The sequence below is a fragment of the Camelus dromedarius genome, chromosome 34 (assembly GCF_036321535.1).
Source record: "Camelus dromedarius isolate mCamDro1 chromosome 34, mCamDro1.pat, whole genome shotgun sequence".
In the NCBI taxonomy this organism is placed as follows: Eukaryota; Metazoa; Chordata; class Mammalia; order Artiodactyla; family Camelidae; genus Camelus; species Camelus dromedarius.
In genome coordinates, this window is record NC_087469.1 from 6182919 (window position 1) to 6243866 (window position 60948).

At 39.1% G+C, this 60948-nt stretch overlaps 1 protein-coding gene and 1 long non-coding RNA gene across 2 annotated transcripts; both read left to right on the forward strand.

The window, feature by feature from the left end:
- The first annotated feature begins 13326 nt into the window (after window positions 1–13326).
- Window positions 13327–23594, forward strand: REXO2 (RNA exonuclease 2). The gene is made up of 7 exons (XM_031443661.1): window positions 13327–13628; window positions 14588–14671; window positions 17690–17767; window positions 18346–18457; window positions 19826–19934; window positions 21156–21209; window positions 23136–23594. Exons 1-7 carry the CDS (start codon window positions 13482–13484, stop codon window positions 23263–23265), a joined length of 714 nt encoding a protein of 237 aa, XP_031299521.1. The 5' UTR covers window positions 13327–13481; the 3' UTR covers window positions 23266–23594.
- Window positions 23595–41849: 18255 nt separating this feature from the next.
- Window positions 41850–58803, forward strand: LOC135319904 (uncharacterized). The gene is made up of 3 exons (XR_010378908.1): window positions 41850–42755; window positions 53953–54071; window positions 56487–58803. It is a non-coding gene; the product is annotated as an uncharacterized LOC135319904 (long non-coding RNA).
- Window positions 58804–60948: the final 2145 nt, after the last annotated feature.

The following is a 60948-nucleotide window of genomic DNA, read 5'->3' on the forward strand; positions in this document are numbered from 1 at the left end:
ACATTTCACTTAGGATAAGGCCCTCCAGGTCCATCCATGTTGCTGCAAATGGCAGAATTTCATTCTTGTTATGGCTGGATATTATTCGATTGTGTGTGTATGTCTATATATATACACATCTTCTTTATCCATTCATCTGTTGATGGACACATGCTCCACTTCTAGTTTTATTTCTCTTGCAATTTTGACCACGCTTGCCATTACTTTCTCCACTAAAGTCCTGAACTCCTCAAGGTCATCCATAAGAGTTAGAATCAACGTCTTTCAAAACTCCTGTTGATGATAATTTGAACTGTTCCCATGAATCGTGAATGTTATTAATGGCATCTAGATTGGTGAAGCTTTTCTGCAAGGTTTTTAGTTTACTTTGCCCAGATCCACCAGTGGAATCACAATATCTATGGCAGCTAAAATCTTATGAAATGTATTTCTTAAATAATAAGACTTAAAAGTGGAAATTAATCCTTGATCCATGGACTGCAGATTGTGTCAGCAGGCATGGAAGCAACATTAGTCTCGCCCATCTCCATCAGAGCTCTTGGGTGACCACGTGCATTGTCAACTAGCAGTAATATTTTGAAAGGAATCCTGCCCGCCCCCCACCCCCAAGCAGAGAGGCCTCAACAGTGAACTTAAAATATTCAGTAAACCATGTTATAAACAGATGCACTATCATCCAGGCTATGCTGTTCCACTTACAGAGCACAGGCAGAATAGACTTAGCATCATTCTTAAGGGCCTTAGGATTTTCAGAATGGTAAATAAGCACCGGCTTCAATTTCAAGTCTCTAGGTGCATCAGCTCCTAACAGGAGAGTCAGCCTGTGTTTTGAAGTTTTGAAGCCAGGCTTTGACTTTCACTCTCAAGCTATGAAATTCCTAGGTGACATCTTCTTCCAGTGTAAGGCTGTGTCATTTACACTGAAGGTGTAGACACCCTTAGTAAGTAACTTAGCTAGAACCTCTGGATGACTTGCTGTAACTTCTACAGCAGCACTGCCGCTTCACCTTGTACTTTTACGGAGACGGCTTCTTTCCTTAAACCTCTCCTTAAACCTCATGAACCAACCTCTACTGGCTTCATTCTTGTCTTCTGCAGCTTCCTCACCTCTCTCAGCCTCCAGGGAATTGAAGAGAGTTAGAGCCTTGCTCCGGATTAGGCTGCGGCATAAGGGAACGTGGTGGCTGGTTTGATCTATCCCGTCCACTAAAACTGTCTCCCACGTCAGCACTAAGGCTGTTTTGCTTTCGTGGCATTCATGTGTTCATTGGAGTAGCACTTTTAATTTTCTTTAAGAACTTTTTCTGTGTATTCACAACTTGGGTGACTGGTACAAGAGGCCTTGCGTCCAGCCTATCCCAGCTTTAAACATGCCTTCCTCACCAGGCTTAATCATTTCTAGCCTTTGATTTAAAGCGAGAGATGTTTGACACTTCCTTTCGCTTGATCACTCAGAGGACATTGTAGGGTTATTAATTGGCCTAATTTCAATATTGTTATATCTTGAGGAATCGAGAGGCCTGAGGGAAGAGAGAGACAGACTGTGGAAAGGCTGGTAAGTGAAGCAGTTGAAACATGCACATTTATTGATTACATTTGCCATCATATATGGGCACAGTTTGTGACACCCCAAAACAATTATAATAGTAACGTCAAAGATCACTAATTATGGATCACCATAACAAACATAATAATAATTTTAAAAGTTTGAAATATTGTCAGAATTACCAAATCTTGACACAGAGACATGAAATAAGCAGCTGTTGGAAAAATGGTTCCCTCTTTATGTTTCCAGCTGCAGAAGCTCTTTTTTGCTAGGTTCCAGTCTTTTTTTTTTTTCTTCTTTTGATGGCTGTCCAGCAGTCAGTTGTGGTTTCATTGTACTCATGAGGAGAGGTGAGCTCGTGGTCCTACTACTCTGCCATCTTGACTGGAAATCCCAGAATTATCCTTTTTATGTGCATTATTACCGTGCTTTATTTCAACAACAGTCTACATTATAATTTCTTTCTTTAAACAAACGAGTATAACGTTCCTCCAATGCATTGATATTTCTTTGCTAAGAAACAAGAGTTGCTATTGGTGAAGGTAAAAATGAATGTATCCCATTTGTTCCAGTTATCCACTGCTGTTTAACAAACCAGCTCAAAACTCAGTGGCTGAAAAACCCCATTTGGCCAAGACTCAACAGGGATGGCTCTTCTCTGCTTCACTTGGCATTTGAAGTGACTCAAATGAGGGCTGGAAGATCTGCTTTGAGGAAAGCTTTCTCATACAGCTGTGAAGTGAGTGCTGGCTATCGTCTGGGAGCTCTGCCAGGGCTGCGAGCTGGGTACTTGGGTTTTTCTGCATGTGGGCTTGCTTGGACTTCCTTTCAGCGTGGTGGCTGGGTTCCAAGAGTTAGCATCCCAGGAGAGCAAGGTGGAAGTACCTGGCATTTTATGCTCTAGCTTGAGAAATCACTTGTGCTGTACTCTGTAGGTCAGAGCAGTCACAGTGGTCTACTCAGGTTCAAGGAGAGGGGCATACAGCCCACTGATCAGTGAGAGGAGATTCAAGGTCATATTGTAAGAGAAGAAAAGGGCTATTGGGGCCATATTTTAAAAACTCATTCTGCCATATCATTCTCTCAGGACCTGAATTCTGCAAGCAGTACCACTAAAAACAACTACTAGCAATTTTATTTTTAATTTTAACGATTTAAATGTTTATTTAAATTTTATTTTGGTGTAAATTGGAAAATCAGGAAGCAGTTTAATTTTTTTCCCAGATATCTACCCAGTTGCTAACAGTATTTATTAATCCATCTTTTCCCTCACTTACATAAAATGATGTCATTACCAAATTCTAAATTCGCCCATTGTATCAGATCTATTTCTGGGATTTATAGTCTGTATTTAAATGTCTGACTACTCATGCCCTAGAACCCAGTTATTGCAGGACTGGTTTCTCCCACATCCACCCCACCATTCTTTTTTTTTTCGGAATTTTGCTGGCTGATTCTTCCATGCTTATTTTTCTACATGAACATTATTATCAACTTGTCTAGTTTTAAACCAGCCTATGGGTATTTCCATTAAAATGGTAACTGTTGATTTTAAAATTAATTTAATTGTTAATGAGGTTGGGTATTTTTGCTTCTTTGTATCGGCCAATTATATTTCTTCATGAATTGTCTGTTCATATCCTTTGCCCATTTTCCTATTAGGGTTTTGATTCTTCTTACTGATCTCTGAAAGCTCTTTGTATTTAAAAATACCAGAGCTTTGTCTGAAATGTTTCTTGTAAGTGTTTTCTCCAATAAGCTAATTCTGCTTCTAATTTTTTTTTTAAGTCTTGAAATAAAAATAAATCGTGTGTGTGTGTGTCTGTGTGTCTGTGTGTGTCTGTGTGCCTGTGGGTGCTCATGCATGGCTAGAGGGAGTAAAAGCTAACCATCTTTACTTGTATGGCTTCTTCTGTTATTTTGAGAGTCATGCATTCTTTCCCTACTCGAAAATAAATAAAACAGTCATATTTTTTCCCAGGATTTTTAATGACTTTTTTTTTTCGGTTGTTGTTCAACTGTTTAATCCATTTAAAATTTTAGTGTATTGTATGAAGTTCTGATTCACCTTTTTTTTTTCCTAGTCAATTTCTCCAACACTATTAAAAACGCTTTTACTTTTTCAGAATGAAAGATATGATCCAGAAAACACGATTTTTCAGATCTGAAGTAAAATCTAGTTGTGATTTTGACTGTGGTTGTGGGAAGCCTGTGAACTAACATAGGAAGAACAGCCTTGTGTAGCCTGAATGTGAAATGACTTGTTGCTAGAGTGTGAGGACGTCAAGTCTCAGGTTTAATTAAGGTCTACTAGTGTAGATTTTAAGAAGACGAGTAGGCCTTGCCTCAAATTTGATGATCTGTAGATTTTAAATTAAAATTTAGCATTTCTGTTCCTAATGTGTGTGTGTATATAAACACACACACACACATATATATAACATAAAATTTGCCGTTTTGCAGCGTACAGTTCAGTGGCATTTAGTGCCTTCATAATGTTATGCAAACATCATAACTGTCTCATCACTCCAGATAAACTCTCCCCATTAAGCAATAACAACCCATTTCACTCCCCCCCACCCCTTCACCCCTGATAACCTCTAATCTGCTTTCTGTCTTTATGAATTTGCCTGTTCTACAGAGTTCATGTAAGTGAAATCATGCAGTATTTGTCTTTTTATGTCTGGCTTATTTTACTTAGCATAACGTTTTCAAGGGTCATCCACATTGTAACACCTATCAGAACTTCATTTCTTTTCATGGCTGAGTTACAGACCCTTGTATGTTTATACCACATTTGTGTTTATCCATTCATCTTGTCGCAGCACACACAGTTTCCGCTGCTACTATGAATAGAAGTAATTCTATTTTAATAATATTGAATCTACTTTTCTCTACATATATCTATTTGTCCCCACAGCCCCTATATTTGTTTTTTTCTAAAGAAAGGGAAGTAAGTGACTAGTTTTTGAGCAGCTCTTAAAACCAAGTAACCTGAAAATCAAAGAGTCAACTAAAACAGCTTAGCGGGAGAAACCAAGAGCCAAGAAGTCCATTGAATTGCCTGTAGTTTTGTTTTCTGTCCCACGGAACTGACTTTTCCAGAAACCACACGAATGAGGGAATGAGAACAGGAGCTTTTGACTTGCAAAAAGTCCTGTGCGCTGTTTGCTGGGTCACTAGGGAATTTTAAGAAAAGCCTAAAGAGAAGAAAAAATAGCTTCTGTCTACTAAAACAAACAAACAATTCCTGAAATATCTGCCAAAATATCTTTTCTTAGAAGTGGATTGAATATTAACAAATATTTATAGTTACTATAATAAATAATTACTACTAAAAATTAGTTGTTATTTTTTGAAGGTTTATAATGTGGTGGACACATGAGCTGATTTTTCTTTTCACAGCAACTCTAAAAAGTAGGGAGTAATTGTTACTTTTGTTTTATGAATGAAGGAAACATGATTTAGGCAGGTTTCATTACTAGCTCAAAGTCACACAAGTAATGAGTGTAGAGTCAGAACTTTAATGCAGGGCTTTTCCATCCATACTCTTAAAAACTGTGGTACTAAGACAGGAGGGAAGGGGGCATGGCACAACCATTAAAAGAATGACACAGCAATTGAGAATAGGTTAACTGTTTAGAACCAACTAAGTCCAAGACGGTGGAAGACTTGACTTCCAGTAGACCTTGAACTTCATTATAAGCTCATTGTAATATATTAGCATGCTAAATGATAAATCTGTAGGTTCATGACAGTTCTGAGGCTCGCCATAAAAGGCCAAAAAGTGGGTGGTGGCTCAATTTCTGTAAATCCCTGCCCTTCCCCAAAGTAGTTGGAACAATCCTCCCACTTGTTAGTGTATGAAATTATGCTCATACTAAAAAAACTAACAACCCTGCAGCCCACAGCTCCGCTGTCTGTCTCCCACCTTTTAAGACAGCCCAGACTCTGTCTATGGAGCGTGTATCTCCTTGAATAAGCTTGCTTTCACTTTACTATGGCTCATTTTTGAATGCTTTCCTATGTGAAGCCAAGGAACCATTACCTGGCAGGGCGTGTCCCAAGGACTTGCTCAAGACCTGGGAAAGGACCATCCTCTAGTGCCCCATTTTCCTGCAACAGTATCATATAGTATCCTTTTATTAATTTTTTAGTCCATTTCTTTTCCCTTTAGAATGGAATCCAAAGACTATTTTGAAGTCAGTGTAGAATTAGGTAATAGAAAATGGAAGCTGGCTTTCTGTTTAGAATATTTGGGCTTAATAATCAAAGTGTTCTCTACTGTGAAGTACATACAGAGTACATATTTCTTATTGATAAATATGATTTATAACTTTATGCCTTTTTTTGGAAATATACTGGCTTTTAATCTTTATTTTCCAGAAAAACCTTTCCTCTTATGCTATGACATACAACAAGTTGATAAAGTACACCTTTGTAAACAAAGATGAAACATTTATCTTTTTCTCTCCACCTGATCTTTCCAGGATTTGGTTTCTCCAGCTGGTTCTCCTATGGACTTGATGGTGTATTGCAACCAGATTACAATTAGTTGTGCTAATAGTAAACTTGTCCTTTGTTTCCAAATTGTTTATACGTTGTCTCACTCTCTACTGCACTGTGACTTTGTTAATGTTACTAGCCATATTACTTACATCCTATTTATAAGATTGTTGTCTGGTACATTACTCAATGTGTAACCAGGCCTCCAACAAAACTGATGATGGCTAAACACCTTGAGGAAATAGATCACATTTGTAACTCAACATAGAATAATTATAGTAGTGTGATTCCAGGTATGGGAAGAAGCAACAAAGGAAAACATTTCCTGGATCATAACAGACTAGTAAAACAGGCAATCCGGAGAATTTTGAGATTATCAATAGGTCTGATCCACAAATTATCACCTTGAGTGGCATATCAACAGAATCTTGCCAGATTTAGGATGAACCTTTCGAGCACCGTGGGACAAACATTGGTCATGAAATATCTCCCAAACATTGGTTGAATTTAGGACCAAGGGGAAGCACTGTGAATGCGAAATATTGCCTGCCATATCAGCAAACAAAGGACGTTGCATACATCAAGCTGCCATATTGCAGCTGACCCCGATGGTGAGCCCTGAAGGAACTCAGGGTGGAAACAGGATGCCCATCACCCCTAACAGTGCACCTCGAGGAGACCCAGGATGAAAAGCACAGCTAGCTGGCCCTACATAGCTTGGGTGCCTATCAAGGGAACCATTCAGTGAGCTCAGACTCTTGCATCCTCCCATACATAGAAAATTGCTAAATTCCTTAACATGAGATACCGGGTTTTCTTTAACAGTAATCTCTTTGATGTTCTGACTACCTGGTCTTTGTTGCAAAAACTCCTGTATATCCCGGCTCCTCCCTTATCTCTTCAGAGGAGCAGTCCCTGAGAGCTACCTGAGAGGCTGTCTCCTGGTCTTGAAGTCCTCAGAATGTCTGCCGAATAAAGCATAATACTCAACTTTTATTTTGTGCATTTTTTTTCAGTCAACAGTAGCAAAATAGATCCAGTAAATTCCAAGAATTAAATGAGTACTGAGAAGTCTGTGGAGCTTGCATTCAAAGCAATGCTTACATTAGCAATCTCACTTTGATAATTTCTGGAAAATAAAATGAAATATATGCAATTAGATGAAACAGAAATAGGCCATTAAGAATTTTCATTGTAGCACAAGATGATTAAGATTCAAAGGTAAATGATAAGCTCTGAAGAGGGTTTGATTTTACGAACATACTTCTGGTATCTTAGTTTACTTTTAGTTATTTATTGTTAGTGATGATTTAAACAAATCGAAGGGCCATTTGCTTTAAGCTAATTACTCCATTTTCCCAGCAATTCTGTTTTCCACATGAAGTTTTGTGGTTGGTGCAGGATTTCTCCCCTTTCAAAATTAAATACTAAGTGTTATTATGCACATTTAAAATTTAATGCAAGTGTTTGTAGATGATACTTCATTTACTACATAGAAGTAAAATTACTATTGTCAGTACTTACGTTTGAAAAATGAATTATTTTAAAAAACAATGTCAAGGAGAGGATTTCATTTGTTAAAATGATAATTCTAAGGCTCATCCCAAGAGCTGTGTTTTCACGTTTTGTTCTCCCAGAAACTTCTTCCTGTATCCTTTTCTCAGCTCCAAGCCTTTCTCCATCTCTTTAACTTCTTGAGCTGTTTCCCATCAGCTACAATGTAGTCTTTAAACAAACTTGATTTTTCATTACAACTTCTCTTCTGTTCTCTACTCAGGAAAGGACCTTTAGGGCAAGGGTATAGCTCAGTGGTGGAGTGTGTGTTTAGCAAGCATGAAGTCCGGGGTTCAATCCCCAGTACTTTCATTAAAAATAAATAAATAAACCTAATTACTGCCCCCCCCCGAAAAAAAAAAAAGGAAGGACCTTAAAATAATTTTAATAATTTTAATAAGTTTTTTTAATGGAAGTGCTGGGGATTGAACCGAGGACCTCATGCTAAGCATGCACTCTACCTCTGAGCTACACCCCCAGCTCCCAAGAAAAGACCTTTATTACCTCCTTTGTCTCCTTGCAGATTCTCTTACTTGTTTCACAAGTTGCAGTGGAGTTTTGTGCTCTAGTGACCAAATACAATGACATCTTGCAGACCTGATCCCAAGATTGATACCAATGACTGCACACCTTCATTTAAACTTTTACTTTCTCTTGTGTCGATGAAAGATATTAAACAATAGTCAGTCTAAGAAAGAAATAAAGAATTTTATTTGAGGATTAAAACCTGGGAGAGGGTTTTTGGAAAGCTCTGAGGACTATCCTACCTGTTAGAGGTCAAAGCACATTTACATAAGTTTTTGAGACAAAGGGCCATACATCAAAATAATATATTGGCAGTGTATATATATAGCGTCCAACAAAGTGAATCATGGGTAATTGTGACCTCACAGGATTAAGGAAGGAATGTTATCGCCTAAGGAATTACCTTGCCTTGCTGGTGCCAGGAGGAAAATGCTTTTTTTTTTTGGCAAGGAGGCATTCCCGTGTCTTCTAAGGGGATGTAGTAAGTGTGAAAGGCAGATACACAATGCACACTAAAGGGGAGGGGATAGTGGCTCAAATGGCAGAGAAAAATTTATGTTAAATTTTTTTTCCGTCCTGCCTTAAAATAAATGTATTTCAGTATCTGTAATTCTGCATTTTCTTAAACCCCTTACCCATAATAATCTGTTGTTAAAATTCCCTTCTTTCAGGATGTGATCCAATTTCTATCCTCTGCGGTCAAAAATGAATCCCTTTCCCCTATATTCCCATACTGCTCCATAATTCTTCAAAGCATTGGCATGATCTCCCTTGTATTAAATTTTTTATCTCCTGATTTTCTTACAGAAATAAATTAAATGAGCAACTACTAAGTGGGGGAGGGTATAGCTCAGACTGCCTGCTTAGCAGTCCTAGGTTCAATCCCCAGGACTGCCATTAAAAAACACAAATAAATAAATAAACCTAATTAACCCCCAAAATAAAATAAATGAGCACCTACTATATAATGTATCAGATATAATATATATTTTTATTTAATCACCATACAATCCATTTTACAGATGAAAAAGTTAAAGCTACTTCCTTATCTGCAAAAGAAACAACTCTAAACCCAAAAGGAACCATTCATATTTGATATACTTCTAATGTCTGATATTATAAATATCAGCTTAATAAATGTATTTGTACTTTGAAATTCTAGCACAGTGTTTGATACACACTTGGTATTCAGTATTCGGTATTAAGTATTCACATTAAGTGTCAAACAGAATTGAGAAAAGATGCAATTCAAATTTCACGAAAGCCTTTAGCGTGTCCGTTTTGTACAAGGTGCATTTTGAAGATTATGTTTGGCTTGTATTTTTTACAGCGATAGAGTGTAAAAGGCGAAAGTTTTATCATCCTTTATGCCTCCCCAGACCACTACAAGAAAGTAAACAGCAGTTATCAGTTACCAGCAATAAACCTGATGTCAACATTTCTCAAGACACAGCATCACAAAGCAAGAAGAGAAGAGATATTATCATCAAACAGGTATTCATGAGGTATCCGTCTAGTTTAAAATGCTTTATAAACTGTAGGACAGTTTACAGGTGTGAGATAGTTTTATTAGTTTGGTGACTACTAACTAGTATTACTACCATTACTATATGGCTGTGTGCTTGTCCCATACAAGTATAAAAATAATTGTATTCTGGAAATTAAAGTCAAGTTTAATAGGATGGTGACAAAGCACATCAGACAAAACTCACTAGGGACATAATTGCAACAACGTTAGGTTTGTGAACTTGTTCTAACAATTACCATGAGGAACCAGGGGTCTCTCCTAAGAGGGAGTAGGGAAGGACTTTTTAAAAATAGGGTTTGGATGAGTCTGAAGAAGAACCAGGGGAAGTAGGGGTTACCTCTAGATTGATTATCACAGTAATCTCTGCTCTAGGAGGTGAGAGGATCAAAGCAGGGCTGGGGAAGTCCTGGTAAGGAAACAATAAGGGGGAGGTGTGTGAATATAGCTCAGTGGTGGAGTGCATGCCTCGCATGCATGAGGTCCCAGGTTCAATCCCCAGTGCCCCCATTAAAAAAATAAAATAAGTAAATGTAAAGTAAGTAACATAAGTAAGCCTAATTACCACCCCCCCAATGCAGTTTAAAAAGGGCAGCAATAAGAAAAATAAAATTAAAATCTATGTAAATATGTGTGGGTGGGGAGGGCTATGTGGGAACTCTGTATTTTCTACTCAATTCTGTTGTAAACCTGAAATTGCTCTAAAAACATAAAATCTATTTAGAAAATTTTTTTAAAAAGATGGAAAAAAAACTCCATATAAATACTCACAATAGCCAAAGGACAGAAGCAACCCAAGGGTCCATCAACTGATGAGTGGATAAATAAGATGTGGTAAATATGTATAATGTAATATTATTTGGCTTTGAAAAGGAAGGAAATTCTGATATATGCTACAACTTGGATGAATTCTGAGGACATTTGAGAAGTGAAATAAACTAGACACAGAAGGACAAATACTGTATTATTCCACTTATATGATGTACCTAGAACAGTCAAATTAATAGAGACAGAAAGCAAAATGGTGGTGGCCAGGGTCTGAGAGGGGCATGGGTGGAAACTGGGAGTTAGCATTTAATGGTACGGAATTTTCAGTTTGAGAAGATGAGAAAGTTCTGGAGACGGACGGTAGTGATGGTTGCACGGCAACTGACTGTATTTCATGCCACTGAACTACAGACTTAAAAATGGTTAAAATGGGAAATTTTATGTTATGTGTATTTTACCATGATTAACAAAATAAAAGTGAAAAAAGAAAAAAAACACTTAAAAAAGTAGTGATCTCTAATTAAGGGGAGGGTTTGTGTGACTTTGGCCATGTCCTGCTAGAAACAGATCAGACCTGGGTTGTAGTCAGATCCTCACTCATAGTATGGCCTTGAATGGGCTGAATCCTCTCTCTCTCTGGGCCTCAGTTTTCTCCTTTACAGAATGTGGGTAAGGCTTAGTCATCGCCGGAATCTGATCTAGCTCTAACCACCCAGGGTCCCAAGAGGCTGGGGAAGTGGAGTCTAGCACAGCCCTGTGTCCACTCCCACCCTTGTGCCCTTAAGCCCAGAGGGACCGGACACATCACAGTCTGACTACCAGCAGTATTGAAAAGCTGACTCAGGTCCTGTTTCTTTAGAAACCACAAAGTTAAGATAAACGTGGAATGCTGTGTCTGGAAACCTCTTATCTGAATTTCTGCCCCTGGGCAGAAATTGAGGCAGCTTCTTTCTCTGTGTCAAGGTGACCCACATGGCCCAGATTCTTTGAGGAGCTGTTGCATTCTCTCCGAAATGACTTCAAACAGCAAAGTTTCTCATAGTCTATAATTTTAGAGAACAAGGTTTCTCGCCACTTTACCCTTGTTAGTTAATAAAAGCAGTTCTTATAGGTTCACAACAGAATTGAAAAAGCTGAGTCTCTGCGCAGAGGATCTGGTTTTGAGATAAATTCTGTTAAGAAAGGAAAAGGGAAGAAAATGATTGAGTCCACTGTGGGACAAGGCTGCTCTCAGATTCTGTGCCCCATATTCATGTGTCAGTCCTGCCTCTTAATTACATGGTTTGGATTTGTGAATTTGGTGCACACGTTACTCTCCTTTGGGATATTAACCTTTAAGATTACCAATCTAATGTTATTACACACAAAACCCAACAAACCCTAAATCTCCTTACATTATAATACCATTCACCTAAAGTGTGTCTTTCCTGTTAATTAAAGTACATTACTATAAAAATTGAAGTTTAAAAATGTCCACACATAATTTTAACTACTCAATATTTAAAAATTAAGATCTTAAGTTTTCAGGATATAAGTTCCTAAATTTAAATAGCATTTCATAAGTTGTCATTTGTAATAGTAGTGACTTTCAAAACAAAAGGTGTTCTTTGAAAATTTAAAGAAATACTACTTCAGGAGGATAAAAAGCCTAATTGATGAAAGTTTGTATACTTCAACTGATTTTATTTTCTATGAATTAAATTTAAAACCAAGAAAAAAACTAAAGAAGAAATACAGGCTATTTCTTATAAAATAGGCTACAAGTGAGTAAAAAGTAAAAAGCTATAGCAAAATAAGTTCACTCATCAGACAATACGGTTAGAATATATACACACATATAATATATAATCTGCGTATAATTTGCACACAATTTGATGACCCTTCAAAGAGATTTTCTCTGTACCTGGCAGATGGTGGGTTGGGTATACCAGAGAAGTTGAAGGTGAAATCCAGGACACTGCACTACCCTTAAGGCTCTTATTAGACAACAAAGTTTCTCTCTTACAAAACCAGCTCACCAGGTATGAATTACTATGATGGACCACCAGCTCTGTAATTAGTGGCTTTCAGAAAAATACACAGAGGATATAGTTCCAGGCTGAGACCAATGTCTGTGACAAAGTCGCACTCAGCAGCCAAACTTGCTACTGAATAGCCAAAGATTTAAGAGACTCAGGCAATTTGTCACTCCAGTGTCAGAGGATCCTATTAGTGGCCATCTCTACTCGTAGAAATGATGGAAACTACAGGTTGGAGGAGATCGAAAATACTTTGATCAAAACCAAAAGTCTGTAGAATGGGGAGAGCTGTTTTTAGTTCATTTTAATTTAATTTGCTGCATAGATAGTTACAGAAAGACAAGATTTAACTTTGAGAACTTGTAAGGGTAGAGTAGGAAGTCACATCTGACCTGAAACTCAGACCAAGCCATGTCCCTCCGTAAGGAATAAGGAGTAACTCTCAGCCAATGAAGAAAAAGGACTTTTATTCAGCACCCAACGTGTGCTAAGTGATCTCCTAGATATGATCTCGTTTAAGGATTTGATGATAGCGGAGTTGGCCTCTGGCACACGGTCCTGCTGTCTCACATAAATAAGAAAAATACGAAATATATGGAGTGGAGGGGCAGGTAAGTAGAAAGAAGGGAGAAGAAAACAAAAAAGGAAAGATATATTTGATTTAAAAAATTAAAACATAGATAACCAGGTCTTTTTCGGCCAAAGTAAGAGAGTTGTTTCTCAACTATGCAACTAATCCAAATTCGGGAAATAACTCCTCGAAACGAATAAACTTAGTTCTGAAAAACATGCGCGTCCAGTAACATCCGAAAACACGTGGCGGGGGTGGGGAAACCCGTCGCAACACGAGGCGAGACTCTAAGTCCCATCGTCCCATTCGGCAGCTCAGCCCGACTGTTCCCGGCGAGCCGGCGCACTGGCTGCTGGGGCTTGTGGTTTTTGCTCCTGCGCCTCCCCGCGGGTTTGCGACGTTTAGCGACCATCGCGCCTGCGCCAGCGCCGGCTGAGAGGCTGGGGCCGTGGCGGCTCGTGCCGGGTGATGCTAGGCGGCTCCCTGGGCTCCAGGCTGTTGCGAGGTGTGGGTGGGACTCGCGGGCAGTTCGGGGCGCGGGGTGTCCGCGAAGGTGGCGCAGCCATGGCGGCGGGGGAGAGCATGGCTCAGCGCATGGTCTGGGTGGACCTGGAGGTGAGTCAGGTCGGTGGAGGGGGTGAGGGGAGGCGAGTGAGGTGTCGCGCGTGGGGCCAAGCAGCCGAGCCTCTCGGGGGAGAGCGGCGACGTCTGGGTCTCAGGTGTGCCAGGTGAGCGCCGCCAGGCTGTGGGCGGCGCGGGGCAGGTCCGGGGGCAGCAGTCCTGCGGGTGTTGGGGACTGTGCCGGGCTGTGGGGTTTCTTTTCAGAAGGGAGGAGTCATCCATATGGCTTCCCCGACCCCCGAATTCCGCCTAGGTGTGGATCCCTGCTGCATCTCTTGTCGCCCCGGGCTTAGGGTCACAGGGGTACAGGTGGAGACAGAGGCTCCGCCAGACCCCACTTCGCCAGCCTCACAGGACCCTAGGTGGTTAGAACTAGACGGGACTCCGGAGATGACTCAGCCTTACCCCACATTCCATAAACGAGAAAACTGAGGCCCAGAGAGGGAGAATTCGGCTCATTCGAGGTCGTGCTGTTAGTGAGGATCTGAGTTGGCACTACAACATAGTTTTGATCCCTTTAGGTCTTTCATACTCAGCAAAGAACTTCCCCCTCCCTGAGTCTCAGTTTTCTCATATATGAAATGGGGATAATACTAGATTGTGGTGACGATCAAGTGCTGTAACTAATAAAAAACTTTGTAAACTCTGCAGAGATGTAGTGATGTTATCTAACTCTTCCAAAATTGAGTGCTGTCAGCACTCAATTTTGCTTACTTTGCATCTGCCCCAGAGTAGGACCATGATGCGTGACTTGTAGCAGGCCCTTGGTAAATGTTTATTGACTAAATAACTCAGATTGAGTGCCTTGAGGACTTGCCCAAGGAGCGTTATTGTCTCTTCCATCCTGGCTGTGGGATATAAATTGAATATGCTTGAGGGATTCCCTGTTAAATAAACTTGGGTACAGTAGGCCAGAAAGACAAGCTTTGTGTGTATTATATTTTTTATTGCAGATGACAGGATTGGACATTGAGAAGGACCAGATTATTGAGATGGCCTGTCTGATAACTGACTCTGATCTCAACATTTTGGCTGAAGTAGGTGGTGCCTTGTAATACAGCCATATTGTTTAGAGTGTATTGGAAATCTAAAGATTGCTTCTTCCCATCTTTTTATTTTAAAAATAAGAAACCTGAAGCACATATAGATGAAAGTCCAAAGTGGTGTTCTAGGTCCTGGTAAGGTTGGTTCCAGAACCAAAATAATCCATCTCACAGCCTAGCTGTTTTTCAACAGTCATGCCAAAAATTAGGAAATAGAAATGCTACCATTTACTGAGAGCTTACTGTGTGTCAGGCACAGTTCTAAGTGCTTTACATATATTCACTGTTTTTTTGTTTGTTTTTGTTTAGGGGGGAGGAGGTAATTAGGTTTATTTATTTAGTTACTTTGATGGCAGTTCTAGGGATTGAACCCAGGACCTCATACATGCTAAGCATGTACTCTAACCACTGAGCTATACCCCCCTCCTTACATATGTTCACTCTTAATCCTCACAGCAGCTGTCAGGTAGGTACTGTTACAGTTATTTTATAGAGAGAGAGATTTTGGCACAGAGACATTGGGTGATTTGCCCAAGGCCACCTGGCTGGTTATGGGAGAGCCAGGTAGTCTGAGTAAACTGCTCCTAAGCAATAAGACAGACAAGTGCAGCCTCCCCGGGATTGGTGACTCACGCCAAAGTTGACTTCTTTATGTCATAACCTTAGCTTCAACCTGATCCTGTATATCCAATGTCTACCTTTTCATCTAGGACATGTGATTCTTCTAGATCTATAAGAAGATTTTGGAATTTCTATTGGTACAGAATCATAAAATATCCTCTTATTGACATATTGGGCATGATTAAAGTTTTAACATGCTGCTTTTAACTGAAACGTTAAGCAAAACAAATGAAACACACCTGTTGCCTTTTGGCCACACACAAACCATTTAATAAGTGTATGACAGCACCTGATTGGTAGAGGGTGAAATTCTGGGCCCTGAATAACTTGTCAGCAGTATTCAGAAGCAGTGAGAGATTCTGGAATAGGAACATGGCAGGGATGTTTTTGGGAAAGACAGTTTTGTTAAATGAGTTTCCAGAGGGTCGGCTTGATGTGTTGCTGGCACTGGATAAATTTCAGAAATCTGCAGTTAAGACTTCTGCTTATTTTCCTGGGTAGGTAAAAAAGGGGGAGGAACCATTTTAGATGAATGGCTACTTCCGTGGGGTACCAGGATGCACACACCTCAGAGTACTTCTTGCCCATCAGGTGGAGGAGAATCTTGAGACGTTGTATTTCTCATCGTAACAACTAGCTCTTTAAATAAACAAACAAACAAACAAACTAGACAAACCTTGAGTTTTTAGGTTTGGTCTTTTTCCTGTCACATGGAATCTACCAGAGGTCAATAGAGAAAAGAAGTGTCTTTATTTACCATCCCTACTTACCCTTGGCTAAAGAAGAGTTTTTCCCTTAGATTACTGATATAATGTGAAATCCTGACAGTTTAATGGACCGGTTAGTTGATACGTGCCCTGGAGGAAATTTGGGTCTGTGTTCACACAGCTGCAGATGAGCATGGCATGTGTAAATAGATCCAGTCAGATGAGGATACGGATGTTTAAAAACAAACAAACAAAAATGTTTCAGGGCTGTTGGCACTTAAGTGTCAGTTCTGTGGAAAATATGTTTTATTCTCATATATGAGTCTGGGGAGAGTATTTTGTGGTGGTAGAAGAGCAGACATCCCACCCTGAGAATTCTTCAGAGTACCACGCTCGGATCTGGAGTTCAGTTACGTAGCCTTAAGTTGGTGGTAGTTTGTTCTTCCCATCAATTTCTTAGAATTGTATTTTGCAATATGAGGTTTTTTGGTTTTTTTAAAAAAATATCAGAGCACATTTTTTGCTTCTTCTTGGAGATTGCCATGACCAGCCTTCTTGTTTGGCTAAAACTCCTTGTTAGTTGTAGATATCAGACATACTTTAGTCAAATTCTTGTCATTCCTCTCAATGATTGTGAATTATTTTTACCACCTTAGTAGTGATAATAATTTGAATTTACAGAGTACTTTTCTTCCAGAGAGTTCAAAGAACTTTCATATCTCTAATTTCTCTTACCCTGTTAACATGACTGTGAGGGAAGGTGAGCAGTTTATCTCCGTCGTACAGATGGGGAAACTAAGGCGAAGGTGACTTGTTTGAATGCCATTAGGTTGAGCTTCTGTTGCTGCTGGGACTCTGTCTGACTCACAGTTGAGTGTTCTATTAAGTGGGGCTGAGAATTCTGGAGTCACTTTTTAAATTTTTCAGATGTCAACAGTTACTTTTTGAACTTCTTATTATGAAAATACTATTAAATAGTTTAATTTTATGCCAAATATATAATTATCGTAAGCTCTTGTTTTTTTTTTGCCCTCTTCTCCTGTCTCATCCTATTCCCCCACTTGTATGTGTTTTCTTAGTATTTTGTTGCAAATACAATTGTGTGTATTTCTTTTGAACAAATGTAAGTGAACTCATATGCATGTATATACTGTTTCTGCAATTTGCTTTTTTTCATTTGGCAATATAAACACTTTTTTTGGTATTTTTTTAAAATTTGCATTCTTTTTTATTGAAGTATGCAGACACTTTTCACAGGTTTGGCAAGCTTTTTCTAAAAAAAAAAAAAAATTAAATATTTTAGGCTTAGAGTGCCACATACCTCTCTGTCATGTTTGCTTGTTTGTTTTACAACGCTTTACAAATTCTTAGCTTGCTGGTAAAAAAAAAAAAAGCCACAGTTTGGGACTATAGTTTACTGACCCTTGATACATATTTGTGTCCTCCTTTAATAGGTGTTTCATCTTTCAGTTGTGTGTGTGTATGTGTGTTCGTTCATGATGTTTTTGTTGCCATAAATGTGCTGGCGTAAATGAGCACCGCTTTTAGAGTTAACAAAGTGCTCTCACCTTTCTTTTCTGTGGTGTATATATATATTTAATCCTTAAAGCAGCTTAAACTTTGCCTCAGAAACCAAGCTTAGCCCTGTTGATTCTGGATGACTAACAGCCTTTCCCGTCTACAGGGTCCTAACCTGATTATAAAACAGCCAGATGAGTTACTGGACAGCATGTCAGATTGGTGCAAGGAGCATCACGGGAAGGTAACATTACCAAATAACAGGGCTGCTGCTTCGGGGGTCAGTGGCAAGCTTGTTGCCCCCACGTAGGAATCCTGTACCCTTGCTGGATGGTATTTTTAAAAGGGGTAGAAGAAGATTGCTTAGCGAGCCTGGGGAACTGCTTGCTTGTTCACTGTTCACCTTGGGAACCTCTCGAGATCATCTTCTTCTGAATATCCTCTTTTGTCCTCTCCTACCTTCAGTCTGTTGCTAACGCATTGGCGATCGTCAGGTATTGCTCAAATCAGCTTTCGGAGAAGGGGCAATGCTGATCTCCTGTTAATAGTTGTTTCTTCCCAGAGGTTGTATCATTGGACTTTGAGCACCTTTTTTGACTGTGTGGAACTGCTATTAACAGTCAGGAACGTAGCTTATTTGACTTGGATTCTTTAAGAAAAAAAAAATCAGTGCAAAGATGGCAGTTTCATTTGTGAACTTGAGCCTGTAAATGGACCATCTGTGGTTATATCTGCCTGTTTTAGAAGTGATGTTTCAATTCTGGATGCCTTTGAAAACTGACCTCATGTGTTTTGGTGGGGCCTGGGGCTTCTCTCTTGCAGTCTGGTCTAACCAAAGCGGTGAAGGAGAGTACAATGACATTGCAGCAGGCAGAGTATGAATTTCTGTCCTTTGTACGACAGCAGACTCCTCCGGGGCTCTGTCCGCTTGCAGGTAAAATCCAGTCCTGTGTACATCTTGTAGCTAGTCTTCCGTTATAGTGGTTCAAAGGACTGCAGTTGCAGACAGATCAGCCAAGAACATATGTCTTCCGCTTACCCTGATTTAGACTGTGTATCTTACTTTTGTGTTCACATTTCCTTGCGTAATTTATGTATGCGTATTTTAAATGCCCTGAAACCTGACATGGGATACACAGACTAACTCAGTAACTCATATTTTTATTATGGAAACATTTCAAATGTATAGAATAGTTAGATTTAGTCATTGTTAACCTTGTGCCATGTTTGTTTGATTGATTTATGTTTTTGCACATTTGAAAGTAAATTGCAGGCATTGTAACACTTGATCCCAAAATACTTCATCCAGCATTTCCTAAGAATAAGGACACTTTCTTATGTAATATTTCATTATCACAGTATCATTATCACAGTTAAGATGATTAAAAATAATTCAGTAACATCATCAGATAGGTAGTCTACATCCGAACATCTGTTTGTTTCAGTCAGGATTCAGTCCAGCTGCATGCATGTCACTTGGTTAATGTCTCTTTAGTGTCTTTTTTTATTTTTTATTTTTTTACTTTTTTATTATTTTTTTTCTTCTTTAGTGTCTTAATCTAGAATATGCACCTCTCTTTTTTCCCCCTTGTGACACTGACTTTTTAGAGAAACCAGGCCAGTTCTACTAGGATTTTGAAAGGACTGCCATTGTCAAAGGGAGGTTAATGTTCTGTGGAGGTGTATTTGTACTTGTATATGTAAACTGGTAACAGTAACTAACACTTTCCTTAAATATTCTTAAAAAAAAAGTCTTGACTTTAAGTATGAGAGCATGTATTGTACAAATTTTTCCCTTGGCCGATGCAGCTGGTGTCTGTTTTAAAGTTCTTATTTAAAATTTAGTGTTTTTAATATAAGTTACTATGTGGAAATATGATTATGGATATGCTTTATTAAAATTAAAATATAAACAAAGGCTTATCTGCTCATGAGATTCAGTAACATGTTTAGTGTTGGTATGGATTTTGTGATACTGGGAGAAAATTTGCACATCTCATATTATCTGAAAAAGTAGATAGAGTTGAGCATTATTTTAAGTATGCAGAATGGTAGATTGAATCTTTTTGTCCGTACAGAGGCCATTTACAAATTTATTATGAGCTAGACTGATTAAATACTCCAAAACCTGCATTTGTAATCTAATCAGACACACTCAAACCTAATTTAGGAATTTTGAGATGCTTTTAGGAATTGTTTGAATGTAAAAAATGGTTTCCGGTGCAATACAGTGTATGCATTTTTATGTCCTCCTGTATATTACTAGAAATACACAGGTACGGTATGCTTCGTGTCTTTCTAGGAAATTCAGTTCATGCAGATAAGAAGTTTCTTGACAAATACATGCCCCAGTTCATGAAACATCTTCATTATAGAATAATTGATGTGAGCACTGTTAAAGAACTGTGCAGGTAAGGGCTATATTTAGGATCTGTTAAATTGCCTCATTTAGCATATTTTAATTGAGAATTTGTGGAGAGTAATTGAATAGAGCTATAGAACTGAGGGTGCCAAGTGGGTATATAACTTGCTCCTCCCATTCTTGCTTGAGCTGGTGAGAACTGGGGGAAGGAACATAAAAAGTTTTCCATGTAAATTTCATTAATCCAGAGAGTTGATTGAGCACCCATTCTGTGCCTCATACTGGCCTATGTGCTGGGAACATACAGATATAAAGCCCTTGAGGGCTTAGGATCTAGTGAATTGACAGATGTGTAAAAAACACACCTGGGAAGTATACTGTGTGGTGACTTCTGTCATGGAAAATCGTTCATGTGGAAGATCAAGGGTGCGAGAGAAGGACCGCCCAGCTGCTGGAGTCGGGGGGATGGGAAGTCAGCGAAAACTTCTCATAGAAAATAGCTTTCAAGTTGAGATTTAAAGAAAAGTGGACATTTTCTAGGTAGTTAGGTGAGGAGAGAGCATTCCGGAGAATGGGCAGAGGTGTGGAGACTGACGGGAGCAGGAGGCTTAGGGTAATACGATTAGATCATTCTGGTTAGAGGGTGGTAAGAAAAGAGATAGGGAGGTAAGAACGAGGCTCGCATCATCTTGGAGAGGGAAGAATGAGCCAGGGAAGTGGCAGGGGGTGGTAGCGAGCAGCGTGGAGATAGAATATTTGAGGTCAGTGGAACGGCATTGAGTGCTTAATGGGGGCCTGAGGAAAGGGAGGAGGTGTACAGTGAGTCCTCGTGTTTCTAGTTTGGGCAGATGGGTGGATGATGGAGCTGTTCAAAGATGAAAGGGGAAATAAGAGGAAGAGGAGACTTGGTGGATGGGGGCAGGGAGGTGTCAAGGGTGGTGAGTATGGTTTTATGTGTGTTGAGTTGGAAGTGTCTGGTGGATTTTAGGTGGAGACGTCCAGCAGGCAGTTGGTATCCATGACAGACACACGGGAGAGGGCTGGGCTGGAGTGAGCAGATGCAGGAATCTCATACACTGACGATCTTGCCCAAAGAGAATATATAGAATGAAGAGAGGAGGGGGTGGAAGATGGAGTCCCAGACAAGGGAGGCAGCTCAACAGTTAACAACTCAAATGCCTTTTCCAATGTAATCAGTTACTTGAAGGGTGTCATTATTCAGTGTATTTGAGACAGTTTCCTTTGAGAGTTCCATTTTTGCTGTGTATAGACGCTGGTATCCAGAAGAATACGAATTTGCACCAAAGAAGGCTGCCTCTCACAGGTAAGTTCTGGTCCTTCCAAGTACTTGGCGATCGGACACATGTTTATAACCCCCAAATTCCTGACTGCTTGCAGTAATGTCTCCTCTCTGCTCTTCTTCCTTGGGGGAAAGTAAAGGCTGACGAGCAGAAAGATAACTCTCTTTGGCTAAGGTTATCAGGAATTCTGGTCAGGATTCTAGCATTCCATTATGAGATATGTACTGTTTTATGTCTCATTGCTATTTTAAAACCTGTAGATAACTCAGGTTTGTAGGTATGTGCAACAGTCTTAATTTTTCTACTGATGAGCAGTAGTAATGTCCTTCCCAGCAAGAATATGGATTTGTGGCCATTTAAAATGAGAACACTTTGTGTACAGTTGCATGATACAGTTAACCTCACTTTGACACTTTTTAAGTTGTCAGATTGTTTCCTCTTATGTCTGCAACCTTAGACACAAGGAATTTAAAGATCTTGTGTACCTAGCGTCCTCTTTTACTTTTCGGTTTCGTAGTCTTGCAGGAAGGGCATGAAACTTGATGGGAGATTTAGCAGCTGGCTTCTCAGGGCAGCATTTATTTCATCCATTTACTGAGCCCCTGCTGCGTGCCACGCACAGTTCTAGCCAAACAGAAAGACCACGCCCCTGCTCTAAAGAGCCTGGCTTGCTCATGTCTTTATTGGGCTCACGTGGACCACAGCACAGTCACACAGGCCTAGAATAAACCTTAACCTGAAACAGTCAGGGCTTGATGTGTGTTGGATTTCAGAATTTTTCGGGTTTTAGAACGGTAGTGGAGCCCCTGTAGTGTTTATATAGCACCCCTAACGAGGTCTGAGGAGGCCCCCCATAGTCAAACACGCTGCTGTTTCTACAATGAAATGTACGGATGCTCACAGTGAATGGCGGACCTAATGACTTTAAATAGCCTCGCATGCAGATTGGTCAGGTGCTACCACATAATGGGCTGTAAATGTACTTTGGGTTTTCAGATCTTCTTTGGGTTCCAGATTTGTGGCTAAGATGTGGTGTTCCTTGATTTAGCCAGAGGCTGTATTTTTGGCGGTTTTAGCTCTCCACCACCAAGCCGAGATCTGGGAAGAAAGCACCATTGTTGTCTTGACCACAGAAGTAACTGTCGTAAAACTCCTGCACTGACTTTGTGCAGTTTGTTTTCTAAAAGAGGCCCTCGGCCCGTCGTTTTGAGCTTACTAATGTACTTACACGCTGTTCTGATCATCTTGGTTACCTGATTTCTCAGACTACGACAGATGAGAGACAGCATGTTGGAGGCGAAGAAAGGCTGTCAGATGCAGGCAGGCTGCCACTGGTTGTAGCGCAGCTCACCTCGAGGGAGGAGGTGGATCCTGTCTGATAATTGATGCTTATGCTGATGACTGAACCATGTGTTATGTTCGAGTGTGGCAATGTGTTTTGTGTAGGGATGTCATTATTGCACCACGTTTCCCAAACTGTGTTCCATGAGCTGTTAATATGTGGTTGATTAGGTTTCGGAAATGCTATGTATTCAGCACCACCTCCTCTTGGGAATTCGTGGTAGGTTTTAGTACATTAAATGCTTTGCAGAAAACTTCAAAAAAGCAATGTTTGAGTTTTTCCTAAACTTATTTGACCCTGGAATTCTTTCTTGTTTTTTTTTGCCCCCGATGGAACCCCTCACCACCTTATGGAAAGATTTGGGAAACTTTAACCTGTTATGTAGTTTAGAATCATTTTTTTTTTTTTGATCTTAGCATTTAAAAAAAAAAAAAGCACTTAAATTTGCTTTCCTGATGTGTTCCACTTACTGGTGATGTCAGATAGTGGCATTTACAGTCGTGCCTGCTGGTCCTCAGTTGTGTATAAAAAGCCGCGCTCTGTAAAAGGATGATCACCTCCCCCGTGTTCCGGACGTCTCAACTCAGTGCGGTGTGTTTGCTTGTAGGGCGCTTGATGACATTAGTGAAAGCATCAAAGAACTTCAGTTTTATCGGAATAACATCTTCAAGAAAAAAACAGACGAAAAGAAGAGGAAAATTATAGAAAATGGGGAAAATGAGAAGACTGTGAGTTGATGCCAGTTTCCATGCTGCCACCACGTAGTTCTCTGGAAGCAACTCCTGGTGGTGTGTTTTTCTTTTTTTTTTTCTTTTTTTTTTTTTGGTTCACGCTGATTGCTTGGCAGAGCACTTTCCTTCAGTTAACTTGCATCTCCAGATTATTCAAGCAGACAGCAGCTGAAAATTATTTTTCTCCTAACATGCTGTTTTCATTTATGACACAGCAGCTCCTTTGTAAGTACCAGGTCACGTCCATCCCTTGGTACATATCTGTATTTGCTTTTAGACCATTTCTTTTTGTTTAAAAAAAAATTAATAATAAAGCTAGTTCTATTGAAATGCAACCCTTTTTGTACTATCTATTCTTTAGTAGTATAACAATTGGAAAATAATTTTTTTTTCTTTTTTAGGTGGTATGGCTAATGTTTAAATTCTCATAATGCCATCAGGAGTGGATGAAGTTTCTTTACGTTAAATAGGAAGTGAGCTTACTCTGTTTTGCTTACAAGTCGAGAACAGAATGACTGGAGGCAGGTTCAGAGAAGCAGGCTGGGCTTGTTATTGTATTTCTTGAACTAACAGAGCTCTGGCATAGCTACTCTTTGCTGTATTTATATTCAAGAAATTCAAGGAAGCTGCCAGCCAGGGATTCTGTAGTTAACAACTAAGTCTTATTGAATAGGTTTTATGTGCGAGGCAGCCACTATGCTGGGTTTATAGAATGTAAGTGTCTGGCTGCCCTTGGTCTAGTGGTTAGTAAGTATTTGAGAAAGGACTTCAATTTGACCGTCTTAACGCCTAAGTTTATGTACTTCAGAGCACAGTAATAAGGGGAGTCCTCAGCCAGAGGCTACATTAGAATCATCTGTCTGTAGAATGTGTCTCCTCCAGACAGATGCCCCGTAAAACAGGAAATCAGAATTGGGAAGGGCCCCCAGGTGACCCACCTCTCTTGGCGAACCCCTGGGCTAACGGCCTTCTGTGGTGATCTCGGATTCCACTTTAACTTGATAATGGGGCCATTATATGAACATAGCAGTGTGATCCTGATGTCAGACAGAAATTACTGAACTGTAGATGGGAATTACCTCGTAACTTCATTTGCTAAGTTGTTTTATCTACACAGCAACCCACGAGTGCAGAGAGGCTTGAGTGGAACTTTTTCTAAATGAGTAAATTGAGACTCAGATGCACAAGCCTAGGAAGTGTGAGTTGATGAAAACGTTAAGTCTGCTGACTTTCCTGACCAGTGTTTTTTCCACTGTTCAGAATGGCATGGATTGTAGCTCATGTATCAACTTCATTGGGTTGGAAGTCAGGACTTTGTAGTGGTTAAAAATAGGGCTCTTGAGTCAAACTCTGGGTTCATATCTGAGCTGTGTGACGTACTCAGTGCCTCTGGCAGGTTCACTTGTCTATAAAGCCTCAGTTTCCTTGTCTATAAAATGAGAATGGTGGTATCTGAACTCAAAGAATTGTCAGGATTAAATTAAATACTACACATAGTCCTGAGTTCAGTGCATGGTACCTAGTGAGCACCCTGTCGTGATAGTTAATGCGTAATGGTGATGGACTGATGCAGGCCAGCATCTCTGGGAAGGGGTGCTACGGTGGCTGGGCCATCATCTTAAATCAGTGTTCGCTTAATGCCCATGACTGTGATGCTGAAGTCTGTTACAGACCTCTCTTGGCTTAGTGCTCCTAACTAAAATTTGGTAAGGTTGTCTGTGTCCTTCCTTGCCTCTCAGGAGTGTTATAAATTCTAATGCAAGAATAAACAGGAAAACTCTAGGCTCGAGAAAGAGGTTTCAGAAGGAGTAGGCACTACTGTTAATACTGTGGGGTTTCTCCCACACAGCTGCCCCGTTTCTTCATCCAGTTATCTGAGCCCTACCATTTAGTTTTCTTAAGAATCTGAACTCCTGGTGTTCATTTAAAATCTTCCGTCACATGAATGGCCAGCTTACTGAGTTAATCCTCTGTTCCGTGCCTTCATTATGTAGCAGAACTCTGTTTTCCCCTAACGGAGCATGTGTTAATTTTCAGTAAAATAACTGGCAGCCTGTGAGACAAGCACGTCTGGTTTGAGGCAGGTCTGTATGAAGACATGTGATGCTGATGGTTCGGTGATTGGCTCATTATTTGTGAGTCTGCTTAAAAAGAAGAAATTGACATTTGTAGGGCTGGTAACTGTGATTGTGCAGGAAATTCCTGAAGCTGTGGAGTAATTCCTGTGAAACGAACTGCACTGCAGATGGGTTTAAACGGAACGACAGCCTTAACAATGATGAGTATGTCCGGTTAGCTTGCCACCCCAGAGCTGCTGGGGCGCCTCGTTTGGCGGTTCTTCTGTCTGTGCTGTAATTACCCTGCAAGCTCTGTTCGCAGGATCATCCAGGTGTATTTCTCTTACATCAAACTCATGAGGTGAATGAGTTGGTATTGTGGTGACAGTCTCCTGTCAGTATTCCTCGAGTGCCCATGATAATCCAGCCATTGTACTGGGTATGTGGGCAAGAAAGACCCCTTTTACCGGCAGCTTAGCCACAGGAGATGAGAGTAGAGCCTGGGATACCTGTGTTTTCTCATTTACACTATATCCCTTTATTAATAAGCCAGCCGACATCCATGGGGAAACTGATAGTTTTCTTTGGCAGTGCTGCTGTTCTTGTATGTGTAAGCCTTAAATTAAAAATCAGGAAGAACTAGTCATCGTGGTCAACTGCAGTTTAGTCATTAAATAAGTTTTGACAGATTGGTTGCCTTTTGATTGTGCATGATAGTCCTAGGGACACTCAGACGCCCTGTCCTGAAGAATTAATACACAGCAAGGGTAGCGGAAAATGGGTTGTTGCTGGGATGAGCCGGGCGTAGCAGGTTGATTCAAAAGCTGTTATGTTCTGTATTTGTTGATGAAGCAAAAGACATTATACTGTATATCTCTGGATATACGCTGTATATCTACTGTGAAAATTGAGTTTCAGTTATTTGAGCAAAGCCTTTAATTTTATGTAGCTTCTTTTTGTTTTTTTACATTTTGACCCCTGCCTGCCCCCCGCCCTTAATGTGTCTCCTGATAAAGCCATTGCCATGGTGGTAATATAAATGAAGAGTTCCTCCCTAGTTGAGAATTTTCTGTTGAGTAGAGGAATACTTGAAATTTTCTAAGAGAATAGATCTTAAATCAACACACACACACACACACACACACACACACGGGTAACGATGTAGAGGTGATGGGTAAGTTACTTAGTTTGATGGTCGTTTTTTTCCCCACTATATATATATATACACACACACACACACATATATAGAATCATTAAATTGTACATTTTAAATACATCATTTCTATATGTCAGATAATAAAGTTAATATACATGTTAAATAGTCTGCAGAAAAAAAGGAATTATAAGTCTTCATTAGTATGCAGGGGATGCAGTAGTTGTGTTCGCAATTGACTTGCCAAATGGAATGCGTAGGATCTGAGACTTCCCTTAGGCTTCAGGATAATTTTATCACTTGGGTTTTGCACCTGGTTATAGTGGTATTCACTGGTATTCTGTGGTACAGTAAACAAGACTGTCATTAGGAATGAGCCCTAGAAAAATGGGAAGGTTGGGGAGCGTGGAGCAAAAAGACATTCTTGCGCAGGTGAAAACCCACAGCCTGCAGAATCCTTGGGGACCCAGGGTAAGCTGCCGAATTGGGGTTGTGCAATGATGTAAATGGACTTAATGCCACCAGACGGTACACTTGAAAATGGCAAAAATGGAACACTTAATGTCATGTATATTTCACCATAGAAGAAGATGCGCAATTGACCATGACTTGTTTTCAGAATGACCCTGCCCTGGGACTAAGGTGGAATGGGAGCCAGCTTGGAGGAGCTGCCTCTGGGACCCTGGCTTGTGCCCTTGGGAGGAGTAATTTCCCATTGTTTCCTGATTTGGAGTAGCAGGAAGTGGGCAGTTTAGGGCGGAGTTTTCTGTTCTGCAGCCTCAGAGTGGTATGAGGAACTGCTGGCTTTGTTTAGAGACAAAGGAAATTTAACAAATTAATATCCCCAAGGAACCTCCAGCCTCCTCTTTCACTCCAAATTTAGCCACAGGAGTTGGAGGAGAGATGTTTCTGAATTCTGAGTTAGGCGTACTTCTTGGATAATCTAGGTTAATGGCCAGTCTAGGCTGCCCTGGAACCCGGTCCTGTTTTGTTTCTGTGGAAAAACTTCTCCACTTTGCATTCCATCTCACCAGCTCACACTTTATCTTGAGCAATGAAATTCTTTGTTAAATCAGAGACTGTGTACCGTTTTGCATTTTCGCTTGTCCTGGTTGTGTTCTGTCCAAATCATTCACGTATTTTTCCTGTACACACGCTCTTCTCTACCATTTCCAGAGGTTCCTTCACGTCCTTCTACTTTCTTAGCCTTTCACGGTCTTTTGTGAAATAGGTTGACTGACAGCCCATTTTATGTTCATACTTAACAACTAGCAGAAAACAATTTTAAGAGAACTGAAAAATAGGACAGATGTTTGGGACTCTGTGAAGAGGATTCCTAGCCCTCCCTGGACTGGAACAGGGAGCAAAGATTGTTCCTATTCTAATGAGTTCTGATAAGTATAGGCTTCCAGAAATGGGGCTGGCTTTACATGCTCCAAGGCCAGCTCTTGACTAGAAAACCTTGTTCCCTCCTCGGCATTTGTTTCACACAGCGTTGGCTGTGTGCGGGTTTTATAAATAGCAACAATTTTACATCATTTGGATACTGTATAGAGATTGCCAACTTTTATTTTCCTAAGTAAGGATGTTAAAAATACCGTCTCTTTGCACCTAAAAGACATTTTGAAACACACAAAAAAAGGACATAATTTCAGAATAAAGGACAGGTACTTTAAATTGAATACACATAGGTTTGTGAAAAATCCAACTTGTCATTATTACTCCTTTTTAAATTGTGCTTTGGACTGATTAAAAAACATACCAACTCATCCAGGGCCTTTATCAGTCCTCAGATTGGAGGTTCGGAATCGCTGGTGTATGTGTGTCTGGGACTTGAGGCCAAAACACTCCCCTGGAGGAGTAGAGGAGAGAGAATTTACGTTCCGTGCTACCCAAATTATTCTTTTTTGCAAGTTATTAAATGAAAGGACTTGGAAGATATCCGAAAAGCCTTGTAGTGGTCGAGTTGTGATGAAATTGTGCAGTGTGTTAATGATCAGAGCATCAAAGGGAGACACTTTGCTCTTGAGTTCTACACTCCTGCTGGCCTTGTACAGCTTTTCCAAGTGGTTCTAGGAATGCTGGGAATTCCTTGGTTACTTGAAACTTTGTTTTTCCAGTTTTGACATTTTGAAATTGTTTTTGTGTGACCTTCAGCTACAAAGTCTTTGATGTTCAAAAATACTGGCTTCCTGAGGATGGGTGGGAAGCTGAGGGGACAGGTCTGAGTTTTAAAATTCTTTCAGCATTTCAGATACAGCCTGAAAAATTTTAAAGTGCTTTCATGTGAATCAAATCCTAAATCTAGTTTAGGTTTGAAGAATATAGATAAAGGTTTCCTGTGGTTAATACCGGTTTTTGAGAAAAACATGACAAATACTGAGTTACTAGAAGACCCTTGGGAATGGAGTGTCATAAACTTCTGATAAAAACAGTTCTAAAATTACATGAGGGAATGGTCACTGCTGTGGGATTTTCTTCTCTGAAAATGGATGACTTAGACTACTTAAATGTGATAGCACGTTTCCATTATTTCTGGAGAAATAAGGTATTATTTAGTTGACAGTGAGAAAATAACAATTTTATGAGTAAGAATTAACTTTTCACTTATTTTTTCCATACATATTTATTGGAGATTCTGATTTGTGCTGAGTATTGTTTTAAAAATTGGGGGTCCAGCTAAGACTTAGACACATCCCTGCTCTCAAAGAGTTTTTGTTCTAGTGCGCTAACCAGATAATACAGAAGTAGAAAAAATAACTGTGCTATTTAAAAAAGGTGCTGTGGTAAAGACAAATGGTGGAGGGCACTGGGGAGCAGGAAGGGCTACTTTAATTAGAGTGTGGGTTGCCTTAATCAGGTAGCATTTTAGTCTAGTCTAGATAGACGGGAAGGAGGCACAGAAAACTATATCCTTGAGGTAGCAAAGAACTTGGTGTATTCTGGACCTGTCAAGGTCAACGTGGATGGAGCTTAGTGAGCTAAGGGGGAAGGCACACTAGGCTCTTTTTAATAGGGCCCTAGTAAGTACTCAATGAATGAGTCAATGAGTATAAGATTTTTATAGCAAATTCTTATTGCAGACTACAAGAGGGTGATCATGAGTGAGAGGTGGGTATCACTGGCGATAACGGTCAACTGATCAATTCAGAGACTCCAGAACAAGCTCCTAGTTGGGTGGCCAAATTGTAGGTTCCATGTTACTTGCCCAGAAATTTGATTCCATCAGTGCATCAGCAGTAGACCAGTCCCTTAAAGAGGAACTTATTCCAACAGACACACAGGGACTGCTGTGTAATTCTGAATGCTGATCAGTTTACACGGGGGTTTCCTTTTCTAATGACTAAAATACCATATTAACGTGTGCTATATGGGGCAGCCCTTTTCCCCGCATCAGAGCATCAGGAAAATGAGTTTGTAATCAGAAGCCTACTCAGTAAATTTACAATAGGATCAAGAAGGTCTTGAATATTCTATATGGATCCAGTTGAGGCTTGATGATGAAATATCTTTGCTTCACAATGAAGAAAACTTTTTAGATCTTTTTAGAATAGGACTGGATATATGTGTATTTTTAGGTCACTGGTTTGCCTTTTTTTCACGCTTCCTTTCTTATTATCTTCTTTTGACACAATCTTTCTTTTTTGTTTTGTATGTTTTTGTTTTATAGGTCAGTTTTTTTCTTATTATAAAATAACAGGTGAGTGTTGTAGAAAATAACCACCCTGCACAGAGAAGACCGCCGTTAATATATTCATGCCCGTCCTTTTTCCTTTGTGTTTATATATGTAGCAGGCTGCTCAGGGAGGCTGACTTTGAAATGTACTTCCCCTACCATAAATATTTAAAGTCGGTAGCAGATTGTGTCAGAGGTGACAGCAGATCATCTTTGAACAGACTTCCGCTTTAGTAAGGTTGTCAGAATGCCTCTTAGGTTATATGATTATAATACATTCTTGTATTTTTTAATAATGTAGATAAAGCGATCAGAACAAGTCAAATGGGTATGCAAAGTAATCTGTTTAAAGATGTAAATGGTTCTCAGTGAAGGAGGGTACATCTTGACAGAAATTTATTTAAATTTTTTTATAGAAAGTTTTAGACATATGTACAAGTTAAGAGGCTAGTATAATGAAGCCCCACAGATTTCCCTTCAGCTTGAACAGTTCGCTTTGCTCTTGTGTCATTTTTATTTCCATCTGGTCTCTCCCCTCAGAGATTATTCTGTACTAGTCTCCAAACTGCGTGCCATTTCTTCTGTAAATACTTCAGTATGTATCTCTATAAGGACTCTTAAAAAAATTAAAACAGTAACCATGATATGATTACTAATACCTAAACATTTTAACAGTGATTTCTTAATATTATCATACAGCAAATGCCTGTGTTTCCCCATTCTGTATTTCCCACATACAATTTACAGTTGTATCTAGTGAGTGGATGAGACTTAGGTTTGATTTTTTTTTTTTTTTTTTTTACCATTTCCGTTTCTATTCTCAGAATTCTTTGAAACTAGTTGCTAAATGCAGCCCACGAAGCCCTACCTTCTGGAGGAAGGGAGGAAGGGAATCCAGAGAGTTATTCTGAAGTCAAATAATTTTTTTTTCCCTAGTAATCTCCTCGGGCTGGTAAAGAGTGGAAGGCAGAAGAAAGGACTCAGCTGAATAGATACTCCAGGAGAATGTAAGGAGAAAGAAATGGCCAAAGGGAGTTCTGTTGGTTGATGAACTGTAGGAGCTGTGATGACTGATCCATAATTTTAGATTTTCTTTTCATGTGTTATAATTTATAACTTTAAGTGAAATTTATTAAGTTCCTGCTGTCTAGCATCCACATCAGTTAGCAAAGCAAAGTTGAAAAAGTGGAGCAGGTCAAGCTGTAGTAATAAATAATCATAGTAACAATAATAGTAATTTGTAGTCAGTGGTTCTCAGAAAGCAGCTGCAGAATAGCAGTCACCAGTGAAAGGCGACAAGTGACAACAACCGAGACACAGAAGTCCCTCACAGGAACCCTCAAACATTCAGGAGGGACTTGAACTTCCTATCGTAAAAGAAGAGGCTTGATTTCTTTTCATTAGGTCTTAACGACAAAGATGGACCCAGAAGGCTGGAGTTCTGGGGTTACCCATGATGCGTACATGTTTTCATAAAGTGAAACGGATATAAAATGATGGATCAATTAGGGATTACGGTGCGAAACAGTCTCATTACATGGACCTCTATTTGTTACAAAGTGGTCGTGTTTTGGATGTAACACAGGGTCCAGTAGGAAAATAGCTGTTGAGCAACTCATAGGAACATACTTACTTTTTATTTGAATGGCTGGCCACTTAGGTTTTTTTTAAATTAAATTAAATTTTTTTATTGTTCTTTTGTTTACTTTTAGTGGGGATGAATTGCTACCAGAATTGTTAGTTCAAGGCCAACAGTAATAGAACTTGAGAAAGTTCATGAATATATACATTTAAAGGCTTATGAGGTTTGTTTTTTTCTCCGATTTTATCAAAAATTATTTACTTTCTTTTTTGGGTCCCACATTTACTGAATTAAATTCCACACATTCCATTTACTGAATTCCACTCCTCAGTTAATTCCCAGTGCATTTTTATTGGTCAGTGCAAAATCCCTCTTTTTCTTTTTTTAATAGACTATTTTTTTAGAGCAGTTCCAGGTTTACAGCAGAATTGAGCAGAAAATATAGAGTTCCCACATAGCCCTCCCTACCCACACATATATACTCCCCTACCCTCATCATCCCTCATCAGTGCAGCATATTTGGTACAATTGATGAACCAACATGGACACGTTATTATCAACCAAATTCCATAGTTTACATTAGGGTTCACTCTTGATGTTGTACATTCTGTGGGCTTTGACAAATGCATGTGACATGTAGCCCCCACTATAGTACCGGACAGAATAATTTCATCGCCCTAAAAATCCCCTGTGCTCCATCTATCCATTCCTCCCTCCCTCCCGTTCCCCAAAAGCCATCTTGTTTTATATATTAGTTTCTCCATTTCTGTGTCCATTTCCATCCCCCATCCCTGTTTTATTGAATGTATGTTCCATCATTCTACCTTTTTCTTAATGGTCATGATATTGTATTTATGTGTTTTACTTGACATAAATGGTATTGTGATACAACACATTTTATATCTTTTTTAAGCCCTACTTTGTTTATGAGATTGGACACATCACTAAGTGGACACATAGCTTCCTAAGTCTCACTTTTGAAAGTATTTATATGCAAATTCCTCATTTTACTTATTGGTACCACAACCATTACTGCCTATGAATAGCTTGGTATATGTGTCCTTACGGGCCTGGGCAAGAGCTGTCTGTGCTACAGAGCCAGGAGTAGGATTTCTGGGTCACTGGTTACCCTGTACTTAATTTCTCTAAGTACTGGCAGCATTTGTGATGGCTGCAACAGTTTTAATTGTGACCAGAAATGCAATTTTACCATTTCCCTAGATCTTTGTCAGTAATTGGAATTATATGAATTTGTAATTTTGCCATTTTTACGTGTATAAAATATTATTTCCTTACTTAACTTGCATTCCTCTGACTGAGTGGGTTTGAGCATGTCTTCACATGTATTGCAGTTTGTTTTGTAAATTGCCTATTCCTATCCTTTGTCCATGTTTCTATGGGATTTTTTTTTTTTGTCTTAATTATTTTATTTTCAATGATTTACTCCCAGTCTGTTATCCATCTGCCGACTTTGTGCGTGGTGGCTTTCTTTTTTGACTAGGGACCTTTGATTTTGTTATTGTAACGTCTGTCACTTTTCCTTCTCAAGGCTTGTTCTTTGAGACTATTGTGTAAGAAATTCTCTTCATCAAGATCATGAAGACATTCTCCTATATAATCTTTTATTAGCTTTATATTTTAATTTTGCTTTTTATGTTTTGGTTTCTAATACATCTGGAGTCCACATCTGGAGACTGTGTGAGGTAAGGATCCAATTTAATTTTTTCTGTAGAGTGTACCAGTTTTCCATCACTATTTGCTAAATAATCCATCCTTTTCCACTTACCTCCGTCACACACCACGTTTTCATACACAGTTTTTAATTTTAGTCCATTGGTTTTTGTCTGATCCTATGCCATTTTTTTTTTTTAATAAACTGTGGTTTTGTACTATGTCTTAATTTCTTATAAAGTCTTTTAATTGGATGGTGACTATCCTGGATTTTCTATGTGGATTGTAAATTTACATAACAATCTCTTTCTTATTGTTTTTGCCTGTTATTTCTTTTTCCTGTCTAATTACATTGGCCAGAATATCCTATACTATGTTGAACAGTATCTGTGGTGGTGGCATTTTTAACTTGTTATTGACACAAAAAGAAATGCGTCAAAATGTTTTCCATTTTAAGATGCTTGCTACAGGGAATTAATATATAGCCTTCAAAAAGTTAAATAAGTTCTGTTCTAGCCTTGTTTTTCTTTTTAGAAAAAAATTATAATTGAATGTTGAACTTTATCAAATGTCTTTCCTATGTCTTTTGAGATAATGTGCTTTCTTTACTCCATTGCTGTGGTGAAATACATTTATAGACCTTCTGATAGTAAATCATCTTTCCATTTCTTGAATAAACTCTTAATTAAATACTTAATGAATAAAACTATTATTAGGGTTTTTTTTTCCAAACTCTCAGTTGGATTGTATTAGCAGTGAAAATAACTTTGGTATTGGCAATTTTGAAACTTTCTACTTTATTTCCCCGTTTCCCCGTTATAGCTTTGATTTTAATATCTCTATTTTTTGTTAATCTGAGGTTTCTTAGTGCTGTAATCATAATGATATTACAGAATAGACTATGATTTTTTTCTGTTTTAATGTATTGTTTAGTATCAGTTTAGATTACCCCTTGCAATGTATGGGAGTGCCCGCTTCCTTGTCCCTTGGTGAGTATTGGATAATATCTTTCTAAAATAATTTTTGGCAATTTGAAATATATATATTTCCAGTTATATTTTATTCTTTGTAAGTAAGGTTTAACTTTATCCATACACTGTCCAGTTGTCATTCTATGTGAATTGTTCATGTCCTTTACTAATTTTTGTATTGTAGGGGCAATTTTTTAAAAATTAATTTTTAAAACTTATATATGTACTTATGTTGATATCATCCCTTGTTGCAACCCCACCCCCCACATTTGGTATTTGCTTTTTAATTTCAACTTTTTCTTTTTACCTTCTTTTTTTCCCCTTTCTTCCGAAGCAAATATCCCCACATTTTTCTTCTTATTTCATGTAGAGCAGTTTAGTCTTCCTTCACTGCAGGGAGAAGATGATCATTTGGCAGAGATAACGTAGCCCAGATTGCAAAATTGAGGTGGAGGCTGAAGAATGTGAGTGCTGATCCTCTCCAGTTCTGTAAGTCATTGAATATCACATCTATTCAGACAGCTTCCAGATAATAGATAACTCTGAAATATAACCTTCCTTACGATACAATAGTGACTTCGAATTTAAGCATGTCAAGACAATGTGACCTTCTGACTCCTTGACAAAGTTTCATCTCAAGTGACTTCATAAATACACCGTGCACTCTTCATCAGACAATCCAAGGGAAAACATCTCTTTTATCTATAGTGAAAGAATAACATTGACATTTGGCAAAGGTCAGAGCTTCAGAAATTTAACTTATTGACAAATCTGTGAACTGCTACTATTTTTATATTGAGACGGCAAAAGAAAATTGCAGGAGTTTTTAAAAACGTGTTTAACCTCTACCAAGAGTTTCTAAGCACATTGTTTTTCTACTAAAATCCAATCTGTTCCACATTTTTGAGAAAAGCTAATCTTTCTTTTTGATACATAAAGAGGTCTTTTTTTTTTTTTTTAAAGGAGATCTATGTAGAATAGTGGTCTAGGAACTAGGTGAGCCTCAGCACAGGCTTCCCCACATTCCCCAAACTGCCTTAAGATGACCCCCAAATAGAACAACTCCTAAAGGACCCTGGAAATGGCGAAGAAAGACGTCCACATGCCACAGAGACCATCTGCTGTAACACAGGAGGAGCCAAGTTGAAAGAAAACACTGGAACTGGCCTGCAATATTGCTTTTTTAAAAAAATCACCAGTTTCACATGAAAGGAGGAGGGGAGATTATGGAAGAAGTCCACTGACAGCCCTTACTTAGAGGGGTGAGGGCTAGAGGTGGGGTGAGGGCTGTGGGACAAAAAGTAAACACTGTGATATGAATCGATAGCATCTAAAGCGGTTAAACCGAAGGACCCCTGTGTAAATATGGCCGCATCAAGTAGCAGTGTATGGGCAGTGGGGCTTCTGACTGATACAGCTGGGCTCTTCCATAGTGTGGTGGTCTGGGGCCTTGGAAAGGAGGAAGGCCTTAGGCAAAGCCACAGAACAATTTAACAAATACATACATAGCCTGTATTATATGCCAGGCATTGCTTTAAGTTAGTGGTTCTCAGCTCGGGGTGATTTTGTCCCCCAGGGGACATTGGGAAATCTTTTGAGACATTTTTGGTCATCACAACTGGGCTGCTACTAGCATCTGGTGGGGAGAGAGCAGGGATTCTGCCAAACTCGCTAAACTGCGCAGAACAGCCTTCCCAGCAGAGAACGATCTGACCCAGAATGTAAACAGTGCCAAGACTGAATAACCTTGTTTTAAATAGTTTAACAAATATTAACTCATTTAATCCTCATGTCAACCCTTGAGGCAGCTAAGTAATACTTATCATCTTGCCCAATGTCATCTATCTCATGGAGAGGCCAGGCCAAAGGGAGAAAAATGCAAGCACTAAAGAGAGGGGCTATTACATTAATTCCAGCCTAAATAAAATTTAAGGAAAGGTGATTTGTAGAGAGGATAATTTTTTTCTTAGGGAAATAAAGGTATAATTCCCAATGAAAACATTTTAGTCATGAAACTTTGGACACTAAATAATATAATCCTGAAATATATAAGGCAAAAACTGTTGGCCATGGAAGAAATAATTGAAATATAGTAGAAGGTTTTTTTGTAAACAGCCTTATTGAAGTATAATTGACATACAACTGCACAAAGCATGTAATTTCATAGATTTTGATCCATGTCTATACCTGTGAAATCTACTACAGTCAAGACAATGAACGTCTATCCCTCCAAGTTTTCTCCTTTCTTTATAATGTATGATTTCTCCTTCCACTCCCTTGCTGGTCCTCCAAACCTAGTCAACCTCTGTTCTGCATTCTGGCACTATAGATTAGTTTGCATCTTCTGGAGTTTTAAATAAATTAACTCATATAATAATGTACTTTTATTCTTTGGGTATGTTTTCTTTCACTCAGATTATTGTGACCCATCCATGTTGTTGCATGTGTCAACAATTCATTCCTTTTTATTGATAGATGGTATGTCATTGTATGGATACACAACAGCTTGTTTATCCCATTCACCTTATGATGGACCTTTGGTGGTTTTCAGTTTTGGGCTATTACAAATAAAGATGCTATAAACATTCATGAACAGGTCTTTGTATGTATGGACAGATGCATTTGTTTCTCTTGGGTGAATACCTAGGAATGGAATGGCTGGGTCACATGATCAGTGTATGTTTAATATTTCAAGAAACTGCCAAACTGTTGTTCAGAGTTACCGTTTCATTTTACATTCCCACCAGCTTTGTAAGAGAGTTCCAGTTGCTTCACATCCTTTCCAATGTCTGTTATGGTGAGTCTTTATAATTTTAAACATTCTAATAAGTGTGTGGTTGTCTTAACGTATTTGGACTACTATAACAAAATACCATATACTTGGTAGCTTATAAACAAGAAAAACTTATTTCTCACAGTTCTGGAGGCTGAAAAGTCTAAGATCAAGGCTCCAGCAAGGTTGGGTTCCGGTGAGGACATGCTTCCTGGTTCATAGATGACAATAATTTCACTAAGTTTACAGGGTGGAAGGGGTGACTGAGTTCTCTGGGGTCTCTTTTAAGAGAGCACCCTTCCCATTCATGAGGTCTCTACCCTCAAGACCTAAGCACTTCTCAAAGGCCCTACCTTCTGATACCATCACCTGGGGGTTAGGATTTCAGGATTTCAGCACATGAATATTGAGGGGGCAGAAACATTCAGACCAGCAGTAGTGATATCTCATTCTTTAATGTAAATGACTAAAGATGTTGAATATCTTTCCCTGTGTGTGTTTATTAATGACTATGTGTCTTCTTTCATAAAATGCCTATTTAAATCTTTTATTTGTGTTCAAGTTATTTTATATATATATTTGAGAGATTGAAAAGTCCTGTGATCTGAAAGCTGGAGGCCCAGGAAAGCTGGTGATGTATTTCTAGTCCAGGCCCAAAGTCTTGAGGACCAGGGGAACCTAGGTGTAAGCCCCAGTTGGAGTCTGTAGATCCAGGAACCAGGGGAACTGATGATGTAAGGCCCAGTACGTTCTGAGTGCAAAGACCAGTGTCCCAGCTCAGTGGTCAGCCGGAGGGCCAGTTGTCTTCCTTTGTTTCTTCATTTTATTCAGGTCCTCAGTGGCTTGCATGATGCCTACCCACACTGGAGACAGCAACTTGCTTTACTCCGGCTACCAGTTCAGATGCTAATCTCATCCAGAAACACCCTCACAGCGATACCCAGAAATAATGTTTAGCCAAATATCTGGGTACCCCATATCCCAGTCAAGCTGACACGTAAAATTACATCACAGTATTAATCAAGTTTCTTCAGAGAGAGAACCAATAGGCTGTGTTAGTATCTATCTATCTGAATGTCTGTCTGTCTATCAATCTATTGGTCAATATAAGAAATTGGCTCTCATGATTGTAGAGGCTGCCAAGTCCAAAATCTTCAGGTCAGGGAGGAAGACTGGAGAACCAGGGAAGAGCTAATGTTTTAGTCTCAAGTCCAAAGAGTCTGGAAGCAGAATTCCTTCTTCCTTGCGGACCTCACTCTTTTCTCTTAAGGCCTTCAAGTGGTTGGACGAGGCCCACCCACCTTATGAAGAGTATTCTGTTTTATTCAGTCTACTGATTTAAATGTTAATCTCATCTAAAAAAAAAAAAAATCTTCATAGCAGCATCTTGACTGGTGTTTAACCAAAAACTGGGTATCATGGCCTAGCCAAGTTGATATATAAAATTAACCATCACAGGTTTTTTCTTACTGAATTTCAAGAGGTTTTTTTTTTGTTTGTTTTTTGTTTTTTTTTTGTATTTTGGATTCAAATCCTTTATCAGATGTGTGATTAGAAAATATTTTCTCCTAGTGTGGCTTAACAAAGTTTTTCTAAGAGAGGTTCTTAATTTTGATAAAAATGCAGATTAGCAGTTTTTTCTTCAGTGGATCAGGCTTTTGGTGTCATATCTAAGAAATCTTTGCCCAGCCAGCCAAGGGCAAAAAGATCTTCTAGATCTGTTTTCCTCTAGATGCTTTACAGTTCTAAACGTCTAAGTTCTATGATCTGTTTTAAGTTAATTTTTGTATATGGTATGAGGCATAAATTGGAGTCCACTTTTTGCATATGGACATTCAGTTGTTCCAGCACCATTAGTTGAAAAACAGTAGTCGTTTTTGACAGACTACATGTGCAAAACACAAATAAAGATATAAGTAACAGAATTAATATAGTACACTTACTTAGAGATTACAGATTCTTTAAATGTTCATAGGGTATTTGCAAAAATTAATCTTATTAACCATATTTAAGCTCTCAATTCAGGCCATAATATAATAATATTGTAAATTAATAATAAAGCATGAACAACAACAACACAGAAGAATCTCCTGTCCTCACCCCATTCTGCTGTGGTCAGGGAGGCCCTTCCAGCCCGGGTACCACGGCAGCTGCTGCTGATGTCCAGTTCCCACTGGTTGTTCACGACCCTTTTCCTGTCTCCTCCAAGCATCCTGTCAGTAATTAATGCTGGCCGTAGTAAACAATTCATGTGATGATCAGTTTATAGAAACCCTTGGCTGAATCACTGGGGCAGGGTGACTTGGAGGAGAGTCGTATGTTTCCTAGGGACTGAATGGAATTAAAAGCAAAACCAAACACACACACCCAAAACACTAGGAGTGTTGATACACTCTGTCTTGCGGGTTTGCCAAAATTAGATACAATGCCCACTTTCTTGTCTTAGCTTTACTTTAGTTCTTTTAATCCTCAATTATTTGGAAATTTTAGGATACCAAGAGATAATGATTCATTAAGGGGTTTAATGTCTTTTGATTCTCCGTAGAAGACAGTGTGCTGGGCTGCATTCAGCTTCTAAGCCCCCTGGCTACTTCAGCACTCACACAGTCTTTGTGCAGATGACAAAAAGTCACCCCTTCTTCTGGGCTGAAGCAGCGTCACGCAAGCATGCCCAGGCTTGGAGGACAGAACACACACTGGGTTTCAACCCCCTTTATTCCTTGGGCAACATCCTGTTGGTCTTGCACAAACTTCAGAGTTTGTACGTGGCTGTCCAGCTCTGTCCCAAAGATGAGACTCTTTATTTTAATTGTTCTGGACCTTCTAAATAGTGTTGGGCCAGACACAGAGGAATTTGCTAGCAGCAAATGTCTAAGGGCAGGGCACTGTTTCAAATGGAGCAAATTAGGACTTTTTTATTTTATTTTATTTTATTCTTATGACGGACGTAATGGGCCCACAGTGTCGCCCTGTCATGACTGACTTTCCTTGTTTGGGAAATGAGGGGCAAGTTTTTGTTGTTGTTTTTAGATCTGTTTTCTAATAAAAACTCCCGTCTTCAGAGAAGTTTTTGGGCCAGCAATTTTGAGGTGATTTTTCCTCATCCTTCAGTGTAGAGCATCATTTGGGAAAGAGACACACAGGCATTGCTCTAATGGAAGAAGAATAGACACTAATAATCTGCCAATTTCATCTCTTTCTCTGAGAAGATAAATAACATTAAATGATGAAGGGTGTCCAGTTTATTTTGAGGGTCTCCCATTGACTTCAGGTCAGTCTTGGAACAGTGATTGGATCAGCTTAGATTAGACCAAGTGTCTAGTTTTCTTGCCTCCTTACTGAGCAATTTTAGCTTTCCATTTTCTCAATATTTCCTTTTTCAGAGTAGGATCTTAGCCTCATCTTTGCAAAACCAAAGAGTGGTTTTGTCAAAACAGTGTTAAAAGTGAGGTCAGTCCTCCATTTCCGGAGAAACAGAAAAACTTGGCTTGCAGTTTTAAAACGGCAACATTTCTAACTTCTAATCCTTAGGGTTTCCAAAAAAATTCAAGTTTAATTTTACTGAGGGCATTTTATTATAATGGGTGAAAACATTATGATACATTTGAATTAAGAGAAAAACAAAAAAGTTCTAATTTTAAAAAATTATGTATACAAACACAAAAGCTGTCAAACTGAAAGGGAAATTCTATTACAGACTGTTAAAGCTATGTTTTGGTTTACAAAGCTATGTCTTGTGTTAGTTGCACATTTACTTTCTGAAATGCCTAGTTGGAAGAAACGGTTGGAAAATGGTTATTTTTGTCTTTATCAAAAGTACTCTTGAAATTAGACCTCAATTTTAGGGGAAACCCTGATGTCTAGAATTGAGGAAATTTCCCATTTTAAAGCTCTTAAAGCTAGCCTACCTGGGTACACATCCCATTTCTGCAATTGTGATTAACTGTGTGACTTTGGACGAGTACATAACTTTTCTGTGGCTCAGTTTCTTCATCTGTAAAATAGGGGTAATTCTAATGACTAGGAAGTACCAGTTTGACAGGATATGCCAATGGCTTTGATAAGGGTGTGTTTGTGTGTGTGTGTGTGTGTGTGTGTGTGTGTGTGTGTGTGTGTTGTGTGTATGAGCGAGAGAGAGAACTAGAGAAATTCAAGTTTAGGAAAGGAAATTGAAAAGGGTCAGCCTACACAGTAGGAGGAAATCAGGACTGTGTGGTCTTTAGAAACCAAAATGGTTTGTGATGAATTGAATTAAATGCTGCTGTCAAGTGTATTAAGTAAGACTCACAGTTACAATTGGATTTAGCCATTCAGCAGTGATCAGTGACTTTAAGGAGAGCAATCTTGGTGGAGGGGTGTGGACGAAAGCCTGATTGGAATGGTTTCAAGAGAGAATGGAAGGAGAGAAATAGGAGCAGCAAATAGAGACATTAAAAAAAAAAAAGGTTTTGTGTTAAAGGTGATTAATAGTATGTAATGTAATTAAAATAACAGGTGACGTTTATTGATCACTTACTGTGTGACGGATGCTGTTTTAGGCACTTGTATTAACTTGTTTAATGAGGAATAAGAAACAGCCAGACCTTGGCTTGCGTACTAGAGCAAGACCAGGCACGCTAAAACCACACAAAGCAATCTTGAAAATCAGTGGGAAAGATTTCAAATGTTCTGTGACCTTTAAAAAATTTTGGTCCAAACATTCAGCATTTTAACTGGCTCTAACTGTTGGTTATTAATGTATTGAGAAATGAAAAAAAAATGTAAAACTAATCTTTATTTATGGTACGCTGTAATTTAAAACATTAGAAACGTTAAAAACGAAAGTGTTCTATTTCACTGTAACAAACCGAGATCAGTTTGAACACTGCGTGCTCTCGTGTCTGTTTGTGGATCTGCTTCCAACATTTTCTCCTTTCCTCTTTCAGTGTTATGAAATATTTCCAAGAGTTCATTTAATGTGAGGTTTTTGCTGGTGTCCCTCCCTCTGGGACATCTCATCCTTTTCATGACAACCACTTCCTGCTTCATGTTTATAAATTCGCCTTCACTCAGGCTGCACATCCACGCCTCTGTGGGTCTGGGTCTGAGCGTGCCCTGCCTGATCTCTCTATGGCTCATATGCCAATGTTTAAAAACAAAAATGCTGAGACCAGGAGAGAGAAGTCAGTGGGGACAGGAGTACAGTGTGTAAGTAACCTCCCAGTGGAAAAAAACTGGATTTTAAGGGCAGGATGTCTGACCCAGACTCAGCTGCGCAGGGCTTTCCGGGTGCGCTGGCCCTGATGAAGCAGGCAAGCAGCTCCAGCTTACTCTCTCCCCTGGTTAACACCCTTCCGGACACAAATTCCCCACCTTCCGTTTGGTCACTCTGACTGGTGATTGATACTGTTGGGGAAATAGAATTGAAAACAAAATCTCTTGCTAACCCAGAAAACCTCTCCACAAACATAGAAGATAAAACAGTTTTATTAAGGGTTTAAGCAGCGTGGGATGGACATCACAGGCAGTCAGCTAGAGAGACTGTAAAAGCAGAGGGAACCCTCACCGTCTCATGCAGGGCAGTTACAACGCACTACAGCCACGTTCTCAAGATAAACAGTAACCAGTCCTCAGGTAAGAGGATGTGATAACACCATTTGTCACAAATAGTTCATCCTGGATGCACCTGGTAATTGGGGTGGCCATCTGTATTTGTTAATTGTCTTCATCTGGAAGAGTAAAAGAAGCTTCTCGTATCTCTGAGGCAGCTAGGGAGTTGGAACTTGGAGCCAGAGGGCTAAGTTAAACTCTCATGGAGACTGGGAGACGGAGATGTTATCTCCCCTTGACATTTACATTTTGAAGAGGTGGCTGCAAGGTCCTTGAGAAAGACACCCCAGGGTTGTAAAACTGGCAGGAGGCTTGTTTAGCTTTTAAAAAGATTGACATGCATTTCAAAAGGACAGAGCAAGAAATTCACAGACAAGCTTTCTAAAGGGAAATGGAGGTGGGGGAGGTGTCTTTCCCCATGTGCCATCCCAGTACTTGGGATCACAAACGCTCTGAAATGTAGTCCAAAGCTTGTTTCTGTTCTCCTGATCTCATTGGAGGCAGGAGAAGAGCTTGTTATCAACCTCCGAATAATTACTTTGATTTTGAAGATTAAACTTTCTCCTTCAGGCCACTAGTTAATTACACCAATCATGGTTATCTGAGCCCTTTCTTTTCTTGTTCTGTGCGCTGTATCAACAAATGAAGATGTTTTCAGGCATGTTTAACTAACCACGTTAAGGAGAAAGTCCTTCACAATAAATTCTGAATGGCAATGAAGAGTAGAGAGCAGATGTTGTGTCCCACTATCCTGGGCACGAGGGATAAATGGCAAACACGGCAGGCAGGGTGCTTTCCCTCCTGGAGCTTAATCTCTGCCAGGGAATCAGAGTCTTAACGCGTAGGAATCAGAAGTAGCTTGCAATAGTGAATAAAGTACCTACCTTAGCCCAGACAGCAAGAGGACAGGTTACAAAGGGCCTGTGAACTTGAGCAAGACCTTGTAAACGTGAGAATTTAGGATTACGAATTCAGTGTCTTGGGCCTGTCCCTAGAGATTTTGATTCTTTGGGTTTGGTGCAGCTGAAGAGCCAACATTCTGACAAGCTCCTTGATAGGACCCTGGGGCACTTAGTCCCAACATGTCCTTTCGAGACTCTCTGGACTTTTATCGCCTTTGAAGATTTTTACAGGCAGAAGTTGACATAAGTGGATTTGTATGGATTGGTGGAGGGAGGGGACAAGAATGGTCAGGTGGCTACTGCAGTAGTTGAGGAAAGAATAATGGTAGCTTGGGCTAGTGGGCATTTAGAAAAATGGACAATTTTGTGATATTCAGGAGGTAGAAAAGGACTCTGATTATTTAAATGTGAAAGAAGATGCTGAAGGAGAGAGAGGTGTCAAGGATGAATCTGATTCTAGGTTTCAAATTTACGTAATGGGCTGGATAGCGATATCATTTTTTGAGATAATGAACATTGGAAGAAGAGTGTATTGGGGTTGAGGGGGAGAAACGAGGAATTAACTATTTGGACACAGAGACAGCCACAGGGACATGTGTAGAGGCAGCGGGCTGCAGCTGTCTGAAGCTCAGGAGCCCTCGACGGGTCTATAATAGAGATGTGGGTTTGAGAGTGGTCAGCTAATAGATGGTAACTGAGCGGAATGCATGAGATCACCCAAAGAAAGGCTATAGAGGAGAAGGGAACAAGGTCTGGAACAAAGCGTGAGCAACATCAAGATACACTTTTGTAGGAAGACGAAGAGGTTCCAGCAGTAGATGTTGAAAAGGAATGGCTGGAGAGACTGGAGGGAAACTCTGAGGGGGTGGAATCCATGTGAGTATCCATGGAGAGTGGCCCTGGGTGATTTTTTATGTTTGTAATTTAGCAAAAACAAGTTAAAACCATTCTGTGTCATTTCCAATCACATGATCTATCTGGAGGGTGGATATTCTCAGTGCCACATGCAGTGGTTTTATTCCTGGCGTCAGTCACACTCACGTTGAGATCTTATCTTCAGGATAAGTGAGCTAGTAGAGCCACAGAAGTCACACGTCTCTCTCCTTCCATATGTGTATTGTGCGTGTTTTCCGTCTCACTATGGTGTCTGGACTTCTCAGGAGCAGACATCCGATGGCTTTTTGACCCTGCGAAGGAAAACATTGATAGGAAAGGGTCTGAAGTGCTGGCCAAGGGGGACGACGGTGACTGCATCGTTTGCTGCCATCGGGTCAGTTTCTGGGGGATGTGTTTATCTTTCACTGAGAAGTGCTTCCGGGTGATAAAGTCCTTATCTTTTCCACTGAATGTGAATGTTTTTTCTGCATCTGGAAGTACATGTTTCTTTTCTTTTTCTTTAAAACCATTTTTATTTCAATAAGTCTGCCTGACCTCAAACTGTTGACCAGACCCACCACTTGCTTTCGTATAGCCCACCAGCTATGGTTTTTACATATTTAAATGGTTGTGTTTTAAGGGATTACATAAATATTACATAACCTCGATTTTTGCCTCTTGGCCCACAAAACCTAAAATGTTAACTGTTTATCCCTTTATGGAAACATTTTTCTATCCCTGCTCTTATAATTATTCCTTAACTACCTAAGACTGAAAAGAAATCTTTTTTTTCTCAATGGGGAAGGCAACAAGGCCAGTGGTTCTCAAACTTTAACGTGGGTCAGAATCCCCCGGAAGGCTTGTTCCAATGCAGATTGCAGGGTCCCATCCCCGGCATCTGGAGTGGGACCAGAGAAATGGCATTTCTTCCCTTCTTTTTTAATTAATTTTTTAAATTGAGGTATATTTGACATATAACATTGTATTAGTTTCAGGTGTGCAGTGTACTGATTTGATATTTGTATATATTGCAAAATGATCACTACAGTAAGTCTAAATTAACATCTGTACCCAGAGTTACAAAAAATCTTTTTTCTTATGATGAGAACTTTTAAGATCTTAACAACTTTCAAGTATGATAGTATTGTTACTAACTATACTCACCATGGTATACATTATATCCCCATGACTTACTTATTTTGTAACTGGAAATTTGTACCTTTTGACCCCCTTCATCCATTTTGCCCAAAATCCTCTCTCTGCCCCCCCACTTCTGGCAACTAGCAATCTGTTCTCTGTATCTATAGATGAGCTCAGGTTTTTTTTTTTTTTGATTATACATATAAGTGAGATCATACAGTATTTGTCTTTCTCTGTCTCACTTATTTCACTTAGCATAATGCCTTCCAAGTCTCTCCATGTTGTCACAAATGGCAAGATTTCATTCTTTTTTATGGCTAAATAATATTCCATTGTATATATTTACTTCATCTTCTTTACCCAGTTTTCTGTTGGTGGACACTTAGGTTGTTTCCATGTCTTGGCTATTGTAAATGATGCTGCAATGAACACAGGGGTGTGCATATATTCCCTCGAATTAGTGTTTTTGTTTTCTTTGAATAAATACCTAGAAGTGAAGTTGCTGGATCATATGGCGGTTCCCGCCTACATCTTTGCCAACACTTGTTATTTCTTGGATTTTTGATAACAGCTATTCTAACAGGTGTGAGGTGATATCTTTCTGTGGTTTTGATTTGCATTTTCCATTGGCTCTCTAAGTCTTCTTTGGATAGATGTCTATTCAGATCTTTTGCTCATTTTAAACCAGGTTTTTTTGTTTTGTTTTGTTTTGTTTTGCTGTTGAGTTCTATGAGTTCTTTTTATATTTGGGATATTAGGCCTTTAGCAGGAGTACATATTTCTTAAGTAATCCATTTCCATGACAACAGAAAGACACACACTCAACTATTAAACTATTAAAATAGTTTTTTTGGGGGGAAAAGAATAGCATTTGTCACTTAAAATATTTGACTGTAGTTGTCGTATATCTGTCAAATCTGTCCTTCTTGGGGAGCCAATCCCCCTCATTCCACCAGGTGAGCTGCCATACTGTCAGCCTGTCCGGCCTGGTGCCCTGCCTCCCCACCGTACGGGCTGTGGGCACCCGACCCTGTCCCCAGGGCCAAGTGATTGGTTTAGGGATGGGCACGTGGCCCATTCAGAGTCCTTCCTGGAATAGGTACCTGGATGTTAGCAAAGGGAAATCTTATTTTCCTGTTGTGGTTGCTGAGCTAGAAGGATGTGAATCTGGGTCCGTGGGCAGCCGCCTTTCTTGCCACATGGTGAGGGACTTCCCTGAAGAAGGAAGCCAGCCCACAGCCAGAAGCAAAGTTGAGAGATGAAGAGAGGTGAGCTCCAGGGACACTGTGTGAGTGGTGGGTCCAGCTGTCATTTTGAATCCCTGTATCCCAGTTATGTGGTAATATTCTTTCTCACTTAACTGATTAGAGGTAGATTGTTGTTATTAACAACTGGAAGAGTCCTAATTAATTTAGTGACCTAGTAGTTAAAGTGTTCACTCTAATTTTTTCAGAGATGTTTATGAAACATCCTTTATGGGCCTTAAGCCTACTACCTTGTTCCCCTGTACTTACCATGAGAAAAGAAAAGGGATCATCAAATTGTGACCTGTTAATTTAAGTCACTTAAGAACAGTATGCTCCCATTCAGGAAACTAAGTGATACTTATACAACAAGAGAAGAGAATATACAATATTTGCTAATTTCTCTGAGAACTCTCTCTAGACATGCTGCTTGCTTGCTGTTTTAATGTTTAATTTGAGATCAGAGAGGGACTGGGTCTGCTGAACTTGCCTCAAATGAGATTCTGGGGTTATAATTGGATTCACCAAGGACCATTTATTTCTCTCCCACGGGATGAGCAAAAGGAGTCAGAACCTTCGCCTTATTGTGTGCACGGAACTGGGTCTCTAGCCTTGAGTGCCAGGTGAGTTCCCAGCTTAGCGTGGGGGTGGGGTGAAGGTATCACACTGTGGCAGAAGGCTGAAAACTGTGAGGTAATATTTAATATCGCTCAGTTTGCCTTGGAAAAGGGTGAACGGAGACCTTTGATTGGTGTCCTGAAATTTCCATCTCATTGCTTAACAAATTTCAAAGTAAGCCCAGCACAGAAACAAAACTTGTCCCAGATTTTGGTGAGCTTTTAAAACACATGATAAGATAACCAAATTTACAGCATGTTGCCTAAAAAAGGCACAACCCTAGCTCAGATGCATTAAAATTGCAATGACAGAACTCTATCGCAACAGGTGAAGAGGAAGAATATTTTTAACATTTCTTGTGACAGGAGAAGTGAAATTTTAAAAATAACTCACAAGTCTGAAAAGGTGGATGAGCCCAAATAAGACCAAGAGCAGAGGAAGGTCACGTTTAAAGAAATTCAAAAAACGAGGCTTGAATTTAAAATGAAGATAGAAGAAACATGCTTTCAAAACCTTTTGGGAAGTAGTCAGTCCAGTGGTGTAGAATCTCCCATGAGGAAGAAATCAAATTTCGTTTCAATCGGTCATTGATGGCATTTAATTCTCAGTCTGTTAGCAAATTTCTGAAATCCATCCCCCTTTCCAAAGGGCAACCGCTTGGAACTGAAAACTTAAAGCCACCTGCCCATCCCGGGCCATCTTTTCACTCTCTGGTAAAATACATTACCTTGTAAGTAATATTCAGCACCAGCATTTTTGTTACAGACCTTTCTGTACACTTGCAAGTATCAGAAAAATCAGCCCTATGTTTCTCCTACCTCTGCGTATGGAGAAAGGCTGCACAGGTACCGTGTTAAGAATATCCGTGCACGGGGTGGGGGTCAGGGTATATAGCTCAGCGATAGAGCGCATGAGGGCTTCAATCCCCAGCGCCTCCATTAAATTAAATAAAGTAATCACCCCCCTCCCCCGCCGCCAAATAAAAATAGTAATAAAAGATACCTTTCAAAAAGTTTCCTTTCCTGGACCTTTGGTGTTTCTGGTTGTTGTTTAAAGTGGGACTTTTTTCCCTGTTAAATTTCTTAATTGATTACTAGAGGTATATAGAAAAAAATATTGTTGACTTTGTATATTTTAAAACTGGTTACCTTACTGACTCCTACTAGTGAATTTTCCTTTGATTTACTTAGGTTTTCCATTTAGAGAAGCATCGTCTGAGAATAGGTGAATTTTGTCCCCATGTTTCTAAAATTTATCCATTAAAATTTTTTTTTCTGTCGTTTATCACATTGGCTTAGAGCTTCCAGAAAAGTGCTAAATAATAACCAGCACACTGCTCTTCTTATTGAATTTAATAGGAATGGACTCTAGTATTTCATCATCAGCTGGAATACTGGCTTTCTGTATGCAATAACCAATAGATGAAGGAGGTTTTCTTCTATGAGGAAGCTTTTGTATTTATTTTAATATCGCATTTATTTTAATTATTTTTTAATCTTTGCATTTATTAAAAGAATTATTTTTTCATCTTCTGAGGTATTGAAGTGATTAATTAATTGACTGGTATATTGAACATGCTACTGGATTAGCACGTTATTTATATCAATAGGGAGATTAGTTTGTGATTTCCTTTTTTGTGCTGTGTTTGTTGGACTTGGGTATTAGAATATTGCTGGTTTGGGAAAATGCTTTGGGAAGTGTGCCATCTTTTTCTGTGCTCTGGAACAGTTTAAACTACATGTGAGTTATTTTTTCTTGAAGCTCTGCTAGAACTCATTAGTAAAATTGTCTAGACATGGTACAGCATTTGGAGTTATTCCCTAGGCAAAAGTTTTCATTTCTTCCATGGTTATTGGTATCCAGATGGACTACTTTCTTAAGTCATTTCTGGAAGTTTATGTGTTTTTTAGAAAATCGTGTGTTTTATCCTTATTTTCAGAATTTTTAGCTTAGAGTGGTACATTTCCATTTCTTATCCCATTATAAAGTACTTGAATATCTGTGAATAAAGCCTGATTCTCATTTTTAATGATTTGAATGTATTTTCTATTGTTTAAATCTGTAAGGGCTTTGCCTATTTTATTGGTATTTTCAAAGACATTATTTCTAGGATTTATTTATCAAATCTATTGTTATTGTCTAATGATTTCTACTTTATATCATTATTAACTTATTTCTCCTCCTTTCTTACGCTTCTCTTTTTTGATTTTTGTTTCAAATTTAGTTTCATTTTCTATTTTAAAAAATTAATATATGTAAGGCTATGAGATTTCTTCTGAATATAGTTGTCCTTACATCAGTTTTGATTTGTAAATTTTGCTGTTTTTATAGGTTTAATGTTCTGTAACTGCATTTTTTTTATCTTTTGTAAAAATCAAGCATAATTTACAAGCCTTAAAATTCACCTATTCGAAGGGTACAATTTGATAGGTTTTTCATTGATGTGAAATTTACATACAGTGAAATGTATGTATCTTAACCGTGCAGTTTGATGAGTTTTGACAAGCCTGTGTACCCAATACACCAGACAAGATGCAGAACTTTTCCACTCCCCCAAGCATCCCCCCTGCTCTCTTCCAATCAGTCCCCTACTGGGCAACCACGGTTAGGATTTCTTTCACCAGTCATTCTTGGTTCTTCAACTTTGTATAAATGAAATCATACAGTTGTGCTCTCTTGTGTCTAACTTCTTTCTCTCAGCATGATGATTTTTAGATTAACCTGTATAGTTGCTTGTATCAGTGGTTCATTTTTTTTTTCAATCTGCTGAGTTTTAAAAACTGCTGAATTTTAAAAACTGTATGGTATGACTCTTCCACAATTTGTTTATCCTGTCTCCTCTAGATGGAGTTTTGGGGTGTTTCCAGTTTTTGGCTATCATGAATACAGCTGCTTGGACATTCCTGTAAAAGTCTTTTTGTGGACATGTTTTCATTTCTTCTGGGTAAATGCTTAACGGAATTGCTGAGTCAAGGGGTCCACATATGCTTTATTTTGTAAGAAAGTGCCAGACCGTTTTTCTAGTATTTGTGTCATTATATACTCTGTCTGGAAATGCATGAGATTCCACTTGTCCACATCCTTGCTAAAAATTGGTATTGTCAGTTCCTAGTTTTAGCCATTTTGCGGGGGTATAAAATAGAATCTCTTTGTGGTTTTAATTCATTGTTCTCTGATGGAAAATGGTATCAGGCATCTTTTTGTGTGCTTCTTCTTGGCCATTTATGTAACATTTTTTGGTTAAATGTCTGTTCAAGCCTTTTGCCTATTTTTAAATTGGTTGTCTTTTTGCCTGTTTGAATTATAGGAGTTCTTGATATATTCTGGGTATAAGTTCTTTGTCAGACTTATATATTATAAATATTTTCTTCTAGTCTGTGGTCTATCTTTTTTTTTTTGACAGTGTCATCTGAAGAATAGGATGTTTTGATTTTAATGGAATCCATTTTTATAATTTTTTTCTTCAATGGTTATTGCTTTTTGTGTTTCATTTAAGAAATCCTTACCTACCTGAATATTGAGATATTCTATATTTTTAGCTTGTTTTTAGGATCTTACTATTCACCCCAAATTAACTTTTGGGATGAAATATAGAGGTCAAGATTTATTATTATTATTATTATTATTATTATTATTATTATTATTATTATTATTATTATTAATAATAATTATTATTATTTGCATTAGCTATGTGGTTGTTCCAATGCCATTTGTAGAAAGAACAATCCACTTTCTATTGAATTATCTTAGTGCCTTTGTTGAAAATTGGTTGAATGTACATTGCAGGTCTATTTCTAGACTTTCTATCCTGTTTCTATAATTGCAGTTTTGATATTCTCTTTGTCCCATGAATTGCTCAGGGATATGCTGCCATCTTTAACACCATCTCTAACTTATGACCCTGAAAACGATTACGTTAGGGCCATATCAGGACTGAGGCTGAATGGTTATAGTGCTGAATAAGAATGTCCGTCCTCTAAAGAAGTAGTTCTCAAACCTAGCAGCATGTGCGAGGAGTTAACAAGCAAGAGCAGATTCTGAGACTCCATCCCAGACCCAATTTTCAGTATAAAAACTGGGGAATTTCTGTTTTTAAAAAGCTCTCCAGGTGATTCCAAGATACCCAGTCAATGTGGGAACTATTGCCCTAAGCACCACCTCTTACAGCAAAGAGCGGACTTTTACACCCTGGGACCTCAGGGGGTTCAATGTGTTCCATTATTTCAGTGTGTAGACTGGAGCTGCAAAAAAGGGAAACAGAAAATTAGCCTGATATTTCTTCTGACGTTGAAATGAACGTGAATCTCAGGTCATCTTTGGATGAACTTCTTTTTAGTTTAGGAGGATATAATATTTAATATTGTTGTGGTACATAGAAGATATTTTGCATCTTACAAAACTGTTGGATTCTGGATGACTGTTCTGCTGTTCAAGTGTGGTGACTTAAGGTTTTAGGGAGGAATCTTTCAGGGTGTGGAGGCAGGTTATCTATTCCAGGGCTAATAGATCAGGGAAGCTCCAGAAAAGCCAAGAGAAGTATCAAATGAAGTATACTACAGTTCAGCAACGGAAGGAGGGACTTGGGAAATAATGGCTTTTGGAGAGACTTAAGACCTCAATGTATTAGTGTGAATATTAAAAAAAAAATTAGTTTCTAAGTAGATGCAATATTTAAAATAAAATCTTTTGTTAGATAAGTGCTTTTCAAATCTGTTAGATAAGTGTTTTTTTCTCTTGAGAAATTGAACAGGCCAAGACAAAGTCTTCCAGATATTGATACTTGGAGGGCTGTGTGTATTCCAGTGAATAGGCCTGTTTGCTACATTATCACTGCACAGTGAGACTGTCCTGTTGACCAGCCCCATCCATGCACGTGGAGCACCCAAGTGGCTTTTTAAGTGCACAGTGAAAATATATGAACAGGGATCTAAGGATTTCAGGCATTTGATGAACACCTCCTACATGAAAGAGAGGCTGAATAATCACACATTTAAAGGAACCCAGAAGAAAGAGACAATGCAAAGAAAACTTCAAAAACTTAATGTAATAATAATAATAATAATAATAATAATAATAATAATAATAATAATAATAAAAGCAACAACTGAATATTCTCATAGTGTAAGAGAAAATATTGCATCCAGGAAACAATGGGATGCTGTGAGAAAAGAATACTCAGAGAAAAAGTAGGAGCTCTAAAATGAAAAAAAAAAAATATGATGAGTGAAAAAAACATCAAAACAGGAGTGTCAGAAGATGAGATCAAGAAAATCTTGCAGAAAATATAGCAAAAAGTACAGTGGTATCCAGGAGATCTCATATTGGACTATTAGGAATTCCAGAAGGAGAGAGTAGAGAAAATAGCAGAGAGGTGATTGTCAAAGAAGCGTTTCTGAAATTAAGGGCACGAGCCTCCAGTTTGAAAAGACCTGTGGTGTGTCCATCACCATAAATGAAAAAGTCCCTACACCTACCCACCTCAAATCATATCATCATAACCCCAGGGTGCAGAGATGATTTGAAGAAAAGAGATGAGAAGAGGAGAGAGAGAACGATGGCATAGAAAATAGGATGAATCACAATGGCACTGAATTCCTCTGTAGTTACAGAAAACTGGAAAATAGTGGACTTTAAAATTCTGAAGGAGAATCGTCAGCACCTCAGAATTCTAAATTCAGCCAGACTATCCAGCAAGTGCCAAGGTAGAATAAAGATATTTTTAGATATGCAAGATGTGAAAATTAAATTTTCTTTTTCCTTTCTTTGAAAGTTTTGGGAAGATGGGCTTGAGCCAAATGAGCAGGAAACTCAGGAGACAGGAGATGGTGAAAAGGAAAGTGGTGAGCAGAGTCTTAGGTCATTTTCTACCCTGTTCAGCAGGCAGAAAGCAATCAGTCATTCCTGACCAGAGTAGACGGACAAGGGACTCTGGGAAAGAATTCTGCAGGGATAAAGGTAGACTAGAAACCTTAGCTGATGCCTTTGATGTTTTGGAAGATAAGAATGGAAGAATTTAGACAGATATGTTGGAGGATGTAGACAAATCAAAGATAAATACTTAGAAAATGAAGCAAGTGAAATTTCAGTATAACCAAAAAATCTGAATTTTTTTTTTGAGAGTGAAGACAAGTGTACTACTTGGCTCAATAGACAGCAATTTAATTAGCAAAATATTACTAATTTAACTTAAAAAAGCCCTTGTGTATAGTTAGAGAAAGTAGATAAGGGAAATGTGGTACATATGTGATGTAAGAGATGCAGTCTCTTACTACCAACCCAGGGAATTGATCTAAAAGGCCCAAATGGAAAAATCATGACAGAGCAGTGTTGTAAACACTGTTAGAGACCTACCCAGCGTCCTTTCTTCTCTTTTCCTTCCTAACAGAACATAGAGCGGCAAACATGCTTACTGAAAAAAATTTTATTTCCCTTTGTTGTCAGTAAGGGTGGTCATTTTACATCATTCTGACCAATGATACATGTGATACGTGATCAGAAGTCACTGGGTGGCAGATGCAGCTGAAATGTGCCACTGGCCCTTCTTCTTGTTTGGAATACAGGTGAGTTGCTGGAGTTGCAGCAACCATTTTGAGACACTGAGGTGACGAGGTTGAGCAAGAAAGTCATGTGCTAAGGAGGCAGAGCAGAAAGGTCTCAGATGGGTTCTTGAAGGCCTGTTAGGTCCTGTGCCAGCCCTGCATTGCCTCTGGGCTGCTTTTACCTGAGAAAAATAAATTTATTCAGAAAATTGAGATTTATATAGTTCATCAAGCTATATATGCATAAGATTTTAAAAATATGGTAGTAAATAGCATTTAAAACAGTTAAAACAAGGGTGGGGAGAGTGTGGTAGAAATTGCTGGGTTTATAGTGAGCTCAATTTGATATTTTGGACCATGCATATGTATTAGTTTAGTAAAATACAGATGAATAAAAAAGCAAAGTATCTTCCTGCATGGAGCACTTTGACAGCTTCCCATTTTACTTGAAATAAAATCCAAACTGCTTTAACAGATTCTTCAGGCTGTGGCTGGCCCTGGCCACCTTCCTACCTCATCTTTTGTCACTTTCCTCCTTGTCTACTAACCCCCAGCCACAGAATTTTATCCTATTTGGAAATGATCTAGATATTTAATGAATATCTTATTAACTTATCTCAATATAACTTGAAGCCTTCAAGTTTCTAAAAAGATTTAGAAACCATTTTTTATGTAAACTTACCATAAAGCATAATTACTGTTGAAAAGTTCATTTATAAACCTTTATCTTACATACATCTATTTATTTATTCTTGACAACTGTGTTTAGATTACTGATGAAATCTTCATGAGACATTAAACGCTAACCATCCTTTTAAGTTACCTTTCGTGCTGACAAATTGTGTAACAGAGGTAATGTGAGTAAACCTAGGCAGAATAAAAGTTATATGTCTGCATTATATTTTAACACTGAAAACTCTAAAGACATTCCTGTCTTAATTAAACCAATAAACTTAAACTAGCTTTTACTTACGAAAGATTATCTTAGATCATGTGAACTTGAAATACATTTGAGTAGTTTCTGTATTCCTTGGAGTACATTTAATTTGAGCCAATCAAATAGAGCTAAATGTACAAATTAATTTTGGCAATACTGATGAAGGAAAATAGATGTGGGGCGTGAGGAAGGCCATGTCCCGGGTCTCGGATGAGCCCCTGGGACGTGCCCTGCCAGGTGTGCATCCTTGGCTTCGCACAGGAAAGAATTCAAGTGCGAGCCACAGTTGAGTAAAGGTAGATTTATTTAGAGAGATACATCAAAAGGCAAGAGAAAGGCCACGAGGTGTGGGGGTTGGGTGCTAAGATTAGAGTAAAAGTCGGTACACACTCCATTGACAGAGTGCAGGTGTCTCAGGAGCAGAGAGAGAGAGAGCATATTGCCAGTTTTATGGGCTCAGTGGCTTCATATGCTAATAAGTAGAAGGACTAGTCTAACTAGTCTGGGGAAGGGGCTGGGATTCCCAGGAAGTTGGCCATCTCCCACTCTTTGACCTTTTGTGGCTAGTTTTGGGACTGCCATGGTGCCTGTGGGCATGGTATTCACCATGTTAATATATTACAATGGGCGTATAATGAAGCTCAAGTTCTACTCGAAGTCAAATCTCCCACCATCTTGAGCCTCAAGGCCTCCTGGAGGTTGAATCTTCCACCATTTCGATGTTAACTGCTGTATCATTCCTTGAATGGCTGTGCGCTGTCCCCTTCCTGTCTCAATTCCATCCAGAGGGAGAAAAATCTCACATAGCTGTAACATATGTACATAGACATATATAAACATACAGACAGATGCACCCAGAGATCTTACAGCTTTCATTTTAAAATTTTAGCCATGAGACAGACATGATAATACAAAACACTAGTTTATAAAAGAACAGTGGGATCCAAATTGTATTTCTGGCAGATGGAATAAGTTTAGGTTACATTTTCGGGTGGCTAAAACTTTTCACTAATATTTGTGGTGAAGATTATAAAGATTTTTTTTAACTTACATAGTTTCCAAATAGCCTTTCTTTTTTTCTCTCTCTCTTTTTTTCCTTCCGATAAGAAGGACCCCCTGAAGTTTGCAGTTTAAAGAGACAGACTTCAGTTCCTAGAGAAGAGAGGGTAGAATATTTATATCTCAAAGGCACAGGGAACGAATACAAGTTCCTCCAAGAAAGACTTTTGTTACGTAAAGCTAGAGTTTTTTCAATACCTACAAGCCTTTTGAGATAAATAGGGGAGTTTTGGGGGTTGGTAAAAAGGATAGGTGAGCTTTTTCATTCTTGTAAAGGCTCCATTTGTAAGACAAATTGTACAAGTTGTCCCCAATTTGTATGACAGTTTGTAGGACAGTTGTTTTTAATTCGTCAAAGATTTGGGTTGCAACTTGGATGATGTGAAGGTGCCAACCCACCCACTTAAGTACATTATCTTCACCTTGTTTCTTTACATCAGGGAGAAGATCTTCACCAAGATGGAAGTCAGAAGATTCCTGTGTTCCAGATTTAGCCGTGTTTGTCTTTGGAATGTTTTAGTAAATCCTCTCACAACTTCAGAATGTTTTTCTTTCCCTCTGGATATGTGGTTTCACTTTAGCTTAGGGGAATAGTCTAAAAGGAAATTTTCAGGCTCTGAATATCGGTTCTTAATTTGGCCAACTTCTGACCGTAAAGCTACTTTAAAAATTGTTTCAAATATCTTGTCAGGTTTCAGTGAGGACAAACAGTAAATACTCCTGGCAGTACTGAACAACGCCATGGATGCAAGAGGTGTCTCCAAAGAGGGTGCAGGAAACACTACTTTCCCAAGATCCAGAGATAACCAAAAGAAAGACAGACTTAGACAGTTCCTCTGAGAGCTGGCGACCGCTGGTTGAACCCTTGCTGTAAATGGTGTGCAAGCCCACATTTCTGTCCAGCCGTGTCTAGTTGCAAGTTGGGTGTCAGCCACATTTCTGTCTGGCCATATTTTGGGGGCCCCCAACCTGATGGTTGCCAAGTCAGGTTCTCAGGACAGAAAACAAGGCAAACACGAAAGCTGTCGCTGTCCCTGGGAGAGGAGGGCTAGACAGCCAATGGGTACCCAAAGCAAATTCACGATTCAAAGATCTAATTCTTACAGATGTTTTTTTACTGCCAATCTGAATTTGAAAAGAAAAGAACATTGTGAATTTTTTTCTCGACGAGGCACCACAGACAGAGATCTGGGAGAGCTGACTTTGGAGAGAATTCTTACCCTTTGCTGGCTTCTGCCAGTTTTCCCAAGATTGCGTCTGCAGACTCTGGAGTGAGTAGAGGGTCCCAGCAGGTCTCATCCTGGTCACTAGAAGTTTGTAGAGGAGGAAAAATAATTTTCCCTCTACTTTTTATGGTGAGTTCTTGTCTGAGACCTCCTTTTCTCTAGGGCATCTGGTAAACAGATAAGCTTATCTAGTTTAAGCGATCTCCACCGTGGCCACTGTAATTCGGGATTATCTTTGGTAAGGTTAACCTACTTCTTCAGCCTTAAGACAAAATTTTATTCACCTGAGGCCTCACATTGGGCCCAGTCCAGTTTAAGTCAAACCCAATCTAATTGCAGACCCAGTCCAGTTTTTAAACTGGACCCAGTCCAATGCTGGTTGTTTTCTGGACTCAGCCTGGAAAAGAAAATGCTCAAGTAAAATCTAAAAGCTCGAGACACAAAAGCTGCAGAGCTAGGACCCAAGAGGGACATACCCACCACCTCCAGAGGCAGCAAGAAAGCAAAGAGCTCAAGGAGCTTAACAGGTACTCTGCCTGGTTGCTCATTGCTCCTGGGAGCCGTTAGGGCTCTCCTTGAGTTCCCTCTTCTGACTCTAGAATTGCCAAAAGATATACTGAGGCATACTAAAACCTGTACGAGCTTATTTGGGCAAAAATTGATTTGGGTTGAGCAGCATCCAATCTAGCAGATAGAAAGGAGTTCTGAGTTGCTGTGCAGAATGGAAGACTTTCATAAGCAGAAGGGAGCTGGAACACAGGAAGTTATACTAGGTTAAAAAGTGGGCTGGTTATTTCAAGGTTACTTTCCTTTAGGGGATCGCTGGGGTCTGTCAGGCAGATGACCTAACTGATGTTAAACAGGCTATCCCTGATTGACTGGTTTAAGATTCCATTCCTGGGAGAGCTGAATCTGTGACTCAGTTTTGGTTTGGTGCCATGGGGCTTAGCATAAGCAGTGCCATTTTGGGTCTTTTTTTTTTTTTTTTAATAGGACCTTATGGCCAGATCATCCCATTTGATTCCCAAATCAATGTCTCACTCAGATTCTACTCCTAAACTTGAGCTCTGCATGTGCAAATATCTTCAGGATGTCCCTCCTTGGAAATCCTCACCCTCACAAGGAGACGTGTTGCGGATGAGGGCCCTGTGTGCTCATCTCTTCCCAAATCCTTGTGCTGTGGCATCATCTTGGTGGCTTGAAAGTGGCCATGATGCAGACTTTTTTTCCATGATCACTACTGCTACCTGGTACAGTCGTTACCGAGGCCTTGCTTAAGAATTGCAACAGTGCAGTTTTATGATTATTAACAAACGTACACACCTGTGTAGAATCAATATAGAGAATATTACCATTACCCCCAAAGGTTCCCTTGTGCCATTTCTCAGTCAGTTCTGTCCCCCTCTCTGCCACCTACTGTGCTTTATTATTTTTATAGTGTTTTTGTATCAGCAGAACAAAGATGATCAGAAGGGACCATGTTGGGCAGCTTTGGCTTGTTCCTACTGTTAATTTCAGTATTTCACCATGTTTGATGAAATGTGTGATGTTTGATATATGATATTTGCTGTTTTTTTTTTTTTAAATACCTTCTATTAGATTAAGGAAGCTCTCATCTAAAAATCAGTTTGCTAAGTGTTTTTATCATTAACAGAAGTTGAATAATTGTCAAGGCTTTTTCTGATTTATTGAGGTGGTTATACTGTTTTTCTCCTTTATCTTAGGTGTTTTCTAAAGCTAAATCCAGCGGGGAGGGTGTAGCTCAAGTGGTAGAGCGTGTGCTTAGCGTGCACAAGTACCACCTCTAAAAATAAAAATAAATAAATAAATTACCTCCCCCTGCCCCCAAAAGAGGAAAAAAAAAAAAAAAGGGAATAAGGACAGAGGAAATAGACACTTTAAAAAATTGGAGGGGAGGGTACAGCTCAAGTGGCAGAGCACATGCTTAGCATGCATGAGGTCCTAGGTTCAATCCCCAGTACCTCCTCCAAAAATAAATAAACTGAATTAGCTCCCCCCACAAAAAATTTTTTTAAAAAAAGTAAAGCTAGACCACATGACCTTGTTGGCTTAAACCCAACTGGGTCATAATATCATAATATATATTTCACTTTTTGTTTGTTTCTGTTTTCTTTTTTTTCTTTTCTCTTTTTTCATTCTTTTTACTTTTTTTCTGTTTTTTATTATTTTTCTTTCTTTTTTGTTTTTATTTTTTCTTTTTTAAAAAATCTTTTTGTTATATGTATTTCATCATTATACCTAATGCTGTTGTACTGTTGATGAGAATACAAATGAATAGAGTCATTTTTGAAAGCAACATGGCAGCAATTTTTTGTTTGGGAGTGTTTTTTTTTTTTTTTTTGAAATTGTATATACCTGTGTCCTAAGGTCAAGCAGTCCAATTTGGGCATATCACAGAGGACTTCTCACCTATAAAGAATCATGTACAAAATTTTATTTCAGTTGCTTGTGTATCTGTGTGTGCAGTTGTAGAAAATTAGATAGACTTTAATATGTATCACTGTGAAATGATTTTTTAAAAAGAGTGTAGTCAATGTGTAATGTGGAACACTATACAGCAGTTAGAAGCAATGTCCTGGATTTATATACAACACAGAATGTCACACACATGAAACAAGGCGAAGACATATTGACTAAGCTGGTGCTTTTGACATTCGTCTTTCTCCACCTAGATGTTAGGCTGAGTGACTATAAACGTGCTTGCTCCCTATGGTGCACTGGGTACTTTGGCTGGTTGGTTACTAGAAAAGTAATTTATCTTCAAGACCTGTCAAAACCAGCCTGTCCTCATCAGGAAGAGAGGCTCTCACTATTGTCTTTTGTTTGCTTCCCACACTTGTCTTCTGAACTCTCTCCCTTTTCTTCCTTTCTCTTGCTTGAGAGAAGATATGGGCAGAGACAGTCTTTCTGATTCCTTTTGCATTTCTTTTTCCCCTCCCTTGCTGACCACAGGCAAGAATAGAGAGAGAAAGTGATGGGGTCTCCACAGTTTGGCTTACTCACCTGTTTTAATGACTTCTCCACCTGGGTTGTTAGAACAATACCTGTGAACTCTTCACTGACTCTCGTGGCTGCGGAAAACTCATTTTTTTCTTGTTTGTGAAGACGTTTATTTTCATCCACCTGTATTCACTGTCACTTTAAAATAATATATTTTCGTGGGGCGTAGATTTGAAGAGGCAATAAAAAATAGTGCAATTAGATGGCAGTATAATCCCACAGGCTCTGGTACAGGGTGTTTCCCAGAAATTCTTTGAGATTCCTGTTTCTTTCCTCATATGTTACCAGAGACCCTTGAGAATGGACATTGCTTAGTTCTAAGACAGCTAAGGCCCTTGTGGTCATAGTGTAAAATGCCCCAGGGCTTCTACTGTATGGGTATACTTTCCCTTGAAAACCTGGGGTTGTAAGACAACTCCAAATAAGAGGACATATTGTCCTTGGACACCATGCAGAGAACTGATGGATGGTTGTGCTATTTCTACCAGTTTGAAAAGGATCTAATGAAAGGGGAAGGATGATTTACTCTGTGGGATGGTGAAGGTGGGTGCAGGTCACTTTTCTGCTGAGGATCCTGGTTCCCCATGCCTCAGCCCCTTCCCCCTTAGCAGCTTCAGTTTTGTCACGTGACTGTTACTTCAGCTCTCTTCCTATG

What these genes read in the sequence shown, in the direction of transcription:
- REXO2 (XM_031443661.1), top strand. Translation starts at nt 13,482, where the DNA reads ATGCTAGGCGGCTCCCTGGGCTCCAGGCTGTTGCGAGGTGTGGGTGGG. An exon ending in GCAAGGAGCATCACGGGAAG is followed by an intron (nt 17,768 to 18,345) that starts GTAACATTACCA and finishes TCTCTCTTGCAG; the next exon opens with TCTGGTCTAACCAAAGCGGT. An exon ending in ACTGTTAAAGAACTGTGCAG is followed by an intron (nt 19,935 to 21,155) that starts GTAAGGGCTATA and finishes TGCTGTGTATAG; the next exon opens with ACGCTGGTATCCAGAAGAAT.